The 72,089-nt window shown below is 35.7% G+C and overlaps 3 protein-coding genes, 1 long non-coding RNA gene and 1 other non-coding gene across 9 annotated transcripts; 2 read left to right on the top strand and 3 right to left on the bottom strand.

Moving 5' to 3' along the window:
- Positions 1 to 3,321: 3,321 nt before the first annotated feature.
- On the bottom strand, positions 3,322 to 4,472 carry LOC115724969 (uncharacterized). The gene has a single exon (XM_030654356.2). It carries the CDS (start codon positions 4,122 to 4,124, stop codon positions 3,429 to 3,431), a length of 696 nt encoding a protein of 231 aa, XP_030510216.1. The 5' UTR covers positions 4,125 to 4,472; the 3' UTR covers positions 3,322 to 3,428.
- Positions 4,473 to 7,866: 3,394 nt separating this feature from the next.
- Positions 7,867 to 15,967, bottom strand: LOC115695936 (protein DETOXIFICATION 42). Of its 4 annotated transcripts, XM_061116996.1 has the most exons (16): positions 15,935 to 15,967; positions 15,741 to 15,827; positions 15,505 to 15,611; positions 11,539 to 11,646; positions 11,322 to 11,443; positions 11,042 to 11,236; positions 10,718 to 10,875; positions 10,480 to 10,615; positions 10,294 to 10,390; positions 10,107 to 10,207; positions 9,860 to 10,023; positions 9,679 to 9,750; positions 9,474 to 9,590; positions 8,431 to 8,526; positions 8,217 to 8,338; positions 7,867 to 8,105 (listed from the first exon to the last, which is right to left on the bottom strand). In XM_061116996.1, the coding sequence occupies exons 4-16, from the start codon at positions 11,616 to 11,618 to the stop codon at positions 8,057 to 8,059; spliced, it is 1,509 nt and encodes a 502-aa protein (XP_060972979.1). In that variant the 5' UTR covers positions 11,619 to 11,646; positions 15,505 to 15,611; positions 15,741 to 15,827; positions 15,935 to 15,967; the 3' UTR covers positions 7,867 to 8,056. The 4 variants fall into 4 exon arrangements, with proteins under 4 accessions (XP_060972979.1, XP_030478893.1, XP_030478895.1 ...); XM_030623033.2 differs by lacking the exon at positions 15,505 to 15,611 and having other exon boundaries at positions 15,935 to 15,959; XM_030623035.2 differs by lacking the exons at positions 15,505 to 15,611; positions 15,741 to 15,827; positions 15,935 to 15,967 and adding an exon at positions 11,740 to 12,112.
- On the top strand, positions 14,242 to 15,010 carry LOC133039058 (uncharacterized). Its single transcript, XR_009688590.1, has 2 exons — positions 14,242 to 14,530; positions 14,741 to 15,010. It is a non-coding gene; the product is annotated as an uncharacterized LOC133039058 (long non-coding RNA).
- Positions 15,968 to 23,265: 7,298 nt separating the features above from the next.
- Positions 23,266 to 29,211, top strand: LOC115695677 (uncharacterized). Of its 2 annotated transcripts, none has more exons than XM_030622738.2 (14): positions 23,266 to 23,666; positions 24,102 to 24,164; positions 24,355 to 24,801; positions 25,026 to 25,097; positions 25,373 to 25,498; positions 25,611 to 25,823; positions 26,526 to 26,573; positions 26,958 to 27,110; positions 27,375 to 27,536; positions 27,780 to 27,873; positions 27,972 to 28,090; positions 28,180 to 28,224; positions 28,408 to 28,744; positions 28,830 to 29,211. In XM_030622738.2, the coding sequence occupies exons 1-13, from the start codon at positions 23,328 to 23,330 to the stop codon at positions 28,639 to 28,641; spliced, it is 2,115 nt and encodes a 704-aa protein (XP_030478598.1). In that variant the 5' UTR covers positions 23,266 to 23,327; the 3' UTR covers positions 28,642 to 28,744; positions 28,830 to 29,211. The 2 variants fall into 2 exon arrangements, with proteins under 2 accessions (XP_030478598.1, XP_030478599.1); XM_030622739.2 differs by having other exon boundaries at positions 28,895 to 29,211.
- A 31,124-nt stretch (positions 29,212 to 60,335) lies between these two features.
- On the bottom strand, positions 60,336 to 60,440 carry LOC115696113 (small nucleolar RNA R71). Its single transcript, XR_004007708.1, has one exon. It is a non-coding gene; the product is annotated as a small nucleolar RNA R71 (small nucleolar RNA).
- Positions 60,441 to 72,089: the final 11,649 nt, after the last annotated feature.

The following is a 72,089-nucleotide window of genomic DNA, read 5'->3' on the forward strand; positions in this document are numbered from 1 at the left end:
GAACAATTTCAGGACTAAGCTTACAGATGGGACAAATGGGAGAATCAATAACATGTTTAACAAAAAGGGAAAAAGCTACAGGAATAGCATTAGACACAACTTTCCAGATAAAATGTTTGATTTTTGAAGGTACCTTCGAGTTCCAAATCTTACTCCAACATTTTTTAGAGTTTGTAAAAGATGAAGAAGAAGGGATGTCTTGTTGAGAGAAGCAATTTTGACACTAAAAAGACCAGATTTCTCCCTAGACCAAATATGATCATTTTTCCATGAAGACTAGTAACCGGCACCTGAAGAATATCATGAACTAGAGAATCATTAAAATGGCTTCTAAGTTTAGAAAAATCCCAAGATCCAGAGTCATCAATAAAATAAGAAAGCTTGCATGAATCAGGGAAATTATTATCCTTATAAGAAACAAATTTTTTATTAGGAAGCCAATAATCCTCAATAGTCATAATGTTATCCCCATCCCCAACTTTCCAAATGATACCAGAAGCCATCAAATCTCTCCTCCAAAGGATACTTCTCCAGGCGTAAGAGGGGTTATGACCAGGAACAACCACCACAATAGAGAAATTAGGAAAGTATCTAGCTTTAAGAACCTAACTAAGCAAAGAGTTAGGGTTTTTGAAGATTCTCCAAGCTTCTTTGCTAGCATAGCTTGATTACATTGTATTAAAGATCAAAAACCCAACCCTCCCATAAATTTAGATTGACAAACTGTTTTCCAAGATATCCAGTGAATTTTCTTAGAATTCTCAGAAGAACCCTATCAGAATCTAGCCATCGAAGCTTTAATTCCTTTGCATAACTTGACAGGCAGTCTAAAATAAGCCTTCACATAGGTAGGAATAGCCTGAATGACAACCTTGAGAAGAGTCTCTTTACCAGCCTTAGAAAACCACTTGGCAGACCAATTTGTGAGAACAGAAAGAACTTCATCCCTAAGGAAAGCTAAAGAGTGATACTTAGATCGAGAAAGACACTGAAAAAGATCCAAATACTTGCTAATGAAAAGTCTATCCTCAAGATCAAAAGTACTGAAAAAGAGATCTCTAAGACTTTGAGGGGTGTTAGGATAAAACAAAATAGAGGATTTGGAAAAGTTAATGACCTGTCCAGACGCTTTAGAGTAAATATTAAAAATTTCCCTGAGAGAGGGACAAGAATTCCTATCAGCAGAACAAAAAATGAGACTATCATTAGCAAAGAAAAGAAGAGAGATGGAAGGAGCCCTTCTAGAGATAGCAATCCCCTTAAGAAGGCCCTCATCTTGATGGACACGAAGGAGAGAGGATAATCCCTCAACACAGAGAATAAATAGGTACAAGGATAAAGGATCCCCTATCTAAGACTAACAGAAGGTTTAATAGAACCTCTAACAATGCCATTAATTAAAAAAGAAAAACTAGTAGTAGTCATACATTTCATTATAAGAGAAACAAATTTAATAGGAAAATTAAAATGCATCATAAGACTCTCCAAATAGTACCAATTAACTCCATCAAACGCCTTAGCCATGATCAAAATTGTAAATCTCCAATTCTAATCAAACATCAATAATAAAATATCATCAGATTCTTCTACATCATTGGTATAATCAAATTCTACATGTTTTTAAGTTTGTGGATTTCTCATAAATATAGCCTTTGAACATATCATTTGCAATAATATGGGGAAAAAATAATGGTAAAATATATGGTAAAAAATTAAATAAGCTTAGGGATTTATGGAAATTATAGAATTACTAACAACATGAGTAATCGTAATTTAAAAACAAATATTATACAAGAGTGTAGAACTGGAAAACATCCATAATAAAATATCATCATATTCGTCCATATATATCAATTCCAAAAACTCCCTTCACCAAAGGAATCCATGCATTGAAGTATTTTGCTATGTTTTAACCACAGAAAAGAGAACTGTTGTTTCTCTGGTGAGTTTGTGCTCATGTGACATTATTCCAAACATTTATATATATAGTCAATTACATCTAAACATTTTAACATCTATGGAACCTGAGATGTTATAATAATATTAAATCAGGCCAAACTCAAAGAAATATTCTTCTTCTACTAAAATGCTAACTTGAAAAGATGGTGAGTGGGGCTGAGAACAAGATACAATCTATTTTAACAATGAATTAGGTATAGCTAGTTTTCGTTTGAAAAATAAATAAGGTAACTAGGTATTAAAAAATTCAAAAGAAACCATAATATGCAAAATATAAAAGGTGTGCGCCTAATTAAGATAACCAGGTACCCAATAGAAGGTAAATAAGGCTAATTAAGCACCCTATATATTGGGTAACCATCCAAATAATATATATATATAGGGTAACTAGGTATCCGTGATAGTCAGTAGTTCTGTGATCCGTAAGGACAAATATGGATAAGTTGTGTCATCCCACATTATACGGGAAAGGAAAACTATGATGATTCTGACGCTGTGTAGGAATGAGACTACACAATTGAAGGACTTAAATTGACTACCTATATCAACAAGTACCATTTTGTTTTCTGGTAGCCCATTACTTGAGAACTCAAAACTTATTTGCTACTAAATAAAAGATCCGAATAAATTATTTTATATTATTGGGTTCACATATTACTTTCATTATTATATGTTTAATTTATAAATTCTATTAAATCGCGAACATATAGTTACTCATAATTATAGTGTTGTCAACACAGTAAAAAATAATCATAGTTATATGATTCACTATTTAGTTTTACGATTTATCAGTACACTTAATCATAGTTATATGATTCACTATTTAGTCTTACGATTTATCAGTACACTGAATTTACACTAACATGATAATCAATGATGAATGTCTTTTTAGGACATTAGAAAATTAAGTAAGCCTATATCGAACGTATCAACTATAAATCAGACTGGACCTATATTGAAAATGATAAAGATACCATAAACTTATCATTATATCTTTTCTAAGTCAATGCCACTTAATTGATCTTAGATCAATTAATCTGAATCTTGAGAGATTGCTATTTTGAAATTGATTGTATTGTTCGTTAGACTAATGAGCGAGTGTGACTTGTTTTGTCTTTAGGTCTCGTATTGAAAGACATCATTCTTAGTTGCAATAATGTTCATGTTAATTTCAAAATTAAGTATAATTACGATGTTGTTTAATTATAATTATTTTCATACAAGCTAAGATCTTAAAGTGAAATACATTTTTCAGAATTCTTATATCAATCCAAAAACATACAATGCAATTACTAAACAATATTTTCAGAAAATAGAACCAAACATTTCAAAATAAATGGACTAAAAATGACTCCAATTAAATTAGTAAAACAACATCAGCAGCGACGGACTCAGAAAATTTACATACTAAAGGCGAAAGTTAAGAAAAATATTGAGTTAGATCCGCCATTGAGCATGAGTACAGCTTATTATTCAAGAACTTGGGTAGCCGGTCCATATATTATTCGACATCGCTCATTGAATGAACCAACCAACCTAGAAACCACATCCTTAAAGAACATAGATGCTACCTTCCCATAAAGTGGTGATTGAAACTTAAAATCCACCAAAAAGTAAACGTTACAAGATCCTTGAACTGGCCCAGGATTGAATTCCCATATGTTAATCAAGTGGTGAAAAAGTGTAGTATCTAAAGCTGTTGTCTTTACCCTTTTTGGCTTGATTAATTCTACACGAGACACATAACTTTCAACAAAAAAATTAAACCCTATCTCTAATTCAGCATCAAAAGATTCATCATTCTCATCATTATGAGGATGTTGTTTGAGTATTTGAGAACGTTGACACCATGGGAGAAAATCTTGATACAAATCAACAGCAGCAACAACATTGTATAATTGCTCAGGTGAGTACCCTAAAACGCGCTTCTCCTCGTAAATTTTGGATAGAACACTATCGTTACAACCAAAAAATTTCCTTCTTCCACTACTACAAAAAGTACTATTTGCGTCGGTTGGGAATTGAGAAATTCCTTGAACACTAATAGGGTTAGGATGGTATGAAATTGGGCCACTTTTTTCACCGAATCTAACCAGATGCCTTATGTTGTTTCTTCGAGAAATTAAGGATCCTATGGCCTTTGAACATGATGAAAATGGAGACATTAGAGAGAGTGAGAAAATTTTTGTGGAGAAGAAAGAAATTAGCAAATTTTGATGGAAGGAGATATGTTAGCCGATAGTTTGGAACTAATGGAAAGCTTATTTATAAGTTTTGGAATCTCTTTTCCTATTTATAGTAGAAAACTAATTTTAAATTGAACTTAATTTAATTATTTCAAAATTTGGAAGGTAACTAATTAATTAGTTATCGTTTCGAAATTCCGTAAAATATCGGATTTGTATTTATATTTTACTTTTTACATTGAATTTAGAATTTGTCTTATATTATAATATTGATAGGTATAGATTTTCCAAATAAAAGCGGAATTCAACTTAAATTTAAACTTATTTATTTCTTATTTTAACTTAAAATATTGAGACGTAATCTTTTAATGATATTTTTTAGGGATATTTCTTTTTTTCTTCTAAATAGGTTTCTTTTGATTTTTTTTTATTTTTTTATTTTAAATTAAAGAAAAACTTTGGCCACTTCCATGATGATTTTTTTCTTTATTATTTTTAATAAATTAATTCATTTAAATATTTTATTTTCTTGCATGAATATGATTATAATTAAGGGAAAAAAACAGAAAAATACAAAAAAGGAAAAAAAATTACAAAAATACTTTGGGCCGGCCCATTAAACATTTATACAGTCCACATACAAATATTTACAAAAATACCACATGCACTAAGCCTTCAGCTGTACAGAGCGAACCATGAAGGTGAAAATACCGCGATTGTTTCAAAACAGCAAAACAACCAAAATGAAACCAAAACGATAAAAATACAACTATTAATTCTGGCGAAATCAACTGGAAAAGAAGACATGTAATGATCTAAACAGAAAATGACGAAAAAAAATTAGAAAAACTGTGAAGAAACTGAAATTACACATTTGTTTGTTTTATTCGATCAAAATAACTCCCCCTAATATCAAAATCTATATTCATGAAATGTAGATCTGTAACAAACAGATCTGGAGCTCCCACCAAACCCAAAACAAATGTATGATGTGAAAAATTGTAAAAAAACCTCATGAATAATACATCTACGTTATATACAGTTGCATTTTAATTGATTACTGGTTTCCAATATAAATATATTTTTTTAGAAACACAATAAGAAGAGTAAATTCGAATTAAGGTACAACCAGTTACGTATAAGTCTGTTTATTTTTTTTTTTTTTGGTTGCCTTATAGTTGCATTATCGTTTTATGATAGTTTATATATTATGCAGGAATTTAATTTGACGGGGACTAAGAAATAGTTATACATAGTAAGTTTTGTGCAAATAGTTGCATATTAATTTTATAATGAAATAACATATGCAAGTAGCAAAACTATAATAAAACTACTAAACAACTGTATACAAACTAAAGTACAGGAAAAACTTGAAAAATTTTAAAAAAATCTCATGAATAATACATCTACGTTATATACAGTTGCATTTTGATTGATTACTGGTTTCCAATATAAATATATTTTTTTAGAAAAACAATAAGAAGAGTAAATTCGAATTAAGGTACAACCGGTTACGTATAAGTCTGTTTATTTTTTTATTTTTTGGTTGCCTTATAGTTGCATTATCGTTTTATGATAGTTTATATATTATGCTGGAATTTAATTTGACGGGGACTAAGAAATAGTAGTTATACAAAGTAAATTTTGTGCAAATAGTTACATATTAATTTTATAATGAAATAACATATGCAAGTAGCAAAACTATAATAAAACTACTAAACAACTGTATACAAACTATAGTAAAGCTAAGGAGAGTGAGAAAGAGTACATTACTTAACTACAAGAAAAGAAAAAGAATTTCCCCACCCAAAACCCCAAAAAAGAGACCACTTTGGAAAGAACCAAATCCTGAATAAAAATTTATAAAAAAGGGTTAGGAATCTGGATACTCCACCAACAGCCACGTCTCCTCCTTCTTCGTCTCCGGCGATGACCTCCGCTGTTGGTTCGGCTCCGTCACCGCCAGCAACGCGATCGACCTCGGCACTGGTGATGAAACCCACCCCAACGACACCACCAGCGGGTCTTCCTCCTCCGACGCTAGCACTAATAGCGGGTCTTCCTTCTTCTCCGGCGATGTCTTCAGCGGCGTTTTCTTCTTTGGCCCATCGTCTTCTTCTCCGTTGGAGGTGATCTCCACAACGTATCTCTTAGGCGACGCCACAAAAAATTCGGTTATGGAGGATCCCGACCCACATGCTGCGACAGCGGCGATGGCATTGGATTTCACCGAAAATGGGTCTCACGGTAGAGCAGTCGGAGTCTTCTGGGTTACTTCTGCCATGAATAATTTCCAGACATACTCACAAGATTGTGTGTGCAAGTGGTAAAAGTGTAATAAAATAAACTTAAAGTGTATAAAAGTTGCTTTTATCGTGTTGTAGTATATATGTAATAAAGTTAGCCTTTTGTATTTTTAGTGTAAAAATTTCTATAATTAATACAAGTATATTATTTATATTTATTCTATAAAATTATATATAATTTTTTTATAGCTAATTTGAATTTTTATTCTTATTATGAATTAGTTTTTTTTTTTTTTTTGAAAGAACATAATAATACTATTAAAAGGCACAAAGTCAAAAAAGACTCAAATACAAAGGAGCGACAAAAATTAAACAACTAAATCCATAGGGAAGCTTAGCCACCAAACACGAAATTCATCTAAACCAAGAGCCCTCTTAACTAAAGAATGAGAAACAAAGATTTTAGACCTTTTACAATGAGGTAAGGAAATACTAGTAAAAGAATTCCAAACATGAGCAACATCATCAAGTCAACTTGTTCCTTCAGCTGTCATTGTTCTTATCCCGGAAATTTCTTCAGCGTATGCTTTGGTCCTTTATTCATGAAGCATGCCTCTCATCCAGAGAGTTTTATCTTGAACTGACGTGGAGATATTGTTCCAAAGAGTTCGTTAAGTTTGTTAAGTCGTAACTGACGTAACAACTTAGTTGTTGCAGACACCGATTTTGGGATCCATATCACATATCTATAAATACCACCATACTCATCATTTCTGAAGTGTGATTAAGAAGTGACTTTGAGGTTGAAGATTGAGAACACAAAGAGATAGAACCTCATTCATCTAATACCAAATTCTAACAATAAATATTAGTATTTAGATAAAAAAATATATATATATAATAATAATAGCAACATATGAAACTAAAATAATTATAGTTTGGAATAGAATTCAAAACCATTAACCACACTATAATTTTGATGAACAATCCTAATTATTTATTTTTTTAAAAAAAAAAAAAAACAATAATACGCATGATTGGAGTAAGACTAAAAAAATAAACTATTTTGTATCTTATTACATCTTAATACTAATACCACCCAAGGCCGGCCCAAGCATTGAGCAGCTTGCCCAAGGCCCCATTTTTCTAAAGCCCAATTTTATTTTATTTTTTTTTAAAAAAAGGCCTATTTTTTTTTCTTTTTTTCCTATTATTTATACATAAATAAAAAAAATTTAAGTGAAAATTTATGAAGCAGTTTTTTTTTTTTTTAGAAAAAAAAACCTACTAATAGAATTGTAGTTTTAATGTACATGGTTTTTTTTTTTTTGTTTTTTTTTTCTAAAGGGCCCAATTTTAAAATTTCGCACAAGGCCCCCAAAATGTTTGGGCCGGCCCACCACCTAAAACCACAATCAAGATCACATCTTAATCTGAAAGAAAATAATAATTAAAAAAAACCTCTTAATCGATAATTACTCAACCATAATTGTCCATGTAATAAATTAACATTTGTTAATAAAATATACAGACAAATAAGCATATATAGAAATGTAATAATTTTCCACTATCAAGCAAAACTCCAAAAAAAAACCCACAAAATCAAAACTTCCAACTCCTACTCCTATAAAAACATATGTATATGTTTATTTATATACAAATATATTAGCTCCTGGAGTGTAAAAATTTCCAAGGTCCTGTCCCTGTCCCTATCCTGCAAATAAAGTAATTTAAAAAAAAAAATAATAATAAGTGGCTTCATAATTTTCATATAATACATTATTTTGGTCATTTTTATTTATTTATAGCATTTTTATAAATTTACCTCCAAAACCCAGCAAATGTTCTAAGACTCATATAGATAGTCAAAGCAACCCATATGCCAATAAAACCATTTGTGGAAGAAAGAACAAACAGACATAAGATGCTGAGAATAGCCACCATAACCTGGTATGGTCACACAAAGAAAATAAAAAGATATTTCTTTACAAAAAAAATTATGCTATACAATTGTTAGTGATTTGGATAGTAAGACTTGCCATGGAGTAAGCTGAATATGCAAAATCAGATGCTCCAAAGTTGACACCATCAAAAACAAAAGCCAATGCATTGATGGGTTGAGTAGCTGCAACAAACTGATTTTCAAATGAAAGAGATTGTATTAGTTTCATTGTTACCATTTTGAGAGTGAAAAGGATTAGTAGTATTTACGAGCATTATTATTGGGCACCAGTAGGGCTCAGCACCTTTTATAGGTAGTGTCCCACGATTAGCTAGCGATATTCTCTTAAAGTTATTTTCTTAAGTTATATGGGACCCAATACGTAATTACACCAATAGCAATATGATATTGAAAAGATGAAAATACTAGGCTCAAGTAGTGCCTTTAAGCAATTCTCTTATATTCTTTGATTGAGAGATATGAGACTCTTTTAGCTAGGGGGACTAGGAGGATCAAGCTATCTCTTTTTAATGTTGTGGAGAAAATTTCTTCCATGAAAATTATTATTGTGTTTATATAATTTTAACTTTAATAATTATTAGTGAGAATAGTAAATCCATATATTCATTTTTGTCTTCTTTCTTTTATTTTCTCTCCACTTTTGGATGTATAGATTTTGGTGGCCCCATCCTTATTTTGTCTCATCATTTTTCTCTTCCATCAATTTTCTTCTTATACCAAACACACTCATATTTACCTTCTCCCTATGAACATTGTTCTACATAGAATAAATAGTAAAATATTGAGTCATATATAAGAACATATATTAATCCTATCCGATCAGCACTTATACAGATAGTGATCGTGTCCACTCTGATACGATTCAAGAATGGTGAGCAAAAAATAACCACCATCTTAAAGAACAATATTGTGGACATTGTCTTACGTGGAATAAATAATAAAGTATTGTGTCATATATAAAAAAACATGGATTTTAAGATAAAATCTCATAATTCTCAACACTCCACTTTTCTCTCTTAAGTTTTCTTTCCTTCCATTTTTCCACCTTACCGAACATAGAGTTAAATATTGTAGGATTAAGCGGGAACCCAATTTGAAAGAAAAAGAGAAAAGAAGTACCGGAATGCCTATGCCGATGAGATGGAGAACATTGACATCGGTTGTGAATAACTTGGCTCCATATGGCATTCCCACTCCAAGGAATATTGCAAGAACCAACCCCAGAGCCAATCCCAACTGCAAAATTCAATGGATTGTTAAGATGATATGATATCATTAAGTATGAGATGTTTTGTAGTGTAATAAAATGTCATGTTTTGGTAACCTGCAATACTCTGGATGCAGTGGCAGTTGCCTTGTCATAGTCTTGGTTTGCAAATGAACTTGCAAGTATTGCCTGAAAGAAATGTGAAGCAAAACAGAAAGCTTAGCATAGATAAAAAATATGTCAATTCAGAGAGAATGAAATTGATGTTTGAGCTTTGAGATGATAAATTTTTTCGAACCTGCCCAGCTACTGCTAGCCCATCTGCAAGAAGAGATGTTGCCAGCCAAACTTGAAGGCAGATTTGAAAAGCAGCCATGGATGTTGGACCCTGGCGCGCAGCCAATGATGCAGCCAGAGTTACACAGAATGTCACAGCCACCACCCTCATTAATAGCAGAAAACCTTCAGAGTAAAGGGTTTATGAGGTTTTGATTTTCTAAGGAAATTATGTACTGAAATTTTGTTGATGGCTGTTTGGTTCTTACCATTTCTGAGAAATTTACCAAATTGAAGGTGTTTAATACTTGGAGGTAACAAATCAACTTTACTCATCAATCTCGACAATAGTATGATTGAAATCAAGTACCTAAAAAGCACTACATTAGGCCAATGTGAGCAGACAAGTTTCCCAAAAGCACTATATTTTTTGGAACATGACCAAGAAAAACTTACTGAGAAATGACATGGGCAATGGCTGCACCGCCAACACCAAGGCGAAAAACAAAGATAAAAATCGGATCCAAGATTATATTTGTCGCATCTCCAACAACTGAATTTGAATCCAAAAAATGTCTTATTACTAACATTGAAAAAAATCAAAATCATGAGTTTAAAGTACTAAAGTCCATCAAAATATACCAATTGCATATAAGGGTGTTTTCGTGTCCTTAAATCCACGAAATACACCTTGCATTGCTAGAGAAAGAAGAACTGCAGGAGCACCAAGGGACCTCAGTGTCAAGTACTTCAATGCAGGCTTTAGCATAGGTGAATCCTTCAAAAAAAAAGACAAACACACTTAGTTTTGTATCAGTAGAATAATAATCAGAAGTAACTTATGTCACATGAAAAAGGCAAGAAGAAGAACATAACATACAGAACCAACTCCCATGAAGTTGAGTAATGGTTTAGCTGCAGATATAAGGAATATGGCTTGAATGAGGCCTAGGATGCCACCAATAACCATAGCTGATGAAGCTGATGGAATATGCCTTTTTCCATTGTCAACTGCCTCTATATCAAAGCTTCCATGATCTGATTTTAAGTTGGATTCATTGTAAAAATGTAAGTGTCTTTTTCTCCCCATATAGTTTGTTTTAACTGATTTGTTTATTGTTCAGTCTGTTTCTTAGTTTTCTTGTTCTATTTCCAGGTGAAGATATTTGGTAAAATAAGGAAGTATTAAAGAGAGAAAACATACTATTTTGTGTTATGAGTTGTTCTTGTTCAAGATTCTCAGTCTCCTCCTGTGGTTGAGTTTGAGGTTTCCCTCTTCCAATGGTATCTTCTTCAGCAACAAAAGAGGTTGTGACACTAACAAGAGGGAATATCGCAATTCGGGATACTTGATTGAACAAAGCAATAGAAACTCCTACAGCAGCTAGCTCCACTGACCCTATATTGATCCAAGAAATGGTAACAAACTAAGGTACATACAGAAACATTAAAATCTTGTAACATAAGAGGTTTTAAGGACAAACCAATTTGGCCTATGAATGCTGTGTCCACTAAAGAAGCAATTGGATCAGCTGTCAAAGCCAGAGCTGCTGGTAATGCAATTGAAGCTATTTCCTCAGCAAGTTTATCTAATTTAAACACTAATCTGCTCATATCAAAAGAGATTTTTATCATACAATCACTTCAATATCATTAAAAAAACAGAAAAAGAACATTTTAATTCAAAATAGTTAGCAGTACCTGGCATCCTTAAAGAAAATGGTTATGGGAAGTCTCATGCTATTATCACATGGATATGAATCCTCTTTTTCAGCCAACATTTTCAGCAAACTCTTCCCTTTACAGCTTCTGAAAATGGATCAGTAGTATATATATATATAAATATAATAAGTACTATTTTAATGCCTAAAGAAAAGAATGAATTTTCACTAGAAAACTCACCACCCCACCAAACTAATGGCATTGAAATTAGACCATCAAACACATACAACTATATATATAGGGCTGTTTTGTGGCCAATCAATTGTTGTCACATCACATGTATTAAAAACTAACTTTGACACTTGTTGGTCTGGATTATAGCTCCTTTTTAATTTTATTTATTTTTGTACTGTTTTTAGTATAAAAGAAGAAAGAGAAAGAGAAGGAAGGTCTATGGAAATTGCTTCTTTCTTTTCTTCTTCATTCTATAAATGCCAGTAGGTTTATAATTTCACACAATTTTTTGTTTCTTTGTACCCAACCACAAAAACAAGCAAATTGATAGTTTACCCAAAATTTACAAATTTCTCTATTTGATTATTTTAAAAGCTTTATTTTTTTTTGCAGAATTTTATTAATATTTATTTACTCAACCCAAATCTTATGTTCTGGAGGAGGCACCTAAAAAAAAGAATAAAAGAATTTCTTAAGGAGAGAGGAAGAAGAATCCCAACTTCCCAAGTTTGAGGTCAGCAATGAAAATGAATATATGCGTAGGGCCCACTGATAGAAATAATAGTCTTGAGAGAATTTATGTGGCAATAGTTTGAAATGACAAGTGGAATATTTCTCCTGCATTTGGCCTCGGGTATCTGAGAAAGAGACTGTTAATTACTACTTTTCTATTATAATTTTTTAGTTTTTTTTATGCTCGAAATTATACGTCAAAATATTTTTTTTTTAATTTTTTAATAATAGTATTCGGTATAGTTACAGTATCAACGCTGTAAAGTTTAAAAAATTTCGAATAGTTTACAATGTCAAAAATAAAATTTTTCATATTTCAGTTTACCATCGTGTTAAAAAAAAATTCAAACATACTTTCGACACTGTAACTATTCGAAAAATTTACAGGGACGACGTTGTAATCATAACAAACACTGCCATGAAAAAAAATAAAAAAATATTCTGACATGTGTTTTCAGGCACGAAAGTTGACTAAGAAGTTGTAATAAGAAGTTGATTGAAGCACTTGTCATATAAGAAAAGGATATCAGTGGTGCTCATCAGTTTTTATAGATGACATTCTACGATTGGTTAGTAATATTCCTTAAAAGCTATTTTTTTTTTAAGTTTTATGATACTCGACACTTAATTGCATCAATAGTGGTATGACACCGAAAAGAGTGCTAGACACCAATAATATCTTTTTAACAATTTTCATAAAAGAAATGCTAAAAAGTATTCTTTGTAGTTAGCACTCTTTTAAAGTATAATTTTAATATAATTTAATGTTAAGTCCCACTTATTTTCTTTTAATCAAAAGGGTAAATAGTAGCATAATTACCTAAAGTTTTAAGTTTGTGAGTGACATAATCTCAATGTTTATTTTTAGCGGTATAAGTATCTAATGTTTGTAAAATTGTAATTTTTCTCTAATTTCATCCAGATAAGCTCTATTATTTGCTTAAACAAGCTACATATTAGGTCCAGATTCTTGACCATTAGGTTTAGACAGAAACATGTAGTATCACTTACTTCCAAATGTTCTTTTAATAAATTTAAAACGGAATCTGTACTGACAAAACTGGAGGAAAATTACAGTTTTACAAATATTGAGTACTTATACCACTAAAAATAACACTACTACAAAAGTGGCTTTTCCCAACGGTTTGTAAGGGAGTCAATTTTGAAAACCGTTGGAAAAGGTAAGGAGAGATTTTTCCCAACAGTTTAAAACCGAAGCAAAAAAATCGTTGGGAAAAACAAATGCCACAGTGAAGAACCGTGGGCAATACTAAAGGAAATTTTAAAAAAAAAATAGTAAATGCCAATAGTTTATAACTGTTGGGAATACTAAGTACAACCGTTGGCTATATTTAGTATTCCCAACAATTATAAACTGTTGGGAAATATTCTAGTTTACCAAAAAAAAAAAGTTTCAGATTTAAAAAGAAAAAGAATTTTTTTTACTTAATAAAAAAATTTGTGTTTAATAAAAGAAAATACTTTAAAAAGGTTTTAAATTAAAAAAAATAAAAAAATTTGTACTTTTTTCTTTTCCTAAAAAAATTTGTATTTAATAAAATAAAATACCAAAAAAAACTTCAAATTTAAAAAATAAAAAAGAATTTTTTTTAATAAATTTATAATTTGAGAATTTATAAAATTGGAAAATTTAGAATTTATATATTTTTCAATAAAAGGATAATTTTAGAAATTAGTTGTATTTAAAAATTTATTGTGAAAGTTATTTAAAAATATTATTGTGAAAGAGGACTAAAATATTATTGGATAATTATTTTTAATTAACATGTAATTAGAGACTTAATTTGGAATCTTTAATTAATAATTGTGATGGTCTTTAATTTAGGATCCTTAATATTATATCAGATTTAATATTTTTTTTTAAAAAAATTATATCAGATTTTTATTTATTAAAATAAAATAATTTTGTGGGTAAAATTTGAAAAATATAAATAGAAAATGATTAGAAAAAAACCTAATTATGAAAACCCTATTCGTTTCTCTTTCTGCCGTTCCGCTTCTCTCTCTCGCGCTCGTTCTCTCTCGCTCTGGTTCACTCTCGTTCTCTCTCTCTCTCTCTCTCTCTCTCTCTCTCTCTCTCTCTCTCTCTCTCTCTTGCGTGATGTCGTATTTCGTCTACATTAACGGTCACCTCCATGGAGCTTGCTGGCTGGTGCAGTTGACGAGGAGGAGGATGATAATGACATAAACAACAACAATGGAGATTGTGGAGGTTAATCGTCTGCTCCGGCTCCGACTCTGGCTTCGGCTCCCACCAGCGACAGTGAGTTCTCTCAGTTTTATTTTAACAGATTTGAATTATGAATTTTGATTATATATGTCAAATGACGAATTAGGGTTAAGGAAAAATGGGTCTTGAAAAATATGATGGTGCATTGTTGATTTCTCTCTAATTGAATATTAGGGTTTTTTTTAATCAAATTGGGTACTGTATGTAATAAAGATTTGATTTTTTTTTTTGGTGAATTTTCAGGGGCAACGATTGCATGCCTGTCGATGTTTGTGGCTTTGGTATTGACATACCTAATTCACTGAAGAGAGATTATTTGAATTTGGGTTGGATTATATGTTCTGTGATTTATTCATGAAATTGGGGCAAAATTTATGGATTTACATACCAATTAGTGTTCTGATTTAGACAATTTTTTGATTGTGTTGTTGAGGATTCTATTCTGTTTGGTCACTGTAAAAAATATTGTTGTAATATTTATATTTAATATTATTTTTTGTATTTTTTTCTGAATTGTATATAATGTATATTGTTAAATATGAATATATATTATTCTAAAAAAATTGAATATATATTGATTTTATTTATTTTAATTAATATTTTATTTATGAAAAATATATTATTATATATATTTAATATTTAAAAAATAATTTCATTTATATTTAATTTAATTTATATAATACTTTTGCCAACAGTTATAAACAGTCATTTAAAAAGATTTTTCCCTTGTAAACTGTCATTTAATATAACTTTTTCCAACAGTTATAAACCGTCTTTTAAAGCTCCGCATTTTTATGACACCCACATAGCCAACGGTTTTAGGAACCGTTGGGAAATAGTATAAAAGACAGTTATAAACTGTTGGGAAAACTCACTTTTGTAGTAGTGTAAATATTAAATTTATGCCGCTTACAAACTTAAACTTTAAGTACTTATGCCGTTATTTACCCTAATAAAAATAATAAAAAACCTTTTCTACGCTACCACTTCATAATAATATTTCGCACCTTAATACTCCATAGCAATGGCCGGAGTATAAATCAGGCCTACTATAGAATCATCCCAAATATATATACAAGTGGAGAAAGAAAGTCTCTTAGATGGTTTTCACTCACTGTCAGTGTCAAGTTTAGAAGTTTGAATAGTGATTAGTGCTTGAATTTTCCTTGGATTATACACATAAATACATGTAATGATTTCACAATTTTGAAAATTAAGAGTCTTGGGGCAGAAATTAAGGTACCTTATAGCAGAGTCGTTTGGTGTTGAACCTTAAACCCTTTGACATTTCAAACTTGGAAAGCTCAACAGACACCAACCATAATGAAATCTGAATAAAGAACATTAATATATCATCAAAGACTACTTTTTTTTCTATTAAAGCAACAATTAGTATTTTCAACCTTATTGACATTTTAGCTCTGAAAACTTAATTACCCATTACTCTAAGCAGCCTTATCATCAAAACCAAGTTCAGAAAAATGAGTTTTCAAAGAGCTTTAGTAAAGTAATGTTAATTAGTCTTTTTGAGGTGAGAAATTATGAGAGTGAAAAAACAAGCTTCTGTCTTTGTCTTCATGGCAGGTAGAGGGAAAGTAGGGTAATATTATGGGCAAGAATCAGTCCACGTGTCAAAGATTTACATGTTACAAGACATTAAAAGTTGCTTTTTGCTAATCGAATCAGACAATTTGTCGTTACCACATGTGAATGTGGCTTTCCGTGAAGGAAAGAAGAATCTTGAGAAAAAACCATTTTTTAGACCAAAAATAGTGAAGGCTATTATACATACTACTACTATTATAATAGAATAAGTTGTGACATACATATTTAAGTTAATTTTTAGTTATAAATAAATATTTAATTTTAATTTTTAGTGGTAATAATATTTGAATTATATTTTTAAAACTCTGTAGCTACTGGCAGTTAAATGTCAAGTCATTATCACGTGTCATTTTCTTATTGATATATTTAAATTAATTTTTTTAAAAAATATATAAATTCATGATGTGGACTAATCAGGGATTGTCACGTGGTAATTTACTTAATATTTAATAACCAGGTACTTACAGAGTTCCAGAAATATAACTTAAGTATTATTGCTGTCAAAAATTAAATTTAAGTATTTATTTACAACTAAGAGTTAAACTTGAGTATTTATACCGTAATTTACTTTAATTGAATATTGTTGTAAAACACTAGCATTAGTGGGCCTATTCACATGCCCAATTAAGCCAGTGGATCAGTCCACGACGAAGTCCAATCATGACTCTGGGTCTAATTGCAAGCCAACTCTAATCTCTATAAAATAAGGCCTTTTTGGTTTCACTAGGGCAACCCGTCCAGAAAAGGACAGACTTAATAGAATGTATCTGAATGCCCTCACGGGGTAATCCAAAACAGGCAGTCAGCGCTGATTAGGTGCTATCCTAAGTGGCACCCTTCTAACACTAAATTCCACAAAATCAGAAGTTTGTTCCCTTCGTCAAACTTGGAAAAGGCGCACAACACATAAAGCTACATACCTTTTGTCCAATATCCATTACCCTCCCATTTACAATACAATGTCGACAGCGCATGCCCACCTGTTACCATCAAATGGTACTACTCTGCACGGACGATGATTATCTCTTAAATTAAGCCTCTCCTATTCGGCCAAAAGTCAATATTATAATGTATTTTACCTCATCAGTAAGCTTAAATCCATGTGTAAAACCCTAACAGGTTCGGGTTTACCCAAAAACCCAGTCTCAACCTATAAATACTTAAATAGGGTTTTACCCCTTTACGCGAAGGGTTACAAATTTTTGGGTGAAGAATTTTGGCTAGAACCCCTATTGAAATTTGGCAAGAACACTTGTGTAAAATACTCCATAGCCAAAGAGCTTCAGTAATATTGACTTGTGGACTAAGGCTCATTAACGCACTGATCATGTAAAAATTATTGTCTTCTTTACTTTAAAATCATCTTTTCTTAGCTTAATCTTTTATTAATTCAGTTTCTAAAAAATTCGATAATTATTTTGGTGATTTAATTAAGATCAGAGGAAAGTATTCTCCATTATTCTCATCTACAATAATGGTTGCAACCTGAAACACAATGGTTAAACCCAACACTCATCAAGACCGTGAAGATGATGTTGCTAATGTTATAAACTGACCCCCACTGACGGACGTTTAGGCAAACATTGTGAGGGATGGTGAAGCATCAGAGATGGCCAGTCGTCCACCTCGAAAAGGCCAACAACTAAAAGAACCTGTTAATTAAACTCCCCTCGAAGAGGAAAATAGGGAAGGCCCTGATGAGAATGAGAAGGAGAGTTATGACAAAGATTATGACAAAAATCACATGTAAGAGTACTATGAGAAAGACCCTGAGGTGGTGAGGTTAAGGTAATTAGTAGCATACCAACAAAGACAAATGGCAGAGCAGCAAGAAGCTACATGTCAAATACAAGGTACCCTCTTATAGCTTCAAAACATGGTAGCAAAGGGGAACCTCAACGTTAAAAACCCACAAGTGGGAAAGTTTAACCATCTCAGGGCTAGACTAATCCAACAAACGACAAGGGGTAGGCCAAAATGGCTGAGCCCCAAGGAGGAATTATCCTTCAAGGCCAATGAACAATGCTCCACGGAATAACTAAAATATGATCGACCCACTCCTGCAAAAAGATAGGACCATTTGAGCCTTAAGGCTACACCGCCTAGTCAATTTGTAGAGCAAAGTTGACTAAAACAAAAGGCCCTATACTCAAGTATTGGAGCGTGTCATTTGGGGAAGGAAAAATAGCCCAGTAATTATGTTAACTAGAGCGTTGAAATAGAGTTCGTAGATCCTAAAGACAATATGTCAACAATAGACCCCAGGGACCAGTTGAATACTAAAAGGGAAAAAGTAAGATGTGAGAAGCCAAACTCTCGTGGTGGAGACCTAAAAAATAATATAAATGACCGAATCTGTGGTTGTAAAGACAACACCAGAAGGTTGAGGATCAAATTGTTGCCTTAAATAAAATCACATATCCACTAGTTCGTAAGCAAAGTGGCAATGTGTCTGATTTTTACGATGAAGACCCCGAAGCCATGCATCAAGAGGATTTTAGAAGCCTTGCTACTAGAACACTCTTGCATGCCCCTGATTAGAACTATACGAAGGTTGGACAAACCCTGGAGGTCATCTATTCGGTATAATAGATTGATGATAGTGGCTCAAGTCATTGATGATTGAAAATGTCTATGTTTCCCTCAGGGTATGTGCCAATGCAAACTACTTTCTTTGGGTTAAGAGCAGCACAAACTGGATGGAGTGTTGCTCCCAAAAGGCACAAGCAAGTCAACAAAACTGAAGCTTTAGTTGGAAATAAGTCAGTCATAGAGCAAAAAGGAGCAACAAAACTCAAAGTTGGAGTGAGCCTCCGAAAAAAGGAAGGACGTGGCATGAACCCCAGTACACAGAATATACTGACTTGAAAGATACTTGTGATAACATTTATCAAGCGACTTGCAACATAGTTCACAATTGAAAGCCACCTTCAATGTACAAAGGAGGTAAAAACAAGAGAGACCCAAACAAGAAATGTGAGTATCATGGTGACATCAAGCATAACATCAATGAGTGTGATTACTTAAAAGATGAGATTGAGAATCTGATTTAAAAATGGTTGTCTTCATGAGTGGGTAAGGATCCCTGTCATAATTTTGGGACAGAGGGTAGCACAAGAAAAATTGATTATTCTTAGACATCACGGAGCGGCTTACCAACAAGCTCTGGGAATACAACTCTTGGACTGAAAAGCCCATATCCATTAGGTATAGCTCTGCCACATGTTGACAGTCATGTAGCAACCATCTATGTTGTGCCTCATATTGTCAGTATTACACGAGTGGATAAGGATCCCCGATCATAATTTTGGGACAGAGGGTAGCACAAGGGAAATTGATTATTCTTAGACATCAAGGAGCGGCTTACCAACAAGCTCTAGGAATACAACTCTTGGACTGGGAAACCCATATCCACCAGGTATAGCTCTGCGACATGTTGACAGTCATGTAGCAACCATCTCTAGAGGGCCTCATATTGCCAGTATTACAAGAAATTTCTTGAAAAGATATTTGAACAAGTTAGAACAAGAAAGGAAGTGTGCACCTTGGTACAAACACCTGGACAAAGGCCGCGAATGATGAATCTTCCTATCACTTTTATAGAAGAAGATGGCAGGCATGTGCATTTTCCCCTCAACGACCAATTGGTGATCGAGGCTCAAATCACCAACAAAAGAGTATCCCGGATACTGATGTACAATGGGAATTTTGTCCACATATTGTTTAAAGCTACATTCCAGGAAATTAGGTTAGTTAAAATTAACCTTGCACCTTGCCCAATCCAACTTTAAGGCTATAATGGAGATTCTTTACTGCCCATGGGGAAGATCCAACTCCTAGTCGTCACTCTAAACAAGGGTATCCATCAAATATTTATGCATGAAGTTCCCAAGCTATAATGGAAGTATTGGAACGGTAAGGGGTGACTGGAAAGGTGCACGTAAGTGCTATAGTGTCTCCACCAAAGCAGTTTTCATGTGAGAGAAGAAACTGAGGAGCCAAATCATGGAGTACCAATCCACCCGACACTAGGGGTGGTCTAGGAAGAAGATGAGTTAGATCTTTTAGTGGGAGTCGAAAGAATGATTGATCCCATGGAGGATGTGGAAGAGGTCTGTATCAATGACACATATCCCACTAAAGTCATGAAAGTGGGACAAAACCTCCCTCCAGTGGTGAAAGAGCACATGGTGGCCAAAGTTAAAGCTAACCAAGATGTCTTGGCGTGGAGCCATGCAGACATGATGTGGATCAATTCCCATGTGATTTACCTTAAACATAGACCCAGATGCAGACCCTACCCGACAGAAGTGAAGACCATTGGATTTGGTATGATTCGTGGCAGTAAAAGTAGAGGTCTAGAAGCTTACCTCGATCCAGTTCCTATGGGAAGCATTATACCCAGTTTGGTTGGCCAACCCAGCCTTGGTGCCAAAGCCAAATTGGACATGGAGGATGTGCATCAATTTTATAGATAACAACAAAGCTAGCCCAAAAAGACTGTTTCCCGCTGCCGCAAATAGATCAAATGGTAGATGCCACACTCAGATACAAACTTATGGGTTTCATGTAGCGAGCACTCTAACTATAAATCAAATAAAGATGCATGTACCGGATCAAAAACATACAAGTTTCAGATAAGGGTGTGTACAACTACCTAGTGATGTCTTTCGGGCCCAAGAATTTCAAAGCCACCCACCCGCGTCTTGTGAATTGGATATTTAAAGATGTTTTGGTAAATAATACATGGAGGTGTACGCGGACGACATGCTGGTTAAGTCCAAGGAGCATGGAGATCACTTAGAAGAAACCTTTTCAATAATTTGGAATTATGGGATGAAACTAAATCCAAAGAAGTGCACCTTTGGAGTTTTCTCAGGAAAGTTCCTAGGTATCATCCTCAGCTCCCGGGGCATCGAAGAAAATTCAAAGAAGATTAGAGCTCTCTTAGACATGTCTTCCCCAAGAAAGCATAAGGATGTCCAAATTTTAATTAGAAGGATTGTTGCACTCAACAGGCTTGTGTCCAAAGCCACTAATAAATGCATTCCATTCTTTAACATTCTCTGTGGGAGTAAAAAGTTTGAGTGGACTACTAAGTGCGAAGAGGTCTTTTGGAACCTAAAGGAGCATCTGGCAAAGGCTCCCATCTTGTCAAAACTGGGTGAGGGGGGACTGTTGTACTTGTGCTTAGTCATGTCCGATCATGCTATCAATGTTACACTCGTGCGTGAAGAAGGAAGGGTCCAACTACGAGTGTATTATGTAAGCAAGAGACTCTTGGGCATGAAGTCCAAATATTTAATGATTGAAAAGCTTTCTTACTGCTTACTAATTGCCTCCAGGAAGTTGATACTGTACTTTCAAGCCCATGCCATTAAAGTATTAACAAATCAACCTCTCCAACAAGTTCTTCAGAAGTTAGAGCCCTCAAAAGACTATTAAAATGAGCTACAAAAATTAGCTAATTTGACATCCAATACCAGCCCAAAATTTCAATCAAGGGTCAAGTTGTAACTAACTTTATTTTCGAGTACACCAAGATCGATGACAATCCAGAAGAACCAGCTCTAGGGTTGGTAATCTAGAAAGTTGATGTGGACAGAGCCTCAAATGAAAAAGGTTCTGGAGTCGAAATTATTCTGATCTCCCCTCAAGGACACCAGCTCCAAAGTGCCATTCCTTTTGAGTTTTTCAGCTTCTAAGAATGAAGCGGAGGATGAAGTGATTATAGATGGATTACATCAAGTTAAAGAAGTCGGAGCTGAAAATATTAACATCTACAACGACTCTGAGCTGGTTGTGAATCAAGTGTCGGGATAATATCAAACAAAGAGAAAAAATATGGCTGCATATGTCTCCATACTTACAAACTACTTCAAGGCTTCAAAAGGTATATAATTATGCTGATCCCCAAAGACTAAAATGCCTTCACGGACATGTTAGTCAAGCTAGTCACATATCTGTAAATTGAGGCCCATGGAGTAGTACTAGGTTCTTGCTTACTCATGCCTAGCACCAAGGCACTGGGGTAAGCGTAAGCAATCATTTAATCTCTAGGATGTGACCCATCCTAAAATTTTTAACTTCCAAAGAGATACCCACAGATAAAGCCACCATAAATTGAGTTCAATACCAGGCTCGTTGATACGTAATTCTAGACAGAAGGGCAGAGATGGGAGCATAAATAGGAGTAGAGATGGGGTTGGGGTGCATTCCTTTCTCATTACCCACTCAATTTTTATATCTAAATTTGTGCTTCAATGCATAATTATAAAACTTGATACAAAATTTAATATTTTTTATTAAATGTATAGAAGAAATAATAACTTTTTCATTATTATTATTTATTATGTAAAATAAAAAAAATATAAATAATTCTTCATTAATGTTATAGTTAAATATATTAATGAAATAATAAAAATGATAGATAAAAGACATAATAAAATTGTAAGGTGATACAAATTTTTTATTACTTTTTGACACAGCATTAGAGTACATTTTTACCATAAGTGAGTTATATTTTAGGAGATGCTCTTAGACCATCTCCAATGGAAGATCTAAAATTTGTACTGAATTTGACACAAAAAATGAGTTTGTGCTATATTTAGCCCACTATTTACAATTGTGCTCCAATGCACAAAATGTAAAATAAAGAAAAAAAACAATTAATTATATTGATGGTTATTTCATATTTTATTGAGAATATACAAAATTTATTATTTTTTAAATAATAGTAATATGGTAAATAAAGTAAATAAAGTTTAGTGAAAGTCAATGAATTACAATAGTTAGTGACATTATAGTAAATAAAAAAGTAGCATTTATTGTGGGCTAAATTTAGCACAATGCTATATTTGGCACAACTATTAACATGTGTCAAATTTAGCGTACTTTTTAGAACACCATTGCAGTTTTTTAGGTATGCTAAAATATATTAATATACCACCTTTTTTTGCAATACATTGGAAGTGCTCTTAAAATCTTATTTTACATTTAAACATAATTACAAATATTATGCTAAATATAACATTGTTTATTCATTTTTTTTTTACCAAATTTATGACAATGTTTACATGTATGTTGCATTTGTTTATGTATAGATAGAATAAGTGTTTTTATGGAAGCATCCGAGTGGATATACGACATGTCGTTTTGAACTCATTTCTCCTCATTATCTTTTGTCACCAGCAAAAACTTCAGTTTGCTTCGGAGAGAGCTAACCATGTCTCTACTTCTTCCCTCCAAGCTTTTCTGCCTCGCTCCTCTTCGAAACGATATCCCTGGACTCTACTGTCCTGGCCGACCTCTACTTCATACTCGTAACCAAACACTACGAATTGTCTGCGCTAAGAGAGCCGGTAAAAGGAGATACCCCTCGGAGAAGAAGAGGCTGAAATCCAAGCAGAAGGAGATATTAGCCCAAGTTAAGACCAGAAACAAGTTTGAAGGTTTATGGAGGCTATCCAAGCTCGGAGTTCCCGTCCATAGAGACCCGGGGAAGGACTTTCTTGGTGTTTCGGAGGGATTGCTTGAAGCCATTGCTAAAGTTCTTGAATTTCCGGTAATTTCAATTTCAAGTTCTGTCTGTCTGTTTTGTGAGAAGATTTAGATGGATTAGCGTTTTTTATGGTGTGAAGTGTGCTTGATTTTGGGAAATGGCGATTCTTTATTAGTTAAAGACGAAATTCAAGTAGTACTGTATTACGAAACCTGTGCTTAGATATTTATTTGATTGTTATTTTTTGGCGGCAATTGAAGTCCGTAAGCATTTGTTTTCAGTTTACAGCTGAATTCTATCAGTTTGGTCACCTGGAAAATGTAAGAAAAATATTGTATGAACAGAGAGGGAGAATTTTTTCTTCCTAACCAAAAGTTTTATTGACCCTTTTAGGCTGATTGAGCTTTTCAGAATAGTTCCTCATTGGCTTATATATTGTGGGAAAATGTACATGATTCTGATTCCTAGTTTATGAATTTGTTTTGGTGGTGACTTTAGGTGGCTTCGATGTTGCCTGCAGAAGCATTCTCAGTGATTCGGAAATCTTTTGATGCACGGAAGGTTTGTTCAATTGTGCAGAATTATGCTACCATTTTTTTATTTTTGTGCGTTAATCATGTCAGAAATGGAATCTTAAAAATCAGTTTTTTGTTTGAAAAGTATGAGCTGCTAAAACAGCCAAAACAAATATGTATGATAGAACTTGAAGTTAGTTAAGGAACTTTACTAATATGCTTTGTTATTATTTTAGATGCTAAAGGAGCCGAAATTTGTATACGTAGTGGACATGGACGTTGAGAAACTTTTGAGTCTGGAGCCTCGTACTTGGGACTTCATTTCTCAGATGGAGCCTAAAGTTGGGCTTATAGAACATTTGTCTGAGGAAAAAGTAACTGGGGACTTGATCAATATTATAAGAGATTGTACAAGGATCTCTGAAGATACCATTTCAGGAGATGGTGGAAATAAAGATAATTTTGTGGCTAAGGGATCTTTAATAGCGTCGTCCAGAAAACCAAAAATTGCAGTTGTGGGTAGTGGACCATCAGGTCTATTTGCGTGTCTCGTTCTTGCAGAATTTGGGGCAGATGTTACATTAATAGAAAGAGGTCAGCCTGTTGAACAAAGAGGACGTGACATTGGTGCTCTTGTTGTTCGAAAGGTTTTAGAGATGGAAAGCAATTTTTGCTTTGGAGAGGTTTTATACATTAAACTTGACTCACTCTTACTGTATGCCATTCTTTTGTTTTACACTGAGATTTACACTGACTCACTCTTACTGTATGCCATTATTTTGATTGATGATTTCCTTAGGATCTGTGTATTTCCTCAAAATTCTGCTTAGATTGATATGTTTGTTTTTGTTTTTGATATTTATATCACTTATGATTGAGTGATTTATCAAGGACTTATACATGGCAGGGTGGTGCAGGTACCTGGAGTGATGGAAAGTTAGTTACTAGAATTGGAAGAAATAGCGACACTGTTTTGGCGGTTAGCACCTTATCTCTATCTTCTTGAAATTTTGTTATCTACTTCCTTTTCATAGCTTTTCCCGGTAGTTCCACCGAAAAATGTGTGCATCACTACTTGCACTTGAAATCTTACTCCCTCTCACAAGAATTTGATGAATGAACAACAGAATAGACCAATGGATTTTTTTTTTCCCATCTTTAAGTACATTTGATTTACTGAACACTTCATGTACATTACTTTAGCTTTTGTCAGTAATGGTATGGACTAACGGCTTTCAGCAATTATTCTTTTAGGTTATGAAAACTTTAGTTCATTTTGGAGCTCCAAAAGGAATCTTGGTTAATGGGAAGCCACATCTAGGAACAGATAAACTGATTCCTTTACTTCGCAATTTTCGGCAACATTTACAAGATCTCGGTGTGAGTGACATACATGCTTTTTTGGCTGAGTCAAACTTATATTGTCAGAGATATGTTTTTTTCTTCAAATTTGTTTGCTAACTTTTTTTTTTCCTTTTCATAATCACCTTAGGTTACTATTGAGTTTGGGAAGAGAGTGGATGATCTTCTCATAGAGGATGGACAAGTCGTTGGCGTCAAAGTATCTGATTCAAAAGATCAATCACAGTCTAATAGCCAGAAGTGGGGATTTGATTCTGTTGTTTTGGCAGTTGGGCATTCTGCGCGTGATGTTTACCAAATGCTTCTTTCTCATAATGTGGCTTTGGTTCCAAAAGATTTTGCTGTGAGTGTTTTTCTCTTCCCTTCCTTCGGATCTAGTGAGGGTATATCTGGTAGTTAAGGACATTTTATTCATGACATCGGCTTGAGCATTACTTCCTATAAACATACCTTCCACAACTACAAAGATTTGATGCTTTTTCAATGTTGTTGGAAATGAGAGCATTTTAGACTTTAAGCATTTAATAGATGATATTGTATCTATACACCACACCATTAAACAGTAACGAACATAGGGAACTTGAACAAGGTCTTCCGGGATGAATATATTATTAGCCAGAACCACCTTTTGTTTATTTTATTTTTTCTAAAATTGTTTTTGGTATTGAAATATTTCAGGTCCTTTTGTATACTGTATAACTATGCGCACAGAAATCTTGTCAGGTCTTGTAACAGAAATGACTTTGTTTGACAGTGCAAACTGTTGTTTAGATAATGGATAATGATTTTCATACAGACAATTAACATCTGTGCATGCTCAATCAAATATGGTGCGCACTATGCACAACTATAGTGCTAGCAATAGGGAGTAGTGGTGATGGAGAATGCTGTTTTTTTATAATCAAGTGATAAGAAAAGTTTAATCCAGAAAAAGGGGGAAGCTAGTAATTACTTAAGTTAATTGGCATGGTATTGGTTAGTTCTGAGTTATTTTTTAAATTAAAAAATATATATATTATAATGTGATTCTTATATGGCTGAACAGATAGGTTTGCGGATTGAGCATCCTCAAGAAGTTATAAACAACATACAGGTTGGCTATACTATCTCTTTCGCTTTAGATAATTTATCAAAATTTTGTTATGCATGTAAAAGAATGCCTAGATGTATGTATACTTGTCCATGATTAAGTCATCTCTGCCACCTATTCTACTCTTATATCTGTTTTGAAAGTTTTAATAGTTCAAGGCATGAGCAAGAAGGTTAAATCTGCATCCCATTGATACAAGAATTTTTCTTTTACATATCCCAGAAAAGCCTGTAAAACTTATTCAACTCAAGTTTGAAACTGAGTGACTCCTCCCACTACAAACTATATAATATTTTGGAGAGACTTTGGCATAAGTATAGTACTTTTTTTTTTCAAACTGTTTTTCATCTGATCAGAATTCGACAAATTTGTTGTGAAAATGTGTAGTACTCTCGTTTGGCTTCTGAAGTTCGCAGTGGACGTGGAAAAGTACCAGTGGCAGATTACAAGCTTGTCAAATATGTTGGCAGGGAAAACGGTGATGTGTCTGCTGGGGCAACTCGAAGTTGCTATTCTTTTTGTATGTGTCCTGGTGGGCAGGTACCTCTCTTTTCCTTTTAAGAGCCTGCTTTGCAGATCAGTGAAATAGTAAAATCTTTTACCTGAAATAAGTTACAATTTTTTGGAGGGCCAAATAAGGATGTGTTATACTTGACACTGGTTAAAACTCAAGAAGTCTTTTGCTAGCTGTACCTTGTGAATGGACTTCTAGATGACAAGATTATTCATTAATTGGTGTTGATAAAAATGATTAATCTACCTGTAATATTACTGGAAGTAGTAATTCAAATTTGTTATTTGCAGGTCGTGCTTACTAGTACAAATCCTTCAGAAATCTGTATCAATGGCATGTCATTTTCTAGGCGTGCATCCAAGTGGGCAAATGCTGCCCTTGTTGTGACTGTCTCGACAAAGGATTTTGAGTCCTTGAATCTCCATGGTCAACTTGCAGGGGTCGAATTTCAGGTATATCACATGTTTGTTTTTGTTTTCTCTTTTTCTCCTGGCATTTTATCTTTAGCACTTCTGAAGTTCTGTATTACCGTCTTTGCCAATTTATTTCTTCGATAATTCTGGTAATATCGATTGACAATCTTTATGAATTCCCTTGTCTTTGTTGAAGTTCTATTTTCATGATTTTCAGCTATTAATACATTTTAAACACCATGCTGATTTCAATTTCTACTGTTGTGCTGTTAAAAAATTAAGAGGGAATTCGAAAGAAGAGCAGCTATATTGGGAGGAGGAAATTTCGTTGTGCCTGTACAGACAGTAACTGACTTTATGGATGGAAAGTTATCTGGTATGGTTTTGTCATTCCATTTTCCAAAATTGTTTTTCAGCTGCTTGCCTGTTAAAAACTCCATCTATAGGTGGTTGAAGTACTTGTTTTTTGTCTAGTAACATCTATACCGCCATCAAGTTATCGATTAGGAGTGAAAGCAGCAAATCTCCATGAGCTGTTCCCAATTCATATAACAGAGGCTTTGCAACAGTCAATCTCAATGTTTAATGAAGAGGTATGAAAGTCTTTTCTTGCAACTTCTCTTGGCTTACGTAATTCTGTGAACAATTACTGCATAACTTACTTCCAACTTCTTTCATTCAGTTACCAGGAATAATCTCCAAAGAGGGCCTTCTTCATGGTGTAGAGGTAATAATAGTAATTAGTTTATTTCCCCTTCAGTTTCTGATTTTATCATTAAAGTTTTCTATAAAAGATTTGCTATATATATTGATTAACAAACCATTTCTTTTCTTCACTTTCACATGTTAAGTTATGTTCTCTGGAAAAGTTTAGCTGTATTAACTGCCAAAATATTCTCTTCTGCTCCAGACTAGAACGAGCTCCCCTATTCAGATTCCCCGTAACACCGACACTTATGAGAGCACATCACTTAAAGGATTGTACCCTATTGGTGAAGGAGCAGGCTATGCTGGAGGGATTGTAAGTGCAGCAGTGGATGGCATGTGTGCAGGTTTTGCTGTGTCAAATGCATTTGACTTGTGTCATGATAGCATAGAGTCAGTTTTCGGCAAGACTCAGAGTTCTGGCGCTGTTAAATACTAGTAACACATTCAGTCATGTCTCCCGTAGTGGTTCTTAGTAATAGTACCCTGCAAATACAAGCTCCAGCATCAACAAGTTTATTGTTGAAGAAAAAACATGTGAGGTAAAGAATATTTAACCAATACAATTCATTTCGGCTAGGAAGGTTTGATTACTCATCATCTCCTTCTATTCTTATGGCTATGCAGCTTGGTAAAGATTTTTCCCTTAAGCAAGCTTGATCAAAATCTCAAACTAAATGTGACTTGTGCAGCGAGATCTGGCGAATAACATTTCGATTCACCACAGATCGAGTTTTTGTAAATTCAGATGCCATCATCATGTTCATCACTGACCCGATAACACCATAAGTAATTTGCTTCAGTAAGGCTCTTGTAAACTTAAAACCTTATTATGTAGTCTTTAAAACTTACTCAAAAACTTGTGTTTAAGTTAGGAAAATACTACATTACATTACAGTATGCATTCCACATATCTATTTTTTTCTTTTAAAAAAAATGCAATTTTGTACATGAACATAAACCAACAAAGCTTTAGATTTCAAATTAGTTCACTCATAAATTATTAGTTTCTTGTATTTGCATGAAAATACATGAGATTTTTATAGCTAAGAAAAATACCACACAACTTAACATAACAAAAGAATTGCAAACCATGTTGAATGGTAGGAAAGTTTGAGACATAAAACTTATAGTAGAGACCCCACATTGCTCAATGCTCACAAAGAAAAACATAATAATAAGATTTTCTTGTTGAGATCAAATAGAGATACTAGATGTCACATGTGACCAAAAATTAATGAGATTAATAAAAAAAACAATAGACAATATTCAGAGTTCAGAAATCAGAAATCAGAACCATTTTGTTCCATCCATACTGCTAAATCCTTTCTTATATATATATACAATGTCCCCATAGGTATCCAATGTGAACTACAATAATCCTATGAACCAAACAAAAGTACAATCGGTGAGTATCATATTATATATAACAAAGGACACAAAAAATTACCAAGCTGAATAATTTTTGTTTCATATTCATTAATTATTACCTACATAATGAATGAAACAAAAGAAAAATTAATAATACTCACATGCAAGCTGCCACATCAGAAACCTCCAATAATAGACTATTGATTTTATATTAGCTTTAATCTCTTTATTTATAAACAAATTAAATAATTAAAAACATGTTGAAGCAACAAAAGGACATGCAAGGAGCATGGCATATGGATGGGGTTAGAAATGGTGTAAGAAAGAAATAAGAATTATGTCATGTGTTTGTTCCAGCACATGAAGGTTTCTCTTTCTTTCTTTTTTTTTTTTTTTTGAATAATCTTTTCTTTTTATTTAGTTCACAAGCAATTTCATTTTTTATATATGATACAATTATAAATAATAGTTATAATTGCACTTATCCATTGCTTGACTCAAATCAATGTATAATTATTATCTCTATCTTCTTCTAAAATGTTAATTAAAAAATAAGAAAAGAATAAAACTACTAACATGATACCATCTTTAGGAAGATTCATTTGTTGTTATTGAAATAAGTTGAATGGTCCAATTTTATAGCTAAATTCATCTCCCCTACCTTATAATTCATATATTTCCAATATTATTTCTTTTCCTTTTATTGCATATTCATTGGGTAAGGGTAGGTTTTTACAGTAATAATGTAGTATAACAAAATGGTATGTTTTTTTTTTTGATAAAATTTTCTTCTTGTGTGTTACACCACTTTCTAAAGATACTCTAATTTGTAAATTTTGCTCATTTTATTTTATTTTATTTTTGTTTTTATTCATAATTTTATCAATAAATGGGATGGACACATAGTAAATCAAATCCAGAAGAGAAAAAGACAAATGATAAAATGTTCTCATTTAATGACATGACAATAAAAAAACATAATAATAATAATGGTACTACCATTTGCCTACAATAGAAAATCCTGGATTTTGGACTTACTCTTCAAGTTGTATTGTTTCTGACAAATCTGGTTACTTAAGGCCCATTTAGAAACTTATGCTTCTTTTGAAAATAATAATTACACTATTAATGAAGTGTGTCCCAGGAAATGACAAGACACAATATATATATATTTATATATAAAAATAATAAAAAAGAGAGAAAATAAAATAAAATATGATTTGTCCTAATCATAACATGTGCAAGCAAATCAAAAGAAAAAAAAAATGAAAATTTAATTGATTAATGTTTTAAGCTCTAAATTTAAACATTGATTCTTTCTAAAGTATAGTTTTGACTGAATGTTTAATTTTTATTGGTTTGATTTTAATTAAGAAAGAGTCTTTTTGGGACAAAAGTTCTACACAACAGATGGTGTGTCCATCATTGTAGTTTATTTGTTTATTGGTAGGAAAAAGGGGTAAATGGTTATTTATTTATATTGGTGACATAGTAATCATGAGAAATTATTAAGAGAGCTGTCATAGTTGATGCATGCATATATAAAAAGATTGTCTTTTTTTATTTTTAGGAACAATTTTATATAAAATTGAATTGAAGAGTGGGGAGGGAAATTCTTTAAACTTGATCCAAAAATAAAGATGATAAAAAGTTTTTGACTTTGGAGTTGTAAAGTAAAACCTTGAGCATTATACATATATAATTATATAGTTATGGCTGTCTAAAAGACTTTTGACCACCATTTTACATAAAATATATAGTAGTCTTTTTAAAAAGGTCTGTTTTGTTGCATATTATGGGTGAGTAATTTGTAAAATTCCTATCGAGTTTTAGTAATTAGATTAATAATGTGTGTGATTGAAATCTATTAAAAAAAAGAAGAAAAAAAAAATGTTTCAGTAAACTCTTTCTTTGTTTTGGTATTTAGAAAAAAGAATGTAATTTTTTTTTTAAATATTATTTTAAATATTATAAATTATTCGAAAATTTTTAAAAATTTATAACTAATCCTAAATTACTATAATATACGTAACAAAAAAAACTAAAAAATTCTTCTAAATATCAAAACTGTTAGGAAAATTTGGGTGTATTCAATTGACTTAATTACCCTTACATATTTATATATATATTTAAAAAATTATATAAAAGCGTTATTTTTGGTAAAGAAATTTACACTTTTACGATTAAAATTTCTTTTTTATATTTTTACGGTATGTTATAGACACAAGAAAATAAAATAAAAAAAATACATGAAAATAGCATGAAAATAATAATAAAACAACATTAAAATAATATACAAATAACAAAAAATTAACAGAATAATATAGTACAATATATTTAAAATTAATAATATAACTGCATTTTATGTAAATAAATTTTAAAAATAGTAAAAATATTTAAAATTTTGTATAATCATATTTTTGTATTTTTTTTTTTGAAATAATCCTTTTTTTTTTTCTTGGGATTTTCTTTTTTTTTTTTTATTGAAAAGCATATTCATATTAGTTTTGCTGTATTAATAAATTTTATCAAGTTAATTTATTGGAACCAGGACTGACATGACAGAATCCTGTAATTTAAATAGAATCCTTTATTTTTATTCACAATAACATATTATTGTTAAGAGAAAAATAAAGACAGCAGACAAAAAACATTTTGGCATTCAATATTTCTCTGAGATTTTTTTTTTTGAAAATATATAGAATCAAACAAAAACCCCAGTATACATGTTATAATTATATATATATATATATATAAGTTAGTATATATCATAGAGAATTTGAATCAAGTAACTTCTTATTCCTGAATCATGAGTAGGGAAAATATGAATTATATAATTTTAACTGACTCAATAAATAAATAAAAAAATGAAACCATCTGTATTAAAAAAGAAGAAAAAGATGACTAATTAAATTTAATATTAGACTAACTATACTAGTACACTATGACTATCTATTTTTCTTTATTTAATACTATTATAGTAGCACTTGCAGTTGGAGATAACAATGACAATAATCAATCACATGTTAAGGTTGAGATATTTTTAAATAAAGTAATTTTAAATATAAAAAGGACCTTCCTATTCTATTATATAAAAAATTAATCATACCTAATTATAAATAAAAATAATCTTTAATAAGTCTAAAAAAATATGTATATTTATATAAAAATAACTATAAATAATCAAATATTTATATAGTATTATTTATTTGTAATATTCTATGCTTTGTTTATAGAAGAATTAGTCTGTTGAGAATAGGGTTCTATCTCAAAACTAATTGGCAATGAGTGGAGTAGCCTATGTTCTTATATATCATAAGTAGTATTATTTACTCGCTTATTTTTTTGTTTTGCGGCTGGGAGTTCCATTTGCTTGCTTATTCTTGTTCGCAGCTGGGAGTACCATTTTGCTCGCTTGCGGCTAGCTAACTCTTTGATAGGTGTGGATCGAAAGCCCGCTAGGGATATAGCTCGAATACCATGTTGAGAATCATAGGGTTCCATCTCAAAACCAATTGGCAATGAGTGGAGTAGCCCATGTTTTTATATATAGCTCAATACTTTTACATTTAATCCATGTGGGACAATATTCTCCAATAAGTCTATATACTATTTTTTAACTTTTCTTTTTTTAAATTTACAGTTTGGGTTGTTCTGGTAGTTTTTTCGGTAAGTTTTATGTGGTTTGCTATAAGATTTTTTGTTACGATTTATGTTGCTTCGTTAGTTGCTATAGAGATTTTTGTGTGAAATTTTGTAAAAATACAAAAAAAAAAAAAAAACTATTATAAAGTAAATAATTTTTTATTATTATAAAATATTTTTAATTTCTAAATAATTAAAATTATGTGAATTGTGAAAAACTTATCATGTGTACATAAGTATATACATTAATACTACATGTTAGTGTTAACTAATTTTTTTTGAATAGAATAGTAAATACCAAAATAAAATTAAAGTTTGAAAAATTTTCAAATAATAATAGTACAAAAGTGATAAAATTTGGATAGTTTTACCTCAAATAACCCAATAAACAAGCTAGCTCATTCCGCTTTATCACTTGAGAATGCTATGGTGCAGTGGTTGGGTTTACCGGTTGGATATTAAGTTACTTCTCTGATTATCGGCTGTTGTCGTTTTATAAAATTTTATATTTCTCTTAAAAAAAAATAACCCAATAAACAAATTAACCTTGAATTATTTAGTAGGGTCTAAACTTCATAAGTATTTTCTAACACAAGAAAACAAATTATGTAGGAGGAGGGTCTAAACAAATTATGTGATTAGACTTCTTAGTTCCTATGATATTAATATTTATATTTAATTTTAATGGGACCATTTTATTGTCACAGTGGACTTCCAAACACTTTTCCTCTCCTTTGGTTTAACTCTTTTCTAACATGTAAAAAATGGTCTTTTGTTTTCCATTAAAATCAAATTAAATCTCCCAACTAAAAGTACATCTATATATTTTGGTTGGTCCCTACTTTCTTCTTACTTTTTATTTTTTTAATATTGTTTTTAATTTTCTTCTAGAAAAATAGCACTTATCCAATAAAAAATTATTTTAATATATTGATAAAAGTACATACATTAACACATATATTTTTAATATCTAATTCAAGTTATTAATTTATCCAACATTCAATTATACATATAATTCTCTCAAAAAAAATTATACATATAATTAATTACTAGTGTATAGTTTTTTTACAAGTTGTGGCTCTAAATTGACAGTAATATATTCAAAGTATTTTGATTAGATAGATTTAATAAAACATATTTCTTTTATATTAAATATAATTATATAATAGAAAGTGTTATATTTTAATAATTTAAATTTAAACCACTACACATATTTAAAAAAAAAATCTTTGTATAATAAAATAAACAAAAAGTGTTTATAATATTTTTATTATTTTGTATTTTATTTAAAATTATAATCGAAAAAGAAGTGTGTGCTCTTGTTCAATTAATTATTAAAATTAAAGTTAGATAGGTTATAGCATAGACATTGACATTACACAATCTACAATATAGAGATACCTAACAATGATATTGCAAATAGTGAAAAAGATTACACATAAGAACTTTAATATATATGAGATAAAAAAATGAACAAATATAGTAAATTCCACTTTATTTTATTTCTAATAGGTTGATGTTACGTGCAATGCATGTATAATTAATTTTTTTAATTAAGTTTAATAAGGTGATGTTAAGTGCAATACATGTATGTTTTATTTTTTTTTTAATTAGGTAATGTAATTTTTTTAATTTTTGAAATGGAGTTTGAGATTTTGCTCTTTAAGAATTTTTTTTTAGCTATTGTTACTGTTGACCGAGGTTTTTGGCAACTAATAAAATATGATTATAATATTGAGCTGTAAGAAAGTGAGAGAAGGATTTTTACGTGGTTGGGGCGTTAATGAGTCTTAGTCCACGCGTCTTTGTTATTAATTGATGTATTTAATACAGATTCTACACTTGAGAGAATGTCACCCTTATAAATACAGAGAATGTTCTTGGTGAGTATTTACTCTTCTTGCTCATATGCAGCCCAAGATTCTCGATCCCATTTAATGAGCTTTGAGGGGGTATTTATAGTGTTTTTGGTGGGGTAATCCCTAGAATTGTTCTTACAAATGTATCTGTAAGTATCCATAAAGTTGGGTATTCCCAATGAATATACCATGAGTAATGCATGGTCAAATCCCTAGGTGCTGTAGGGTTTTTATGAGGAATGTTCTTTTTGCCTTGTGATTGATGTGACTCTTCGCAGAGTAGCCGTCGCTAGACTTAAATGATCATTACTGTAGCGCTGCTGGTTGGAGGTTGTGCCGTCAGACTTTATTGCGTGTTGCAGTCCCAACACGCTTCCTCCCATGCAGCATTAAATGCGACTTGATTGCTCAGGAGAAGCCTGACACCTCACAGAGAGGCTTTATGTTGTGCGAGCTTCCGGGAGCACCTTGCACTCCGGGTGCCTCCTCCGGGACCTATGCCCAAGGTGCTTCCTTGTGGCATACAAAGACTTATCAAATATTTATAAGTTATTTGATCCACGTGTCCCTGTTCGGTTGGTCCACGTATATTGGGTGAAATCAGGGGCAACATTTACCCCCAAGCCTTGTTTACTTGGAAAATAAACCAAGGCTTGCTCAGGTGCCTCCGGTTGACTCCTCGGTTCCCTGGCTCAAGCTTAGAGCGCGTGGGGGCGTATTTAATGATGGCATTTAATGCAGCGATTCGCTTTTTTGCAGAGGTGTCTCCGGCCGACTCCTCGGTTTCCCAGCACGAGCTTGGGGCGCGTGAGGGTGCATCTAATGATGGCATTAAATGCAGCGATTCGCTTTTTGCAGAGGTCGGTTCGTTTCATGCCCATTGATTGATGCGGCGCATTAATGGTGTCAGACGGATACTCAAACGTTTCCACCGCCTTTTATTGCAAATCAATCTGGCCCGTTGATCTTTGGATATTCGAATCGTGCATTTCCCCCACCGTTCGATTGGTAGGTGGTGACGCCTGTTCCTCATGCACTTTTGCCTATAAAAGCCACCATCTTTCCTTCATTTCGGTTACTTTCCATTCCTTGCCATTTTTGCTCGAATTTCCCAGAGAGAAAATTCTCAAAACCAGCACGAAGCTTTTGCACACTTTGCCATTTTTCCCAGTTCTTCCTTGCTTGCTGCTATCAGTCCTTCTCGTCTTTACTCGACTCAAATCAGGACCCCCAGTTCAACACTTCATTGTAAGTTTCCTGCATCCTTTGGTAGTGACATGCTTTTACTTGTTCCGTTTGTTCTTTTCTGGGTTCGCATTTTGAGATTTCTGGGTATGCAAGTGTTTAGGTTCTTCATGTATTCTGTTTTGCATTTACTGCTTTAGTTGTAGGATCGCCATTATCATGCCTCTGTTATTATTGTGCATTTTTGTTGAAGAAGACCATACGTTCTTCATTCAATGGTTGTTTAGGGCATAGAATAGGGTCTTTTTCTTTCCGTTCCCCTTATTGTGTGAAACCACCTTCTGCAATTTTACTGCACCCGACACTTGTTCAGGGAATCTTTCTAGGGTTTCCCGTGTGACACGTGTCCGGAGGGGGCCTATTTCCAGCGGTTAGGGGACCCCCATTGCCTTTTTCTTGACTTAGGGTTTGGTATGGGGCCTAACTGCTGGGATTTTCTCTCTCCTTTTTTTTTCACAGAATAAGAAATGTCTGCCTCTGGTTCGAAGTCCTCAAAGGCAAGTGGGAAGCGCATGGCTACTCTAGAGGAGGTCTCCTTGGGACCCGTTGCCCAGGAGGGGTATAAGTCCCGGGCGACCGGATGGGAAGCGGCTGAGCTTCATTCTACTTTAACCTGTCCCCATCAACTGGAGAATATTGTGGAAGTTGCTGGGATCAAGCCTTCCACACCTGGAACCTACCATCGGCCACCTCGCGACTCAGAGACACCCAACCATAATTATGACGGCTTTGGAGCCTGGTGCCAGACGCACCTGATGGCCGGTGCCATGCTTCCTCTTCAGGACTATTTTATTAATTTTCTTGTTTTTGTCGGCCTTGCGCCATACCAACTCATTCCTCAAGCTTATCGCCTGCTCTCAGGCTTATTCATTTTTTATGCCGCCCGCGGATGGGGATCCCCCCGCCCGGCGGAAATTTTGTATTTTTATGAACTTGTATCCGTCCCCAAGAAAGGGGACAAACTTAAGGACGGTTTCTATGGGTTCCGGATCCATCCCGCTAACGAAGGGGTGGTTCCGTATAATAGGAAGACTCACGTCAAGGAGTATCGCCATCGCTTTTTCTTTTCCTCCGGGTTCAGGGCAGTGGATCACCCGGAGCTCCTTACTGAGTGGGTGAGGATCCCACCCTATCAGCGGACGGCCCCTACACAGACCTTCCTCCGAAGGGCTCAGGCCTTTGCCTCCTACGACCGAGCCGATCTCGACGTCGGGGGTTTGGTCACCACGGAAAACTGCAGGAAGGCCAAACTTATCCTTCCGCATCAATCCGTGGAGGACTCTAACCTCTCACGGGTCATCTGTCCCAATGTAAGGGCACCGGTCGCGGAGAAGACCTTCCGAGACGAGATTATCGCCACGGTAGAGAAAAAATACCAAGACTATCTCTACCGGAAGGCCCAGGAGAAGGCATACTCTCAGGCCCAGGCGGCCTCTGGGAGGGGACTTCGCGTGGGGAGTCCGGTGGTAAGAAGAAGCCAGGCGATTGCCGGGAAGTCCGAGGCTAAATTTTTTGACAAGATTCTTCAAGAAGAGGTCAGAGATCGTCCCGCCGGGAGGCCCCTCCGCATTGAGGATTCTTCGGAGAGAAAAGCCCCCGGCCACAGCCTTGGGTTCCAAAGCCAAACTCAGGGGCTCCTGGTGCCAGCACCTCCGGTGCCGGCGGTAAGTCTCCTTTGATAATTCGTTATGTTCCTTCCGTTGGCGAATACGCCAGTCGTAGGCCTGTAGGGTTCGACGAGCGTCTCCATAGGTTTAGGATGCCATCGACCCGGTGGGGGGATCGTTTGAAGGAATTTTACTTTTCGAACTTAGGAGATTTTCTAGGTCGGTCCCGGATGGGCTCCGGCCCTCCGGAACCTATTCCCTTAGGTCCTTCAGCTTACATTACATCCAGCTGGTTCTGGCCTTCGGACAGCTATCTCGGAGATGATGCTGCCAGCATTAAAGTTCAGGACTTTGCTAGGGCCGAATTAGGAAGTCCGGGTAGGAGTAGCTTATTTACTGTATCTTGTGTGAGTGGTTTTCCACGGATGTCTAACACTTGCCTATTTTTGTAAAACATGTGTCTCCATGGATGCCATCTTGGAACAGCTTGCCGGAGTTCACACTCCCGTGGCTCCTCCGACCTTTACCTCTTCCCCAATAGCCCCTTCCCTGAAGGTCTCTTCCAGCGCTCCCCCTGACACTATTGACTTAGTGGACGACGAGGAGGTGCTTCCGGGAGAAGGCGAAGGAAAGCAATGGGGCTTTTCTGAGGAAGTCGCCGAGGGTGCGGGAGAGCTCCGGGCTCTTCTGGAGGAAGCTGAAGAAGGTGAAGAGGAGCCTGAGGTGGCTCTGATTCGCAAGCGTAAGGGCAAGATGATTGCCCAGGACGAGCCCAAGCGGCCTCGGAGAGCTGACACTCATGCCCATGGTCTCGACGGGGGGGTTTCCCCCATGGAAGAACATCCTGCTCCTCCCAACATAGTGCTGACTCCAGTTCCTGGGGACGAGGTGAGGCAGGAGCTTCGGATAGCCAAGCATAACTATGCCATGGACGAGTACTCCCGGGGATATGCCGAGGTGGAGGCCCTTAGGAGGATTTTGCGGGTTGAGGTACAGGAGAGTATCAACCACCCGGAGTACCAGGATCCGTGGGACCTTAACTTGGACCCCCTGTCGGACTGGTTCCGTCGCTTCCTTGGGCCCACCTTGGCTCCCTTCGCCGCGGAGATGACCGGCGAGTTTGCTTCTCAGCTTACCCGATGCGCGCCTAAGCGGTTCGCCACTTGTGCCTCCCTGAACTCTATCTTCCAGGTCCAGGACCTCAGCCACTCTCTTACCGTGGTAAGTACTTCGCAATTTTGCTTTTCCTTTCATTTTTCTTCTTGGGAATTCTTTTTCACACTTGTGTTATTGTTCAGCTTGCTGCTGAGGCTGGCCGCCTCTCCAAGAACATCATAAATCACGGCTTCGTTCTGTCTGACTTTGGGGACATGAACGACGTCAGGAAGGTCCTTCAGGACCTTACTGCGGAGAGGCAGCTCTACCAGGAGGCTGCTGAGCGCCGGGAGGCGGCTGCCAAGGCCAATGAAGAGGAGGCCAAACGGAGGGAGGCTCAAGCGGAGGCCATGATCCGGGACGAGGCCCAACAGAGGGACAGGCTGGAGGCCCAGCATCAGGAGGAGCTGAGGGCACAAAGCGAGGCTGCTGATAAGGCCAAGCGGGAACTCCGGGAGGCCAGGGAAGCTTTGGACGAAATGGTTGCCAAGGTGAGATCCTTAGAGGACATTCACCAGGCGAACTTAGAGTCCAAGGCCGCTCTAGCCGCGGAGCTGAAGGAGCTCAGGGACTTCAAGGAGCAATCCATCAAGAAGGCAAAAAGAGCCGAGCTCCTTTCTCCTGTTTCCTGCGCCCGGTGTCCGAAGCGCTTCGATGATGGGGTCTACATGGCTTGGTCTACCAACGACCAAAATATCAAGCTTACCTTCTATCCCACACCTGAGGAAATGATTGCCAAATTTCGGGAGAAGAAGAAGAGACTTGATGCCATGGTAGAGGCACGTATCGGACCTCGCCTTCCTCCGCGCATTGACTGAGCTGCTTTGTGATTGACCCAGTATAACCAAGATTCCACCCGCTTCTTTTATTATTCTCTTTTTTTTTTCTTTGTACATATTTGCTGCTGCCTTGGAACAATATATATAGGTAGCAGTTTTTATTCGAAGGGGAGACAATATTTTTTAAGGCCTATCCCCGGGCCATTTGTATGTATATGACCTGCCCTTTGGGTCAGGATATTTTATATGTGATCTTTCTTTTGCCACATATTTCTCTTTTTGACCTGTCCTTTGGATCAGGATATTTATACTTATGCTTTTCATTTTTGTGCATACTTTTTGACCTGCCATTTGGGTCAGGATATTTTACTTAGTTTGTTTTTCTGTCTGTCCGTGCGGTATACCCTAGTACCCCCCTGAGTGGCATAGAAACTTTGTTTTTAAGGCACTCAGTTTTATTTAACATGTAGATGAGGTATACATTTGGACGGTACAAACCCTTTGAACAAAGTCTAAGTTTTATTTCGCTACTGGTAATATCTTCTGAGGTGATCGGCATTCCAGACTCTTGGCACGGTGGTTCCGTCCATTCTTTTTAGTTTGTAAGTGCCGGAGCCGATCTCCTCCTCGATCTCATATGGTCCTTCCCAATTTGGCCCAAGTACCCCTACTCCGGGTTCCTGGGTGGCTGGGAAGACCCTTCTTAGGACCATATCCCCAATAGCGAATTTTCTATTTTTAACCTTAGAGTTAAAATACTTGGTCACCTTCTTTTGATAAGCAGCCATCCGTATTTGAGACTCATCCCGGAGTTCTTCGACTTGATCCAAAGCTTCTTGAAGCAGTGCTTGATTTGTGGCAGGATCGTAAGTCGTCCTCCTGATAGGAATAATGTTTTTACCGGGACCATTGCTTCACAACCGTACGCCATTGAAAAAGGCGAGTGACCGGTCGTGGTTCTGGGGGTCGTCCGGTAGGCCCATAATACCCTTGGCAATTCTTCAGGCCAGTTATTTTTGCAGGCCGGCAGCTTCTTCTTCAAGGTGACCTTTAGGATTTTATTGACTGCTTTCGCCTGGCCGTTTGTTTGAGGCCTGGCTACCGCGGAGAAGCTCTTCACTACTCCGTGTTGGTTACAGAAGTCAGTAAATTCCTCGCAATCAAATTGCTTTCCATTGTCAGAGACTATTTTGTGAGTCAAGCCGTATCGACATACTATGTTTTTGATAACAAAGTCCAATGCTTTCTTGGCAGTTATTGTCTTCATAGGCTCAGCCTCTGTCCATTTGGTGAAGTAGTCTACTGCTACTATTGCATACTTTACCCCTCCTTTTCCTGTTGGCAGAGACCCGATGAGATCTATTCCCCAAACCGCGAAGGGCCACGGACTGGTCATCAGGGTGATCTCATTTGGAGGGGCTCTCGGTATGTTCGCGTACCTTTGGCACGAGTCACACTTTTGGACATAGTCTATACAATCTTTTTTCATTGTTGGCCAGAAGTACCCTTGCCTCAATATTTTCTTTGAGAGGCTGGGTCCTCCCGTATGATCTCCACAGAACCCTTCGTGGACCTCTAGCATGATTTGTCTAGCTTCAGGGTCCGATACACACCTTAAATAAGGCATGCTGAGTCCTCTCCGGTAGAGAATTTGATCCATCATCACATAACGATGAGCCTGATACTGAATCTTTCGAGACAGTTCCCTCTCTTGGGGCAACTCACCTGTTGTTATGTATTTTATGATGGGGACCATCCAGCTGGGTTCTTGCCCAACCGTTAGCGTGGTTTCTTTTATTTTGATGCTTGGTTCTACCAAGCGTTCCACTGGTACTACCCCCAGCTCTTCGATTTCGCTGTCCGAGGCTAACTTAGCCAGACAGTCCGCGTGAGCGTTCTTTTCTCGGGGGATTCTTTCTATTTTGTAGTCCGCGAACTCGTGGAGCAGTTCTTGGACTATTGTTACGTATGCGGCCATCCGCTCGCCGCGGGTTTGGTATTCTCCAGACACCTGGTTTACGACCAGTTGGGAGTCACTGTAGACTTCCACTCTTTTGGCTCCTACAACTTTTGCCAATTTCAGCCCTGCTATCAGGGCTTCATATTAGGCCTCATTGTTTGAAGCTGTGAAGTCAAATCGGAGGGCCGCCTGGAGTCGCAGTCCAGTTGGTGATATCATAGCCACTCCGGCTCCAGAACCGTTCTCATTAGAAGCTCCGTCTACAAATACCCTCCAGGTGGGGACTGGCGGTACCGGCGTATTTGTTGTTGCCTCGGCTTCGTTGCATTCAGTAATGAAGTCTGCCAAGGCTTGGCCTTTTATAGAAATCCGGGGGACGTAGTGCAAGTCGAATTGACTTAGCTCCATTGCCCACTTGAGGAGTCTTCCGGACGCTTCAGGCTTTTGGAGAACTTGCCGGAGCGGGTGGTTGGTCAGAATCTTGATCAGATGGGCTTGGAAGTATGGCCTTAGCTTCCTTGACGCCATCAGGAGGCAAAATACCAGTTTTTCAATGACCGGGTACCTCGTTTCGACTCCTATCATGCGCTTACTGACATAGTACACGAGATGCTGAGTTTTTTCTTCTTCCCGGACTAGGGCAGCGCTGACCGCATGTTCAGAAACGGCGAAGTAAAGAAACAAGTCTTCTCTAAGGACGGGTTTCGATAGGATAGGAGGCTTGGCCATGTGATCTTTTAGCTTTCTGAATGCCTCCTCGCACTCGTCCGACCATTCGAACTTTTGGCATTTCTTTAGCACGTTGAAGAAGGGTATGCACTTGTCCGTGGACCGTGAGATAAAACGGCTCAATGCAGCTACCTTTCCGGTCAAGCTCTGCACATCTTTATACTTCTTGGGGGATGGCATATTCAGGAGAGCCTGGATTTTTTCCGGGTTTGCTTCAATTCCCCTTTGGCTGACTATGAAACCCAGGAACTTTCCTGATTTGACCCCGAAGGTGCACTTCTTTGGGTTGAGTTTCATACCGTATCTCTGGACAACTTCAAAGCATTCTTCTAAGTCACTTGCATGGCTGTTGCATGCTTTGGATTTGACGAGCATGTCGTCCACGTACACCTCCATGTTTCGCCCCAGGAGATCTTTAAACATCCGGTTAACCATTCTTTGATAGGTTGCTCCGGCGTTTTTCAGTCCGAAAGGCATGACTAGGTAGCAGTATACCCCCTTATCGGTCCTGAAGCTAGTGCACTCCTAGTCTGCCGTATGCATTTTTATTTGATTGTACCCAGCATAGGCATCCATGAAGGATAACAGCTTGAATCCGGAAGTGGCGTCTACCATTTGGCCGATCCTGGGCAGCGGGAAGCAGTCCTTTGGACAAGCTTTGTTTAGATCAGTGAAGTCTATACAAACTCGCCAAGTTCCGTTCGGCTTGGGCACCAGGACCGGATGGGCCAGCCACTCCGGATAGTACACGTCGCGGATCATGCCGTTGGTCAAAAGCTTGTCCACCTCTTTCTCTAGAGCTTCGGCTTTTACCGAGTCGAGCGGGCGTCTCTTTTGCTGTACATGAGGCATGTCCGGGTCGACATTGAGTACATGGGTGATGACATGAGGGCTTATGCCAGTCATGTCTTCTTGGCGCCATGCAAAGATGTCGATGGCGCCCTTCAGTGTTTTTATCATTTTGTCCTTTTCCTCCGAGTCCAGGTTCTTCCCTAACCGGAGTACTTTGGTGGAGTCGACGTCACACACTGGTATTTCTTCGACGTCCTCCATTGGTTCCACGATCCTTTCGGACCCTACACGAGGATCCAACTCATCCTCTTCAGCCATCTCTGGCTCAGCGGACTCCCGGACCATAAGTACGGGTAGGTGGGTGGCAACATTATAACATTGCCTTGCTTCCCCCTGATTCCCCCTCACAGTCCCGACTCCGGCCTCCTGGGTAGGGAATTTTACGCACAGATGTCGGATCGAAGTGATTGCACCAAAGTCTACTAGGGCCGGTCGGCCGAGGATTGCGTTGTAGGCTGTCGGACAGTCCACCACCACGAAGGTGCAATATTTAAATGTGCTTTGGGGACTATCCGGGCACAGGGTGACCGGGAGCCTCACTTTTCCCATTGGGATAAGTGTCGTCCCGTTAAATCCTGTGAGCTGGGATCCACTAGGCGAGAGGTCACGGTCGGTCAAGCCTATCGCGGTGAAGGCTTCTTTGAAGAGCAGGTTCACGGAACTCCCATTGTCAATTAAGACTCTGGCCACCACTTTATTCGCGATGGGGGTCTCTATGACCAACGGGTCGTGATGAGGGAAGCGCACCGTCTTGGCGTCTTCTTCCGTGAACGTGATGGGTTGGTCCATCAGCCGAGGCCTTTGAGCTGGGAGTTGAGTAACTTCCCATATCTCATTGTGTTTTGCGGCCTCGGCGTACCGCTTTCGCTTCTTGCGAGTACTCCCTCCGATATGAGGACCTCCGGAGATCATGGCTACCCGTCCATTCGGCCGGGGCGGCAGTCCGGGAATATGCTGGGCGTCACCTGCGGGAGCAGCTGGAGCCAATGCTCCTGCTGTACCCCCTGGTGTTCCCGGAGGCATACCCCCAGCCACCTGACCCGGGTTAAGGTGGGGAAGCCTATTCTTGATCCACTCATAGAGGTGGCCCAATCGGATTAGATTTTCGATCTCGTCCTTGAGATTCTTACATTCATTGGTGCTATGACCAATGTCGTTGTGGTACTCGCATCTTTTGCTCAGATCTCTCCGGGAGCTGTCTTTGTACAACGGCTGTGGTTTCCGGTAGTGCGTATTTTGCCTAGTGGCGAAGTACACACGTTCTTGAGAGTCCGATAGCTCCGTGTATTGAGTATATTGGGGTGTGTACCCCTTTTTCTGGCGCTTCTCTCCCGTTCGGGTGCTACCTTTGGAGGACCTTTTACTCCTCGATCCCTGGGAAGGGCCTGTTAAGCTAGCAGTCGGGGCAGCATGTGAAGGAGCTTGCCCATTCACTCCGGACGGGTTGCCAAAATGAGAAGATGCTGGTGCCAAAGCTTGGCCCTGGCTATACCCGGGGTAGCAGAGAATTGTATGCCACTCGTTTGTGGAGTTGCGGTCGGGGCAGTACCCGAGGGCGATACTCCGGGCATGTACCCTGCTATCCCGGTGGGATAATAGCCTCCATAAGCCACGATCTGGGCTTCTTCGAGGTTGATATATTTTTGGACTCTTTTCTGGAAGTCCTGGAGGCTGGCAGCCCCTTCTTGCTGCAACTCATTCCAGAAGGGAGTCCCAGTACGGATTCCTGCTTGGAGAAGCGCAAGCTGTTGTCCGTCATCAACCTTCTTAGTCTTCGAGGCTTCCTCCCGGAACCTCTTGATGTAATTCTTCAAGGTCTCGGTGGGCAGTTGCTTGATATTAGTCAAGGCACTGACCTCCAAGTTGACCTTTCTTGCGGCGACAAACTGTCTCAGGAAGTTGGTCTGAAGCTTGTTCCAACAGCCCACGGATCCTGGTTCCAGCTTTTTGAACCATTCCTCCGCGGACCCACTTAGAGTGAGTGGGAAGCACAGACATTTGGCGTCATTGCTGACCCTCATGACCGTCATGACACGATTGAACCGTGACAGGTGGTCGCTGGGATCGGAGTTCCCGGTATATGCTGCCATTTCGGGCATCTTGAAGTTTTTAGGGAGCTCCGCCTTCAGGATGTGCTTGGCACATGGCTCTCGATCCTCGCTGTCTGAATCGGAGTCGTCTCCCTTCTGCCTCCGAGAGACTCGGGCAATGTCTTTTCAAAGTATGGCGAGTTCCGCCATAATTCCTTCATTTAACGTACCCGAGGAAACCACGGGCCCGTATCTTTTTTGGTCAAGGTGATCCCGGAGGTCACCTTGATTCCCATTGATTTGATTTCTCAGATCAATGGGAGGACATCTCTGTCCTCTTCTCCCTCTACCCCCGGGTTCCTGGTGCACAGAAACGCTTTTTCGGTCCCCTCGATCCTGAGGGCCAAGACTCCCTTTTTGGGGCTTGCCCCTCTGCGGACTTTTCCCTTTAGGGAAATCTGAGCGGACCTTTCGCGGATCCTGCACCTTTTTCTTTTGCCCAGGGGTAGAAGTAGGGTTTTTTGTTTGATTCCCTTCAGCAGGATATCTTATAGGGCTAGGTTCCCTAGACTTCTGCTGCTGGGAATTAGGCGAAGATGTCGCTGGTTCCCTGTTGAGTCCAGTGGTCATTGCCTTGGGGTGCACGTGAATGCCAGCTGCTTCCATGGCTTTTTGCATGGCTAGCATCACTTCCTGCATTTTCTGGTTTTGTGCTTTCTGAGCTTCGATCTCGGCTTCGTGATCGATAGCTTTTTGTCTAAGAAGCACCAGCTCTGAGTAACTTCCTTCGTCATAGGCATACTCGTCAAGGTTTCCCTCGTAGTCCTCACCGGGGACTATTTCTTCTTCCTCGGACTCCTCTGCTGCTCTTGAGGCTACATCTTCCTCGTTTGGGTCTTGAGCGTCTTCCAGAGGGCGAGGCTGACGTGTACTTCTTGTCTCCACCATATTTGTGAAGTCAAATGCTTGTTTTGTAGCAGCTTTCTTAAGCTCTCAATGAAAGCACCAAAATGTTGACCGAGGTTTTCGGCAACTAATAAAATATGATTATAATATTGAGCTGTAAGAAAGTGAGAGAAGGATTTTTACGTGGTTGGGGCGTTAATGAGCCTTAGTCCACGAGTCTTTGTTATTAATGGATGTATTTAATACAGATTTTACACTTGAGAGAATGTCACCCTTATAAATACAGAGAATGTTCTTGGTGAGTATTTACTCTTCTTGCTCATATGCAGCCCAAGATTCTCGATCCCATTTAATGAGCTTTGAGGGGGTATTTATAGTGTTTTTGGTGGGGTAATCCCTAGAATTGTTCTTACAAATGTATCTGTAAGTATCCATAAAGTTGGGTATTCCCAATGAATATACCATGAGTAATGCATGGTCAAATCCCTAGGTGCTGTAGGGTTTTTATGAGGAATGTCCTTTTTGCCTTGTGATTGATGTGACTCTTCGCAGAGTAGCCGTCGCTAGACTTAAATGATCATTACTGTAGCACTGCTGGTTGGAGGTTGTGCCGTCAGACTTTATTGCGTGTTGCAGTCCCAACACGCTTCCTCCCATGCAACATTAAATGCGACTTGATTGCTCAGGAGAAGCCTGACACCTCACGGAGAGGCTTTATGTTGTGCGAGCTTCCGGGAGCACCTTACACTCCGGGTGCCTCCTCCGGGACCTATGCCCAAGGTGCTTCCTTGTGGCATACAAAGACTTATCAAATATTTATAAGTTAATAGATCCACGTGTCCCTGTTCGGTTGGTCCACGTATATTGGGTGAAATCAGGGGCAACAGCTACATTGGTGTGTCATTTAAATGTGATTATATATGTATATTTTTTAAAATTTTTAAATTTTTTTAATTAGGTAACGTATCTCATAATGCATGTATTATAATTTACTTATTCTTAACCAAAACCAAATTTGAGTGCGTCTATATATAGGTTGGATTCGTAAATTTAATATAAATATTTTTTTATTTCCAAACTTTACGAAAAATATGGTATGTGAATTTAATTTAATATATAAAATAAATGATAATAAAGTTAAAAATATAGTTAAAAATATTTATAATATTTAAATTTAAATTTTATTTTAATTTAATTTAAAGTTAAACCAATAAATTTAAAAATAATATTAAAAATATCAATAATATTTTAGGTATTTTAAATTATAATAAAAATTTATTTGTATAAAATATCTGTATAATTTTTATTTTTAAATATATATAATAATATTATAAAATTAATAAAGAATATTTTGTTAAGTAATAGGATATTCTGTTAAAGTTAATGTAGAATTCAAAAAAGTATCGTTAAACTAAAAATTTTGTTACATAGCCATATTTTATATAGAATAGACATCCTAGAAAAATTATTAATATCTTGCATATTTTAATTTATGATTTACTGCATAATTTAAACAATTTAATCACTGTAATGTAATTTAAAAATATAAATATCTATTTTAGAACTTAAGGTTGTGCATGTGTTTATTCTTTATTTCTCTTTATTAAAACATATATCTATTTTAGGTCAAATGAATAAAATAATTTTACTAAATTTCTTAGTTTTATTAATTAGCAGGTTCTTAAAGAAACAAATCTCCTATAAAAATTTTACTTTAACTATTATATGTATTCACATTGAATATTCTTAAACTTTGTATTAGTTTTTCTCATTTTTTCAATACTTTTAACATTATTTAAAAAAAAATTAAAAATTTTATTAGTAGTTTCTTTTAATTTATAAATTTTAATATTATTACTTTTTTATATATCTTGGTAACATTTTGTATCTAATTTAATTTGCTTAAAACTTTATACAATATTTTCATTTTTTTTTTAAATACTATCATATTTCTTTTTTAAATAACACTTCGATTAAATATTTTCTAATAAAAAATAATGTTGTTTATTGAATAACATCCATAAAATCAAAGAAAAAAAAAATTAATTATATAACTAAAAATACACATAACCAAAATAAAAACTAAGAATATAACTAAATATACGTTGCGCGTAATATTAGCCTAGTTATATATTAATATATAGCTTAGAAATTTACATGTGTTATGAGATAAATTTTAAGGTCTTTTTTATTTTTACACTTTAAAACAGTTTTTTTTTTTTTTTTGGTATTTGTACGGAATTCTACATAGAAATCCCTATTGCAACTAGCGCTGCAACCTAAATTGCAACAAAAAATCGTACAGAAACCTCTACTGCAACTAGCGCTGCAACCACTTTAGAAACTCAAACCGTAAATTTGAAAAAAAAAAGGTTAAAAAAATAGTATATGGGGTAATTCCCCTAAATTTTATTAGAATTTTTTTAAGTATAAATTAATTTATAAAAATATCTTAACAAATCTTAATTAAAATAGTATATTGCCATGTCATCAAAAGATATATGAATTCTAAATTAATATGCCTAAAATGGAAAAATCTCTTTTTTTTTTTAAGAAAAAACTTCCAAAGTAATGTTTTGATTATTTATCATACTAATAAAATACCATTATAATAAAAGATAATTGGTAATTGATATGAGATATTTTTGTTGGAGTTTTATGCCTTAAATAAAATTTAATTTCAGTGTATTTTATTTACTTATCAATAAAAGATTAAAGATCATTTTTTACTATTGTATATTTCTTAGTTCACATGTTTCTTTCATGATTATTTATTTAATATATAAATTTTGCTAATATATAGTTATTCATGATTATAGTATTGTCGCTACAGTGAAAAAAATTGTGATTATATGCGTCAAACTATTTAGTCTCATGATTTATCTTTACATTAGATTTACACTGACATGATAACCAGTGATGTGATTTATTTACACTTGGTTAGGTGAAAATATCTTTTCTAGGGCATTAACAAAGTAAACTTGTAAGGATGTATAGGGTTTACATCGGACGGGATCGATATTGATAGTAGAATAGATATCTTAAGTTACTGTTATATCTTTTCTAAGTCAATATTGCTTAGTTGATCTTAGATCAATTGATGTTAATCCTGAGATGATTTAGCTTTAAGCTAGTTGTATTATTAGAGTTCTTTGACTTGTTCATTACTGGCTTACCCGTCGGTATAACTCATACTTACATCTTGGGAACTCGGTAATATAACTGAGTGGGAGCCTTAATCATAGATATAGACATTTATAGCTTCTATGATTATTTAGAAGTAAAACGATAGTTTCCTTTGAGCTTGGCTAAATGAGTTAAATGGTGGAGGACTCATTTTAGTAATTAAATTAGTTTACTGAAATATCATTTACAAAGAGCTAAGTGTTTAAAAGATAAAATGCACTGAGGGGTAAAAAAGTAATTTTGTCCATAATCGATGTAGACCATCTATAGAGGATCATTGATTAGTTTGGTTGAAATAATAGATAATTTATCATATATCTATATTAGATATATAAAGCATTCTATGTAATCAAGAGTGTAATTGTGAGTGTATAGTAGAGTCATGATAAATTAGTAAGTTAAGAAATTTACTTGGTAAATTTATTAGGATATTTTTAGCCTATCTGTCGAATCACTTTTTAGAGTTATTTTTCTTCTTTGCTGTTACTTTTTGGACAATTTTACGCTTATTTTCCTTTGTTTCAGGTTTCCGGGGTTTAAAAGTGTAAAATTAATTAACTATTAAAGGGACAAGATAAGTTGAAAATCGATGAAAAAATCATGTTGAATTTTTGAAGCTCGCAACTAAAAGCTCATTGTTGGTCGCGACTAATTGTTAATGCAGTGAGGGTATAGCATGGTCGCGGCAAGGAGCTTTGGCAGAAGAATCGATGTTTTCGACTCACTATAGTTGCCGCGGTGAGACTATCTATGGTCACAGCGACGCCTCTGTATGGGACAAGGATATTGTTGTCTTTTCACTATTTTGAGTTATAAAACTGATTTTTGTAAGGGGGTTTTGAATTTTATTGGAGGCAGAAAAGAACCCTAGAAACATAAGAATAAGACTTTTGAAATGAGTGTGGCGATCCGATCGAGTTCTCCACCTAGTTTCTTTCTCTTCCCTTTAATTTCTTTATGTTTTATTCTGTCTTTAGTTTAATCATGGATTTGATTGTTGAAATTATGAACTAATTTCTCAATTTAGAGATATGATGAATGTTAACTGATTTTATTCTATGAGTTAATGTGATTTGACTATTTCTTCTTTCTTGTACTTGTGGTTTGTTCATATTTGTTTTAATACATGTTTAAGCTTGATCACCTTATTCATGATTCATGATCCTAATATAAAATCTTTAAAGTAAATATTAGGAATGCTCTAATTGAACAAGCACAGGTTTTGATGTGAAATGAGAGTATTCACATAGCTTTGTGTGGCATTTAGACTATTACTCAATGCAAATTATATGTTATTCTATCTCAAAGATGCAATAATTAGCATATAATTTAGGACTTTTAGATCTGAAGAGAGTTATAATCTGTCATCATTAAAAAGGAAAAAGACTAGTTAAATAGCATTAATGATTGGGAAATTGAAGCAACTAGATTCATATCCTTAATTCACATCCATAGTTAAATAACTTTTATCACTTTCTTTAATTTTTTGTCAATTTATATTGTTCTCTTTCAAAATTATTTTCCAACTAAATATAAACATAGATCTAGTTTAGTGGTAATCAATTTTAATTCATGTGGGTTTGACCTAACCTGTTAAGTGCTACTTGATTCGTGCACTTGCGTAGTTTAGTAATTTTCATAACAAGTTTTTAGCACCATTTTTGGGGAATTGCTTAAATTGATATTAGTGTCAAATTCTTCTTATCGCATCTCAGGTACCTTTGGTTTATGCGACATCAAGGACCAAGTTCAAGAGTGTTTGTTGATCCTAAGATTGAGAAGACCTGCATACAAAAATAGAAAAAACAAGAGGTTAGAAAGAGTTGTTGAAAGGGTTGACCAAGAAGAGGTTATGGCTAATAACGACAATAATAAAGGTGATGTAGAAGACCAGGCTAATAGTCGTAATCCGCCTAACCGCTGCCTAAGGAAGTATGTCTTACCAACAATGACAGGGGTTCAGTTTTGTATAAGACATCCTGCCATGGAAGCCAACAATTTTGAAATCAAGTCGGCTATACTTCAAATGGTTCAATCCACAGTCCAGTTTGAGGGACTACCCTTGGAAGATCCCAACATACATCTGTCAAACTTCATGGAGTTATGTGAGACATTCAAAATGAATAGAGTAAGTAACGATACCATTCGTATAAGGTTTTTTCCATTTTCGTTGTGTTATAGTGAGATTTCTCTCACCTAAAAACTCGAGACCAGACTCCTCTTTAAAGGACACGTGTATTCAGATTTCCAATGAAGGCTGAATGTCCGTGAGAGATTTCTCGAAGTTTAGACCTCGCGCAGGCTAAAATAGCGAGATACTGTAGGTGCGACTTAAGTCACACCGCATAACCATAATTCCCATCATGCAGGGTAGATCCAACTCGCATATGTCAGAACATGTGCGAGTGTCCCCCTCTATACCTCCGCGACGAGTATAGAGACCAATGCCCTATGATGCAGTTTTGGTCCCAGCGACCCAACAGCCCTGACAGACCGATATAAGTTCGCGTGTCCAGATGTTACCAGCTTCAACATGCGACGTCTACAACGGGCGATTACCTAAGGACGCAGACGTTCCAAACGTATGTGCGACCCTATGAGCTCAACAGACGGAACATGAACGGTCAGCTCGCAGATGCGAAAGACGCATACGTTGATGAATTCAGTAACTGTCATACATTTATTAATGTTAACGTTGTTTGAGTTTAGTCATTGCAATTCAATGTGTAAATAATGGATTAACAATAAATGTGATCCTCATGTAACCGATTGGGTACCTGCTTTACATATAAAGGGGTGATCCACCATGAAAAATGGACCGACGAATCCTTTGCTACAGTGGACTAAGCAGAACAAAATCTGACTGAACCACTATAATTCACCGTCTTGTTTATTTTTCCAGCCTTGTTGTTTATTCTCGCATTCCCATTCGAGTACTCGCCATTCTAGGTTGAATACTCGCATTTGTCATCTCTCAAATAATTCTCTTTTTTATCAGTTAAATTATACTTTTTGGTGTTGCGAAATTAGCTCGACAACATTTGGCGCCGTCTGTGGGAATTCGACTGTAAGATTCTATTCACTTCAAGGAACACCACTCATCATGGCTGGAAATCACGCTAACGGAGCTAACAATGAATCCATCAATATTGGAATGATGAGCGTACCATTGCCTGGAACCGGAGTGCCACCTGTAGACGTCATCAACGGCGGGGTAGGAAGGAGCAACATCAGACCACTCAACCTATTTCCAGAAACAACTGGTCCTCAAGTCGGAGGCACGTCCACACCGCCAGCAACCATGCACTTTCCCCCTGTCACCCCGGCGGTCGTGTCCGAAGGAGTGGTCCAACTCACGACTGATCAATACGCTGCAATCCAGGATCAGCTGCGAGCACTACAAGCTGAGGTAGATGGACAGAGCCGAGCTCGACGCCCTCCTCGGGTCCCTGCCGTTCGTAACGAAAACCCTCAGGTAACAGTTTCCCGACGTCAAACTAACCGTTCACGCAGGGAACGAAGAACTGATCCTGAAATCTTGGACTTGAATCACCCGACGTCAAGAGACCAATCTGCAAGGTTGCCTAACCAGAGCGCGCAAATCGACGAGGATCCTGAGCGCCGCAACCCTCGCAGTCGTCCACCTCGAGATAACGACGCAGAGTCAGCCTCCTCATCCTCGCATGGCCGTACTCCGAGCAGGTATACGAGGTCTGGTTCTGTGCAGACACAGCAAGGAGGACACTATCGTGTACACCGAGGTGATCTGCGTGATCATCTCAACGCAGTCTTTAGGGCGCGCTCCCGCGGCCCGCATAACACGGAGACGCTCCATGATCCCCATACGGGCGATCAGGGTGTCAATACAGTTAACAACCCGCCTATCGCGCCGATCGCGACTACTGGGATCAATATCCCCCCGAACCTTCTTTGCGGTGGCTGCGAGCCCGCTGTTGTAGCAATTCCACCTCCTGCGACAGGAGGAATCGATCAAAGTATGCTTCTGCAAGCCTTGAAGATGCTCGAGCGGCAACGTAAGCCCATATACAAGCCGCACGGCACCTCGCCTTTTACGCGAAGTGCGACAGGCCCAACTTCCAAAGGGGTTTCGTTTATCCGAATCCCTCAAATATAAAGGTACTTCTAACCCGTTAGATTACCTAGAAAAGTTTAACACCATAATGGAAGTGGACCAGGTACCGCAACTTGCGAAGTGTCGCATTCTCGCGGCCACACTCGAGGAGAATGCCCATGATTGGTTCACCCAATTACCAGAGGCATCGATATCGACATGGGAGAACTTCGTCGATTTATTTCTCACACATTTCCAGGCCACGATGACGTATAGGCCACCCTATACAACTCTGGCGAACATCAAGCAAGAACCTGGTGAGTCTTTGCAGAATTATTTCAAGCGTTTTAACGCCGAAGTAACAAAAGTTGAGAAGGCCCCCGAGTCTTCGCTTGTTTGCATGTTAATAACAGGTATCTTGCCAAGAACCGACTTCTGGAAAGAGCTACAGGCCCGAAGGCCAGAATCCTTGGTAGAATTCTTCGCCATGGCCGAACCTCATAAGAGAATCGAGAACTCCTTGGCGGAATTGGAGAAGGGCAAGAACAAACAGCGATCACCCATACCGCGTTCGCGGTCCCGCAGTCCGCGAGGAAAGAATTCCAGGGGCCGAAGCCCCAGAAGACGCAGTCCACGCAAACCGCGAAGCCCGAAGTTGGCTAAGTCACCACCAAAAAAGGAGTCCTCGCCCAAAAGAAAAGGGGGACCTCGCTTCGTTAATTATACCGAACTTGCCGTACCTCGAGACCATATCTATGCGATTGAGGAAAGGAACGGCGTCTTCAAGAAGCCGCCCCCCATCAGGGGAAATCGCGACCGAAGAGATCCCAAAAAGTTCTGTAAGTACCACAAAGACATCGGTCACACTACCCTTGAGTGTTGGGTCTTGCAGGACGAGATTGAAGAATTGATCAGAAGGGGAAAGTTCGACAAATACAAGAGGAATGAGGAAAGACATCCCCAAGCGGATGGCAAAGAAGATGGTCAGAACGCGAGTGGCACGAGAACGCCTCGCAACATTTTAACCATAATAGGAGGACCGCATATTGCAGGCGACTCTCGCAAGTCGCAAGAAAGGTATGCTAGAGAAGCTAAGGAGAGGCCGTTAACCAATGTAAACAATCTTGGTGAACGGCCGGAGAAGCTCTTCAAGAAAGAATGCGAGGACATTGTCTTTATGGAGAGCGATGCGAGATGGGTCCACCACCCGCATTCCGACGCACTCGTGATAGTCGCCAATATAGGTGGAGACAACGTCCATCGCATATTGGTCGACAATGGAAGTTCGGTGAATTTACTGAACTTCCAAGCCTTCAAGCAAATGGGGTTACAAGAAAAAGATTTGCGGCCAATGACATCGAGCATCTATGGCTTCTCGGGAGATGTCATAGCTATCAAAGGAATGATCAAACTCCCAGTCACTTTGGGAACTGCACCAATAACTGCCAAGTCGATGGCCGACTTCGCAGTAATTGATCAATACTCAGCGTATAACGCCGTAATTGGACGGCCAATCCTGAAGGAGATGAAGATCGTAACTTCGATCTATCATCTAACGATGAAATTCCCCACTCCCTCTGGAGTAGGATCAGTGAGGGGAGTCCAATCTGACTCTCGAGAATGTTACAATGCAGCTGTCAAGCTCGCAGAAAAGAGGACAGTTAACGTTATTCACCTTTTGAATGCACCACCACCTCGCCAGGAGATCCTCAGGATCGAGGAAGTACCGCACGTGGACAACCCAGACTTGGACCCAAGAGTCCTTGATCACACCGCCGCAGCCCAAGCCGCGGAAGACACAATCGAGGTACCTATAGATCCTATGGATAATAATAAGGTTTTAAAGATTGGTTCTAGATTAAGTATACAATTGCGAGAACGCTTGACGTCTTTTCTAAAACAAAATCTTGATATTTTTGCCTGGAAACATTCAGATATGGTCGGGATATCTCCACAGGTCATGTGTCATCGCTTGAACATTGACCCAGAAGTGCGAGGTGTCCGACAAAAGCGCCGCAAAATGGACCCCGCAAGGTACCAAGCGCTGAAAGAGGAAGTTGACCGCCTCCTTGCCTGCGGCTTTATACGGGAGTCATTTTACCCCGACTGGTTAGCTAATCCAGTACTCGTGCCAAAGCCCAATGGGTCATGGCGTACATGCGTTGACTTTACAGATTTGAACAAAGCCTGTCCCAAAGACAGCTTTCCTCTTCCTAGCATTGACCAGCTTGTCGATGCCACTGCAGGTCACGCACTTTTAAGCTTCATGGATGCATACTCGGGATACAATCAAATCCCGATGTACGAACCAGACCAAGAACATACCTCGTTCATTACTGATCGAGGATTATACTGTTACAAGGTAATGCCTTTTGGTTTAATAAACGCAGGTGCGACTTATCAAAGGCTAGTGAATATGATGTTCGCAGATCTTATTGGAAACACAATGGAGGTATATGTTGACGATATGCTCGTAAAATCGCAACATGCGGAGGATCATATCACGCACTTACAGGCCATGTTCGACATATTGCGACGATATAAGATGCGTCTAAACCCCTTAAAATGCGTCTTTGGAGTGGGTTCCGGAAAATTCCTTGGTTTTATGGTAAATCAGCAAGGAATAGAAGCCAATCCTGCGAAAATTAGAGCGTTGGTAGAAATGCCGTCACCGACTAAGCCAAAGGAGGTTCAGAGCCTCACAGGCAAAGTCGCGGCTTTAAACCGCTTCATATCCAGATCCTCTGACAAGTGTAAAGAGTTTTTTCAGATTTTGAAAGGTAACAAGAGGTTTCAATGGGATGAGAAATGCGAGCAGGCTTTTCAAGCGTTAAAAGCGCATCTGGGGCAACCTCCAATTCTTTCAAAGCCGTTGCCCGGAGAGGTTTTGTCTATTTATTTAGCCGTCTCCGAGTATGCGATCAGTTCAGTACTTGTCCGCGAGGACCAAGGACGTCAACACCCGGTGTACTACGTCAGTAAGCGATTATTGGACGCCGAGACGCGTTATCCTCAAATGGAGAAACTGGCCTTTGCCCTGATAATATCCTCAAGAAAATTGCGACCTTATTTCCAGGCTCACAGCATTGAAGTTTTGACAAACTTCCCCTTGAGACAGGTTTTGGCAAAGCCAGAGGCTTCGGGGAGATTGTTAAAGTGGGCTATGGAGTTGAGTCAGTTCGATATCAGGTATAAACCAAGAACCGCGATCAAGGGGCAAGCCCTAGCAGATTTTATACTTGAGTTCCCGAGCACAGAGGTGGCGGTTGTAGAGGGTGGAAATGACATCGCCATGATGGGCAAAGAGGTATGGACATTGTATGTCGATGGAGCCTCAAATAATGAAGGTTCTGGCAGCGGGATCTTGTTAATCAGTCCCAATAATTTCAAGGTACACGCTGCTCTACGTTTTGAATTCTCTGCATCTAACAATGAAGCCGAGTATGAGGCTTTAATCGCAGGTCTGAAATTGGCTCTCGAGATGAAAGTCGAATACCTACAAGCATTTAGCGACTCTCAAATCGTGGTATGTCAAGTGAGTGGAGAATACCTAGCGAGACGCGGAAGATTGGTTAAATACTTAGCCATCGTTCGTGAAATCATGCAGAAATTCAAACATGTAGCTGTGTCTCGAATACCGCGTACTCAAAATGCCCACGCAGACGCATTGGCCCGACTGGCCTCCACTAGAGAAGCCGAATTACTCGATGTAATTCCAGTAGACATATTGTCTCATCCAACTATAGATCGAGAAACAATCATGGAGATCGATGACGTTCAGGAGATTACCTGGATGACTCCTATCCTCACATACCTTGACAAGGGGCTCCTACCTGACGATAAAATAGAAGCAAGGAAATTGCGACAACGAGCAGCCCGTTATGTGATATATGACCAGAGTTTGTATCGCCGAAGTTTTAGTCAACCACTTCTCAAATGTATCGGTGGAGAAGGTTGCGATTACATACTGCGCGAAGTGCATGAAGGAATTTGTGGAAATCATACTGGAGGTAATTCCCTTGCCTTAAAAATTATGCGACAAGGATATTACTGGCCAACATTGCGACAAGATGCCCTCGCATTTGCAAAAAAGTGTGATAGATGCCAGCGAATAGCCACATATACACACCAACCCCCGAGTAACCTCCATTCTATCACGAGTCCCTGGCCCTTTGCAATATGGGGAATTGATTTAATCGGTGAGTTACCCAAGGGAAAAGGCGGAGTCAAATATGCTGTAGTCGCGGTTGACTACTTCACGAAGTGGGCTGAAGCGAAAGCACTCGCAACCATCACTGCGACGAAGTTACGCGAGTTCGTCTACACTTCCATCATTTGTCGTTTTGGTATTCCGCACAAACTCATTTCGGATAATGGAAAACGGTTGTTGTAAAGAAATGCGACAGCTATGCGATGATTTAGGAATTAAAAAAGCCTTTTCCGCAGTCGCTTACCCGCAGAGTAACGGACGGTAGACGATCAACAAAATAATTAAGCACACCATAAAGGGAAAATTAGAAGATCGCAAAGGGACATGGCCAGATGAATTACCGCAAGTCCTATGGTCTTACAATACAACCCCTCGATCTACAACTGGAGAAACACCCTTCTCACTTTCTTACGGGTACGAGGCCATGTTGCCGGTAGAAGTTGGGGCAGGATCCTTGCGCAGAGATGCTTTCGATATCTCGCAGAACAACGAGAGTCAGTTGTTTTGCCTTGATCTTTTAGAAGAAAAGCGTGATAAAGCGCAACTACAAAACGCGGCTTATCAACAACGAACAGCAAGGTACTTTAACTCGAAAGTAAAGATAAAAACTCTGCGAGTAGGAGACTTGGTCCTTAGAAAGGTAATGCCAAACACCAAAGTCCCATCTCATGGAGTCTTTGGAGACAATTGGGAAGGACCATACATAATCGCAGATCAAATTGGTGATGCCACTTATCGACTCGCAACACTCGATGGAACCGCGATTCCACGAGCATGGAATAGCGAGAGCTTGAAATTTTATTATCAGTAATATTCGCGTTATTCGGTTATGTTAATTCGAGTACTTATACTTAGATATTTTTTGTTCAAAATAATTCCTAAGTATAGGGGCATGTGTACCCGCATGTATTACTGATTGCTTGAATAAAATTACTTATTGAGTTTTTCGAGTAATTTAAATTACCGACTTCAAAAGTTTTTCCTACTTTATTACACCAAGCTGTAATTAAAGTCGCATATATATATAAAATTGCGATTACACCAAGCTGTGATCAAAGTTAAAAATATATAAAATCGCAAGTACCCGTGTACTGCGTAAATATTAAAGCTATCCCCGCGAGGATAGAAATTTGTCCAAAAAGTAAGATAAAATTCTTTAAGTACAGAAGTGGGAGTACCCGTGTACCGCATATATAAAAAAAAAAGTGAGAGTGAAATTAAACAACAACATAAGATAGAAAATAATCAAATGTCTGGAGCAATGGGAGTAGTCTCATCAGAAGCAGCCTCGTCCGCGATCTTGCTGACGACCTCATTCTCGACCTCTTCAGCCTGTACTCCAAACTACACAATCACTTCTAAATCATGTATTGAACTAAGAAAACTCAAGCTCAAGAACTTGAGCTTCAACCCAATACTCACACCTAATTCCAGCAAGAACCAGCCACAAGCAGCAAATAAATAAACAAATTCAAGCTTGAAAACACCCATGATTTATTCTCTAAACTTAATCCACACAAGTCAAGAGATTAAACACACAAACTCACAAGATCAAGCACCCTTTTTCACAACACATGCATAATCAAAACCAAATAACCTAAACATGTTTCTACTACAACATTTCAGCAAGGGAAACATAATTTAAAACCAAGAAACTACCTCAAACACTTGCACAATTAAGCCTCAAGCCTTCAACACCTTTCTTTCAACCCACAAGCTTCAAATCAAGCTCCAATTTTCACAACTCAAGTTGAAATACATCAAGAGGGTAAGAGAGGGAGAGGGTTCGGGTGAGAGAGAGAGAATACCAGAAAATGTAATTTAATTTCTCTCAAAAAATCAATTTTTGGCTCAAGTAAATCACTTATGGTCAAATGACCATTTTGCCCTTAAGGCTTAAAACACACATATTCATTTTCAAGGGCATAAATGCCATTTCACACCCAAATATTGCCAATTAAATTTCAGATTATCACATATCAAATAAAATGCCAAATAATCAATTCAATTTACATTTCAGGCCCGAACCCAGTTCGGCCCGAAATTCCCGGGTGTGACTATACCGCGCCAACCTGTCAGAACACACCTGAAAAAGACAACACAGGCATACTATATAATAATATAGTTCTATTAAACACGTAATTAATTTAATCTCAACAATTTACCCTTCTCGGGTCATAATTACCAAAATGCCCCTGGCTCACCAACGGGGTCTTTAATATATTAAAATTCATATAAAATCACATATATTAAATTATATAATAATATAATTTCCTCAATTATACATAATTATCTAGTTAGGGTTTTGCTAATCCTTTTCTTAATCCCGGGTATTACAGTCATCTCTCAAATAATTCTCTTTTTTATCAGTTAAATTATACTTTTTGGTGTTGCGAAATTAGCTCGACAACACGTTGAGGGAGCGAGCCAAGATTTGGTTGGTGTCTTTGCCACCCAATTCTATTGTCACATGGAACGACTTAATAATGACTTTTTGTCCAAGTTCTTTCCTCCAGCAAAAGCTGCCAAGTTGCGAAGGGAGATTAATAATTTTTATCACCTCGACACTGAGTCTCTATGAATCTTGGGAGAGATTCAAGGATCTTATCAAAAAGTGTCCCCATCATGGGATTGAGAAGTGGATGCGTGTTCATTGGATCACATCCAATGTTTTTAGGCCTATCCAAATCCGATCTAATCATATACTGGATGTTAGATTTTACCATCCGATTCGATCCAATTAATTTCAGTCATCCAATCGATCCAACATCCACTGGATGTTGGATTAGATCAGTTCTATCCATTGGATGTATTTCATATATATTAATTGGTTTAATTTTGGTTTATCCAGTATTTTAGACCTAGTATTTTTTGGATCGGATCGGATCCATCTAATATTTTAGGTCCAGTATGTATTGGATTGGACTGGATCCATCCAATCCAAGAAAAAAAAAAGTAAAATTTTAATGTTAATTTTCATATATACATGTAGATTTGACGTATAATAATATAAAATCTAATTACTCATCCAAACTAAATGAAAATACTAATTAGTTCGATTGGATGTTGGATGTATTGAATTTTTAGATACCTCATCCACCATCCGATCTGATCCAATTGGATATTTGAAAATAACATCCAATCCGATCCGATCACAATTGGATATCTAATATTTGGCGATTGGTTGTAATTGGATCGGTCGGTTCTCATTAGATTATATCAATTTATGCACACCCCTAGATGTTGGCCCATAACTTCTACAACGGGTTGAGCGATAATACCTGCACACTTATAAATGTTGCCGCTGATGGGGCATTTATGAGTAAAAGTGCTAATAATGTAATGTTCTACTCATAGAAATGCCACGTGTCGTGATTACAATCTACTAATCCCGTTAATCGGGACCTATAAGCCAAGTGATTTGAAATAAGTAAATAATAAACTTAATTAAATAAATAACTTGCAATAAACATACACATTTAACTTTAAACTAAAATAATTTAAATTTACATAACCAGGATCCTGTAAAATTATTTTCAAAATATTATAAGTTATTTTGTGGAAGTCGACCTAAGTAAAAAATAGGATTTTTATACAATTCATGTTGGACCCAACCCTCGTGGTCTAGCTTGGCCGGAACATGTACAAGTCATCCTCAAAGTCCTCGATCTCATGGCTGACCCTACACTACTTTACCCTTGCCTGCACATTCAAGCACTCGTGAGCCAAGTCCCAACAAGACAGAAAATAATACAGTATGATAATTATATTTCATACAGTACGCCACTGCGTATATATTGTGCCACTACACTTTATATTACATTATTCTATATAATAATGTCACTATAATAAGTGTCTATGTAGCATAGACCAACATGTTACGCTCACAAGTCTTTTTTATATTTAAGGCCTTACTAGAGTTGGTCTCGGTTATAATCACTGAGTTTAACCTGGTGATGCCTTACTGTTGGGTTTTATGCCCTAAATAAAACTCATTTCATATAATCAGATTTACTTATTAATAAAGATCAGAAATAACATTTTATGTTGCATGGTTCACATGATTTATTTCATGATTATATGTATATAATGTATGAATTCTTTTTAAGTCCAGAACATATGAATTTGATAAGATTATAGTGTTGTCAGCACAGTGGAATATAATCTTAATTATATGTTCAAAAGTTTATTCCCTGATTTGTCAGAACACTGGATTTAGACTGACATGGTATAATCAGCGATAGGTATTCTTACACCTTGGAAAAGTGTTATGTCCTTTCCAGGACATTGACAAAGTTTACCAGTATCGGATGTATGGAGTATACATCGGAAGGGACCGATATTGAACTTTGATTAGATATATTAAAATTTACCGTAATATCTATTCAATTCAATATCACCTGTTGATCCTAGATCAAATGATCTTAATCCTGATATGGTTAGGTTCAATCTCAAGAGTGTTATCCGTGTTCTTTGATTTGTTAGTTAAACCTACTTTTGACAGTCAGGGTGATACGTACATTTTGGGAACACGGTAATGCAATTGAGTGGGAGCGCTAACATAAATATGGAATCTATAATTTCTATCTGGCAAATAGAAGTAAAGGATGATTTCCTTCGAGCTTAACCAAACGAAGATAAATGGTGGAGATCTCATTTCACTTAGGTGAAATATCATTTATACAGGGTTAAGTGTTTTAAGAATAAAATATTAAAGGTGTAACGGTAACAGTAGTACCTTTTCAATGTAGATCATCTATATAGAGGATCATTGATCACATTAGGGTTATAACAATGGATAACTAATGGCGTGTCTATATCGTGGAACATATAGAGCGTTCTATATGACTGAGAGTGCAATTCCAAGTTCTAAGTGTGGGTTCAATGAGGAATTAATAAGTTAGGGAATTTACTTGGTAAATTCGGTTCGACTTATTGGAAGCTCGGTTATATAGACCCATGGTCCCCATACTAGTTGAGACCATACTGCTTGTAAGACTCAGTTAATTGATTTTAATTAATCAATTATAATTCTAAAAGTTAGACTATGTCTACTTTATGAATTCTCACAGTTTAAGGATGAAATCGTAAAGAAAAGGGTTTCTAGGTTTAATTATTAATTGAGAGACTTTGTAGGATGAAATCGTAAAGAAAAGGGTTTCTAGTGCTAATTGCCTTTACTAATCCACATTAATAGAGCGATCATTACAAGTCTGTTCCAGAATCTTGATGTGAACTTTGGATCTCTATCAAACACTATAGACTTTGGAGCACCGTGAAGACAAACTATTTCTTTAACATATAACTCATCATATTGATCAATGGAGAAATTCGTGTTGGAATTTATTTTAACAGGATCTTAGATCTACTCACAAGTATGTTTATTAACATCCTAAATATGAACTTTCTAAAACGATAAATTAAACACATATAAAGTTTAAGAAACCTTACATTGGGTGCAGCGGAATATAATGACTCCTTCCGTTCAGATATCTAGCCCTTGATTCCTTTTACGTAGCAGAGCATTATCAATATACGAACACGGATCTCTTTCTCTGAATCTTTGATGCTGAAACTCCTTTGCTGATGATCTTTCTTCACGATCTTCCTCACTATGATTGAGGTATCACTTGATGTGTGTGGGCACTACTGTAATCACTAAGGATTTCGAAATTCTCAAGAGGGAAGAGAAGAAGTGACAGCTAAAGATAGGGAGAGAGAAGGCTCAGGTTTTTCTCTGAAGGAAAAATAGAAAATTTAAGTGTAAATTTCCTGAAGCCTTCACTATCTATTTATAGCATTCCACTAGGGTTAGGTTTGAATTATTTGGCATTAAAATAATGAAAAAATCAGTTTAAATTTCCTACAAAAGTGGCTGGCCCTACACTTAGTGGATTGGGCCTTGCTTTTTGCAATTTTGCAATTTTAACACCTTTTGTATCTGATTTTCTCAAAAATACCAATTTCCTAATTCAACCATTTAAATGCCAATTCTAACTATTTAATAACTATAAATAATTATTAAATAATATTGTCATTTATCATATTTATTAATTGAACCATACAAAGTATCATAATTAACAAATATGCCCCTATAAACTCTTTCTTTACAATTTCGCCCTTACTTAGTGAAAAATTCACAAATAGACATAGTCTAATTTGAGAATTATAATTGATTAATCAAAACCAATTACATGAGTCTTACAAGCAATATTATCTCAACTAGTGGGGGGACCATGGGTCTATATAACCGAGCTTCCAATAAGTAGATCAAGAATTTAGCACTAAAATTCACTAACTTATTAATTCTTCGTTGAATCCACGCATAGAACTTAGAATTGCACTCTCAGTATATAGAATGCTCTATATGTTCCACCATATAGACACATCATTAGTTATCCATTGTTATAATCCTAATGTGATCAATGATCCTCTATATGAATGATCTACACTGTAAAGGGATTAAATTACCGTTACACCCTACAATGTATTTATTCCTTAAAACACTTGACCCCGTATAAATGATATTTCAGCTAATGTGAAATGAGTACTCCACCATTTATGTTCGTTTGGTCAAGCTCGAAGGAGATCATCCTTTGCTTACTATTCGCCAGATAGAAGCTATAGATTCCATGTTTATGATAGCGCTCCCACTCAATTGCACTACCGTGTTCCCAAAATGTACGTATCACCCTGACCTAAAAGTAGGCTTAACTAACAAATCAAAGAACACAAATAGCCTTTCAAGATTGAGCCTAATCATATCAGGATTAAGATCATTTGATCTAGGATCAACTAGGCGATATTGACTTGAATAGATATTACGGTAAGTTTTAATAAATCTAAGTCAAAGTTCAATATCGGTCCCTTCCGATGCATACCCCATGCATCCAACCTGAGCTTTACTTTAACCAATGCTCTGGAAAGAACATAGTATTTCTCCAAATACAAGTAAACTCTTATTGTAGATTATCATATCAGTAAAACCCTATGTCTGATAAATCTAGGAAACTTTATTCACATAGTCATGTTTACTTTCCAATGTGTTGACGACACAATAAACAGGATCAAGTATGTGAAAAGGGTTTCAGATGAATTTATACATTATGTACATATAATCATGAAATAAATCATGTGAACCATGCAACATTAAATGTTATTTCTGATCTATATTAATAAGTAAATCTGATTATATTGAAATGAGTTTTATTTAGGGCATAAAACCCAACAAACTCCCACTTGCACTAATATAAAACAAAAAGTGCGTTTCAAATAATCTCAACACCTTGATATACAAATCAAGTGTAGTAGTAGTAAACTCCTCGTAATAGGATCTGAAAGGTTGAATTAACCACAACCTTTTCTCCACCATTACTCTTCCTTTAATCACAAAATCATTGATAATGTGAAATTCCTCTCTATATGTCTACTCTCTTGGGATACTGGATTCTATACCTTTGGCAACTACTTTTGGTTAATCAGGAAATTAACACTAGTAGTTTAAGGCAATTTGGAATGGTGCCAAAGATGTATAGAACTTTCCTTAGACTGAATAAGTAACTTTCCTGCAGCTTTAACATTCGGTCTCTCTGGTAGACTTAGAGAATTCGGATAGGTTTTTACACTTCTCCAAAATCACTATTCCACCCCGGAAGTAACCACCATCTTATCAGAAAGATTTACTAGCACATAGGCAAATTTCGAAATCTGATATGGTGTAGTCTAAGAGTTTTAAACACACCCTTATAGACTAACATATAGTTCCTCTTCTTAATCTTAGGATTTACTTGATTGTCTTCCAATGTTCTTCTCCTGGATTAATCTGATACCTACTCATTACTCCCACTCAACAGCAGATGTCTGGTCTAAGGCATACAAAAGCATATCTAAGACCTCTCACTGTTGATGTAAGAAATTCTTTCATGGCTTTATGTTTTCTGGAATAGTTAAGACTTTTCCTTAGATAAATAAAATCTATACCTAAGAAGTTGTGAAGCTTCTATAGATTTCCATTAGAAAGAAAATGCTTCAGCATTTTACTAAAGTAAGTTGCTTGCATTAGAGTAAGTAATTACCAGGTATACCACAAGCCATAGGTTTAGATAAACTCAAACCTGTAATACTAGGAACAGGAAGTTTTGTTAAGTCCATTGAATAGACTTATAAACGAAAATTTCCTTTTATGTCCTTGTAATAGAAAACTTTAGGTTATTCCATGTGAATGGATTAAACCATAGTTCTATTGGCTTTTCTTCTTAGTTTCTTATCTTGACAATCCATTACTTGTTTAAACTCACAATGGATTTTAATCACTAGTGTCTCCCAAGTCATAAGAAGGTGAATTCCTAGAAACTCTCCCACTGCAACAAGGTACCGTGAATTATGTCGAAGAAAACTAAATGGTATTAATCTCTTTGGTTGTGACAAGACAACAGAGGCAGTGGGATCATCATATATTATATAAGATGATAGAACACTTTTGGAATCAAGAATTAAATATCTCCTTTATTTGCTACTTGTTTTTCAGACTTAGTCATTTTCTTAGAAAAGTAGTATTTGTTTGAACAAACACTTTCTTATCTATTGACAATGGGATGGTCCACCCCTAATCACTTAGAATAGCTAACAAACCATGGTTAACAGTTATAGCTTTTCTTAAGATTTTGATTAGGTCATCCATGAATCTAGTAATGATTTACATTAAGTATACAACCATTACATCATTCTGAAATTGTATTACCATAGAAGGATTTAGGCAACGACTAGTAACTAATCATCAACATGCAACTCGAAATTTCTGGGGAGGTAAGTTTGGATATAATTCAAAAAGCAAATTAATGATCTTTGAACTGCATATCTACTAACTATTTCTCCACCCCTATCAGTTCGCAAGATCTTTAACCACTTACCTTAATGGTATTAACCATTGCTAGAAATTAATGAAATTTTTAAACATTTCAAATTTCTTTGCATAAGGTATAATCTAGAGTTATCGTTTTAAGAATACAACGAAAAACTCATATCCACCCCTGAATGTACATCCATCTGCGAATGAGATGAACTACTTTCAGTGGATATAGGCATATGAACTCTTTGCAGAGATTGATCTTGTCAAATCCACTATGAACAAGATACAAATGCCATAGATTAAAAAAAATGTGGTAGTGTCTTTCGATGACATATGTTTAGTTACATCAAAGAGTTCTTAGAATACTGCAAGTGGATCCTGGTCACAGAATACCTAACTCATATTCCATACAGTTTTAATCCATTAATAGAAGATGGATATTAAACACTTGAGAAAGTGTAACTGTATTGTATTCGGAATTAGAAATATAAGAATATTTCGTTTGGATTCTAAAATTAAAGTCAAAGACTTAAATTTATACCAAATATTATGAGTAATTCTATCTTGGACCACCACTACTAATACAAACTCTAAGTCAGATTTGCCCATACAAGTAGGAGATTTCTAAGATTGAGGATTTATATCAATTGGGAATAGAATTTCGGGATTATAATCATATGCGTCATTTAATTTCTTAAGAGAAAATATAGAATGACATAAAATGATTTATAGACCATTCATCCAATGATATGTTATTAAGCTAATTCGAAATGAATAAGCTAAGAGGAATTAGGATAATTTCGTTTAAAATAAGAATCCAACGATGCTTCGATTAGCGAAAGTCAAAGTAATCTTATTTATATAATCTTCTTGTTTCATATCGTAAAAATACTAGTCTAAGGTGTCATCAATTGATGAACAGCTAGATGTCGTATATACAATATTTATCTTTCGAGATCTAACACTATTATGAATGTCTAATGGTGAAAATCCACTAGGGATTTATCTCATTAGATAAACAAGCCAAGTTAGACCAACAATGAAGATTCGAAATTAAACTACAACTTAATAACAGAAAATAACATGGTTCAATATAAATTCATACACAATTCAGAAATTATAAGCATATAGCAAGTAGGAATGACAAGAGAAAATACTAAAACTTACAATCCTAAATAATTTCCAAGGTTTTCAACAAGGCGATATCAGTGTCCCGTTTAGGCGAGAGTCAAAGCTACCATTCATTGAATAGAGTTGTCAGCTCGTCTAAAATGTTAAACATTCTAGCAACCTTTTATTCGATCAAGATTGGAATTCAGCGTTGTCCCGTTTAGGCGAGAGTCAAGGCAATTCTATCTTATGAGCTTCCACCATTGTTTCATAATTTGCAAGTCAAGTATGGTCGCCACCATTAGGGTGATCCATACCATACAAAACACTTACAAACTACTTATCATGCGAGGTTAAACGGTGCGAAATTGCTAATGAACGTTCCTCCATTAGGGAGGATTACTCACTAAAACAAACGCGGTGTAAAACCCACAATGGAGATCGAATGTCTCTATAATAAAGCTCATTATTTGAAAAGAGTTGTATTTTCTTTTATTCTCTTTATTTATTCTATTTATTTTAAATATATATTTATTTAATTAAAATTTCCAATTTAGAATGAAAAATTCTAAATATAAATTTTAATTTAATATTTATAAATTTTACTTAGATGGATATGAAAATAATATGAATTATTTCCATCTTTGTAATAATTTCCAATAAATATTTAGAAAAAATATTTAAGTTGTTACAAAATTAATTTAAATTAATTTACAACTCAAATTTAATTTTCTATAAATATATATTGCATTTCGAAAAATTAAAGTATATAAGAATACAATTTTCGAAAAATGCATATTAAAATAAAAAATAAATCCTGGAAAAATTATTCTAATTTAATGTTGGCCCAAAATTAATTAATAAAATTAATTTGCAACAAAAAATATAATTTTCCTATTTAATTAAATATATAAGAAAAATTTCAAATATTTAAGTAGATGATGAAAATCAACTTAAATATTAATTTTCTATTTAATTAAATACACTAGAAAAATACTTCAAGCAAAAATATCACCTATCTAGATTTTCCTTTGACTAATTAATTCAATTTCTAATAATATACTTTAATTCAATTTATTTTAAATTAATCAATAAATGAAAAAATCATTGATTTAAGTTGATCCAAGAATTAATTAAAATAATTAATTTACAACTTAATCTATTTTTCAAGATAAAATTCGAAATTCTAGCATTTAAGAAATACAATTTCGAAAATTGATTAATAAAATAAAGAAAAAATATATTTTGAAAATTATTTAAATTTAGTTGAAAAAAATAAATTTCAACTAAAAATAATTTTCTATTTAATTAAATGTCATGAAAAAGAAATATTTAAGTATGATGATAAAATCAACTTAGATATTTAATTTTCAAATTAATTAAATGTATTAAATTCAAGAAATAAATAATTAAGTGTAGAGAAGACTTAATTATTAATCTCTAGTTTAATACTAGGAAAAATATACTTAAAATAAATTGTACCAAAATTAATTATTTAAATAATTAATTTCACAATTTATAATATTTTCCTATTTAATATTAGAAATAATAAGTAGTCTAGAAATAACTATCTAGAAAATATCTTATTTGACTAAGTATCTTTTCCACAAAATTTGAAAAAATATCTAACTTAAGTTGTACTAGAAAAATCTAGAACTTAAATATTTTCAAATTTAAATTTAATTAAATATCAAAAATTAAGTTGTAACCACTTAATTTGAAAATATTCCATTTTAAGTTAATATTTGAAAAGATATTAACTTAAAAAAAATATCTAAAGAATCTTAATAACCAATGCCTAAAATTCCTCAACTTAATTTTGAAATTTTGAATTCAAAAGATATTCAGATTTAAGTTGGTTAGTTGAAGATAACTAAATATCAACTTAAATAGGAATATTTAATGAAAAATTTAAATTAAGTTCCAGAAAGAATCTAGATGGTTATAATTCTATATTTAATTAAATACAAGAAAATACACATAGTTTAGCTTAGAATAAAAAAAAATTCTTTAAACTATGTTTTTCTTAAATTAATTTCAAAATAAATGAAATTAATTATGTTGCTAATCAATTTTTATTAGGTTAAACTAGTGTAATTAACCTAGTACAGTCATTCAAATCAGGCAAATGGGCCTTCACAATTGGGGTGGTTTGTGTGAGGGGAGTCTTGGGTTCGGTATGTCGTACCCACTTCTATGGCTCCCAACTCTCACACAAGGCCCAAAAGAGAGGAATTTAACCTTAATAAGAACAACCGTTATTAATTGAATAAGCCCAATAACTAAATGGGCCTAAATAAATTCTATCAAGAACTATGATAATTTATTTTAGCAACAACAACCTATATGTATCTATAATCAAATTAAACACATAGGCTCACACAGGCACACTTTGGATGGGTCCTATCATGTTGCTAGGTCATACACAAATAAAAGAAGATTGTAAATATACCTGTTACAAATTATTATCTTGACCAAGGGAGCCATCAGATCATTAGATCTGGCAAAAAGTAACCATGGCTATTTGCAATCAAGTAATAATAGGTTTTGAAAACTTACAAACAAGCTAAAACACATACTCATATGCAACGGGGTTAATTTGGATAGTTGGAAGTAGGATTTATTTAATTTTAAATAAATAATTTCGAATAAATAAATAATTGAATTAAAAAAAAAATTTAATATTCGAAAAATAATTTTAAAAAAAATTAATTTCGGAATTTAAAATTAAATTTCGAAAATAAAAAAAATTTAAAATTAAACCTACTTTTTATCTTATATCTATTTAAAATTACATGATTATAAATATCTATTTTAAATTTAAATAAGGTCAAAATATCTTAAAAAGATTTAAAAAAAAATCTTAAAAGATAAGATATTTTTAAATATCTTAAAAGATAAGATATTTTAAAATATCTTAAAAGATTTTATAAATATCTTAAAAAATATTTTTAAAATATCTTAAATATCTTAAAAGATATTATAAATATCTAAAAAATCTGACCTTAAATTTAAAAAAAAATATAATCAAATTTAAAAATAAGATAGATTTTTAAGCAAAAAGATAAATACTAATTCTATTCGAATTCAAATTACACTAATATCTTGAATTAATTTAAAAAAAAATTAAATTAATTCAAAATGATAATTAGAATTGAATTAGGAATAGTTTTAGTATATATACAAAACCATACAAAAAATTGGAAGTTAATTCCATGAAAAAGTATGAAAAATTGAAGAAAAAAGAAAAAATCCGAAACTGTACGGACAGTTCTGCGATCGCAGGAAACTATCAAGACAAAATTTCGATTTTGTCAAATCTTCAAAAAATCATAACTAATTCAAATAAAATCCAAATTGAGTTCTGTAAAAGGCTAACTTGCTTAATTTTTTCCATACTATCCAATAAAAATAATTCCAGAAACGAAATCACAATTATTTTTCACGAAAATTTCACAAACATCAATCAATCATCAAATAACACTCAATACAACATGATACCATCCAAAGAACATACAAACAATCGTTTTAAAGTCCAAATTTCTTGCAAGTAAATCAATTACCATGGCTCTGAGGCCAGTTGTTGGAATTTATTTTAACAGGATCTTAGATCTACTCACAAGTATGTTTATTAACATCCTAAATATGAACTTTCTAAAACGATAAATTAAACACATATAAAGTTTAAGAAACCTTACATTGGGTGCAGCGGAATATAATGACTCCTTCCGTTCAGATATCTAGCCCTTGATTCCTTTTACGCAGCGAGCATTATCAATATCTGAACCTGGATCTCTTTCTCTGAATCTTTGATGCTGAAACTCCTTTGCTGATGATCTTTCTTCACGATCTTCCTCACTATGATTGAGGTATCACTTGATGTGTGTGGGCACTACTGTAATCACTAAGGATTTCGAAATTCTCAAGAGGGAAGAGAAGAAGTGACAGCTAAAGATAGGGAGAGAGAAGGCTCAGGTTTTTCTCTGAAGGAAAAATAGAAAATTTAAGTGTAAATTTCCCGAAGCCTTCACTATCTATTTATAGCATTCCACTAGGGTTAGGTTTGAATTATTTGGCATTAAAATAATGAAAAAATCAGTTTAAATTTCCTACAAAAGTGGCTGGCCCTACACTTAGTGGATTGGGCCTTGCTTTTTGCAATTTTGCAATTTTAACACCTTTTGTATCTGATTTTCTCAAAAATACCAATTTCCTAATTCAACCATTTAAATGCCAATTCTAACTATTTAATAACTATAAATAATTATTAAATAATATTGTCATTTATCATATTTATTAATTGAACCATACAAAGTATCATAA

Source organism: Cannabis sativa, chromosome 6 (assembly GCF_029168945.1).
Source record: "Cannabis sativa cultivar Pink pepper isolate KNU-18-1 chromosome 6, ASM2916894v1, whole genome shotgun sequence".
Classification (NCBI taxonomy): domain Eukaryota; kingdom Viridiplantae; phylum Streptophyta; class Magnoliopsida; order Rosales; family Cannabaceae; genus Cannabis; species Cannabis sativa.

Excerpts from the sequence above, each read along its gene's own strand:
- LOC115724969 (XM_030654356.2), bottom strand. The coding sequence starts at position 4,124 with ATGTCTCCATTTTCATCATGTTCAAAGGCCATAGGATCCTTAATTTCT.
- LOC115695677 (XM_030622738.2), top strand. The coding sequence starts at position 23,328 with ATGTCTCTACTTCTTCCCTCCAAGCTTTTCTGCCTCGCTCCTCTTCGA. Across the intron at positions 27,111-27,374 it reads GTATGTGTCCTGGTGGGCAG|GTCGTGCTTACTAGTACAAA; the intron begins GTACCTCTCTTT and ends TGTTATTTGCAG. Across the intron at positions 27,537-27,779 it reads TTGCAGGGGTCGAATTTCAG|AGGGAATTCGAAAGAAGAGC; the intron begins GTATATCACATG and ends TAAAAAATTAAG.
- LOC115695936 (XM_061116996.1), bottom strand. The coding sequence starts at position 11,618 with ATGTTGGCTGAAAAAGAGGATTCATATCCATGTGATAATAGCATGAGA. Across the intron at positions 10,208-10,293 it reads ATTGCCCATGTCATTTCTCA|GTACTTGATTTCAATCATAC; the intron begins GTAAGTTTTTCT and ends AGTGCTTTTTAG. Across the intron at positions 9,751-9,859 it reads GGCTAGCAGTAGCTGGGCAG|GCAATACTTGCAAGTTCATT; the intron begins GTTCGAAAAAAT and ends CATTTCTTTCAG.